This window comes from Schistocerca americana, chromosome 9 (genome assembly GCF_021461395.2).
Source record: "Schistocerca americana isolate TAMUIC-IGC-003095 chromosome 9, iqSchAmer2.1, whole genome shotgun sequence".
NCBI classification, from domain to species: Eukaryota; Metazoa; Arthropoda; class Insecta; order Orthoptera; family Acrididae; genus Schistocerca; species Schistocerca americana.
In genome coordinates, this window is record NC_060127.1 from 1637838 (window position 1) to 1709926 (window position 72089).

A 72089-nucleotide genomic window follows, 5' to 3' on the forward strand; every position below is an offset into this window, starting at 1 on the left:
TTTTTTTTTTGGTCCCTGTGCAATACTTTTTAGGTACGTAAAACATGACTTATGCTTTCTTTTCAACTACTCTTTTATGGAAAACAGTTACATCAGTTTGGCAATTATTGGTAACACCTCGCCGCTGTTGCTCCTGTAATCACATTATTTCGTCTGTGTTTTCCACGTATTAAGTCGTCGCTTACTGCAAGTTCTAACATAAACGATGTTGTTGGGGGCTTGATATTAAACGTGTATTTCACCTGAGGGAGTATCATGGATTGATAGAATCTAACGTCATTTCCGGTTGTGACCCACTAAATTTTAGAACGCGACAACTTTCGTACGTCATAGAGAATATCGTTACTGTAAGACATTCTGTGACATTTGTTTAGTATTTATAGCAATGGATGTAGGTCATACAATGTCACGTGTTACCCGTTGTGAGTATTTGGCCTCTCATTCTAGTGCAAGGCATATAAAATCGAATATTACTATCGATTTTGCTTATATTACGATAAACATGCAGTTTAGTGAGTTATACAGACAATTTACATGCAGCAATGTTTAATTTGTGCTTGCAGAGTATGAGACATCTCATAAAATATGTTTTGTCGCTTTATTTATTTCCCGAGCTATCGACTTTCACACGTCTTTGGTCATCTGTTTACATTACCAGCACTCCGTGTCCCTCGGTAGTTTAAATTTTGGTAATAAAAACGTGTTATTCCTTCGTCCTCTGATAAGAGAGTGTGTAGTTCTTACAGGTTTTATTTTCATGAGCCATGGTTTCTGGAAATGCAACTGCACAGATTAAATACATAATTCACGTATTTAGATGCTGCTTTTCAGAATATTGTGAGCAATATTATAGGAAAAATAAGGTCCAAAAGGCGTTTACTCAGTCTTATGACTGCAAACTGCTGTTATGCTGTATAGCCTTCAGTAGGCCTCTGTCATATGTAATAAAAGCAGTTCCATTAGCTAAGTCCTGCAGAGATGCTCACTCTTTCTCAGGCAAGCTGAGTAAAGAACGCCACGTCCGCACTCTAGGCAAGGTAGGAACAGAAGACTCCTACAGAGACTTGTCCCAGTCCACTCTTCGCCCCGGTTTCCCCTCCAGCAAAATCACTTACGCCAATAGCAGTGCAAGTCGCATTAATTATGTGTCGCTTCCCAGCGCCAACCAATGCCTGCTCTGGGAAGTGAACAAATTCCCACAAAATTTCCCTTCCTCTCAACTTCTGCTATTTAGCTCCTCCCAGGCCACCCCTCAAGGTTAGCGTCTGCACAAAACACCAATTTTTCCGGAATTCTGACTCCCAGGAGAGTACTTCAAATTCCTCGGTTGTACGTTCCCATCGGCGGCCGGCGTACTTCATTCTGTCGCTCTTCACCTGATTTACTTCAGACTCTGCGGACCGTGAAGTCAGTGTGAAGTTGCTATAGTCACGAACACGCATATTTTGGCCTCTGCTGACCGCTCCACCGTAGCTTTGTGCTGCTTTCTCGCACGTTTCACCGAAAACGGGACGACGGACATTTATCAACAGGTGTACAAGTTCTCCGTCTGCTTACCAGTACATGAGCATGGGATAAACCACCCACTCACTGTCACTCATATTAAGGCAGCTGGAAGTCGCGCCCCGTTACTGCTTTCCCAGAGCTTGAGCCGCCCTAAGCTGCCTATTGTCGCTTCCGTTCGCCGCTCCAGAGCCGCGCGGCGCGGTCAACTCTGTATAATTCCCTGGGATAAACTGGCCTCCAGTAAAACGACGCGTTTCCACAAAGTTTTCATGTCGTGTGAATTACTTTACATCACCCGACATTAATTATTCCAATACGTCCATACTATACCCTCTACAAGATGCGTTGTGCCTTGTCAGTCATTTTTTGTTCAGCCCTACTGCTCGCTCAACGGGAGTTGGGTGATCTTTAATGACTTCATGTAAGGGGCATAGTTCTTGCCATCTTACAATGTAAACCAGCTGGTCAATGATGTGGAAGGCTACAGCGAAGTGCAGGGGGGGAAGCCACCTGGCCCTTAGCGTAATTAAATGTGACGTAGTTCGCGTAAACAGCTGCTAGGTGACAAGTGAGTAGCCGGCAGTAGCCGTCCACAGCGAGGCGCAGTGGAGTGAGTAGTGAGGGGACAGTGGAAGCCGGGCCGACGCGAGGCGCGCCGGCTGCCTGTGTTACGGCGTGCGGCCCCCGTCCGTCGGACCCAGTCGGCCCGATACGTCCGCAGGCCGGCTCCGTACGTGTGTGGTGGGGGTGGGGCAGGTCGGTGACTCTCCGTGATTCATCCGCCGACCCACGACTGCCGTGCGTGCTCGATAGGCCAGCGGACTCGGGCGACATATTTCAGGAGTTTCGACTGCGTCTCACCGCAGGTACGCCGCACAGCGCGGCGTTTTATAGGCATTTTATTTACTGTAGTATATTTTCGCACTTTGAAAGTAGTTAACATCTTCGAGCGAAGGTGTAGACCATGCTAGGAAGAAAATTGTGGCAGTCGGTGGCTGTTTGAGGCTTTGTAACGTATAGTAATTCGTAATACCTCCTACATGTAATGAGCATAACACAGTTACGGCTGGCCGGCCGGAGTGGCCGTGCGGTTCTAGGCGCTACAGTCTGGAACCGTGCGACCGCTACGGACGCAGCTTCGAATCCTGTCTCGGGCATGGATGTGTGTGATGTCCTTAGGTTAGTTAGGTTTAATTAGTTCTAAGTTCTAGGTGACTGATGAATGGTTCAAATGGCTCTGAGCCCTATGGGACTTAACATCTATGGTCATCAGTCCCCTAGAGCTTAGAACTACTTAAACCTAACTGACCTAAGGACATCACACACATCCATGCCCGAGGCAGGACTCGAACCTGCGACCGTAGCGGTCGCGCGGTTCCAGACTGTAGCGCCTAGAACCGCTCGGCCACACCGGCCGGCCCTACACCTTCCTGAGATTATTTCAGAACTTGCTGAAGGTATCTTAAATCTGTCTTTGTAACTATAAGAAAATGCGTATTTTTGCCACCAAATGCATTTAGTTTCATTGAAATAAAGCATCATCAGTGCTTTGTAGTGAAACAGGCTTACAATCTGACTTGTTTCTGCAAATTTTAACAGTTCGTTACAAAAGCTGATGATGTTAGTTACGATATATATCAAACGCAAACATACCGACTCCTATTTTTCATTGCAAAGTTTTCGAATTTTACGCAGTGCGTTAGTTACATCTTTAACATCGGAGTAACCTATGACCATTAGCGAAATGACAGGTACTTCGTCACGAAGCTAACATATAAAACCGTAACCTTGGTAGAAACCGTTCTTTTCACTGAACTCTTTATTTTTAATCCGTGTGAGGAGGACTGAAGTGTAGCCGTCGCGAGCGTGGCTCTCTGCCGGAGCGCCACGTCTCACGTGCCAACTCGCGGGCTCGGCTGCACGAGGAGCGTCGCAGTAATCCGCCCGTGTGTGGGTGCCCGTGCGTGCTTGCGTGCGTGGGTGCGTGCGTGCGTGGGTGCGTGCGTGCGTGGGTGCAGTACCTGTTGACAGGCCGGAGCGCCGGTTCCGGCTCGAGGTTGTGCCTCCGCTAACGCACAGACTCCTAGAGTCCGCCTGAAATGTCCGTGGCCCGTCGCGGAAATCCGCTCATTTGTGGCCAGCTGAAAAACCAGTTCACCCACGAAGGAAGTGACTTACAAAACACTTAGACCTATTATTGGATACTGCTAATCAGTACAGTACACTTGTCAGGCACACCGTTGGGTGGCTTGCGGAGTATAAATGTAGATGTAGATGTAGATAAGCAGAAGAGGGATTTACCTTATGTCATAGATTTATAAACAAGCATCGGAGCACTGTGCAGATGCTACGAGAGGGGCGTTGTGCATCGCGGAGAGGTTTCCTACTGAAATTCATAGGGCGTACATTAGAAGCATAGCTAGGCAACGTATTATGTGTCGTGAAATGACCACGGCGACAAAAGTGTGGAAACCGGAGCTCATACGGCTGTGTGCTTGGCGTCTACGATCGCAGGCTGTGTTAATGGCTGGAACAGAGCTGGGGGGCTAAAGGACAGGACCTCACGTCGTAAGGTACCTTAGGGAGTATGGACGTGGATGTAGATGTAAACGGTAAGTGTTCACAATGTGTCAAAGTGGTGTAGAGGAAGTCTAGAAGAAAAACTCGATATAGGGTTCTTGTAGAAGTTTGGAAATTTGTGGTAAGATTTTATGGGACCAAACTGCTGAGGTCATCGGTCCCTAAGCTTACACACTACTTAAACTTAAACCAACGCTAAGGACAACATACACACACCAGTGCCCGAGTGAGGACTCGAACCTCCGGCTGGATGTAGGCTGCAGATTACTCGACTTGCGCTAAAGGCTGGCCGGGCTTCTGGTTCCGCTGAACAGGTCAGGTGTCCACGCAAGTGGCGGCTGCACGGGTAGCAGGGGCTGTGTGGCGTGGACCGGGCGGACAAGCCGCGCGAGCCGTGACAAGACGCCCCAGACCGTTCGGCTAGGGCTCTTGTGCTCCATCGAGTTGGAAAAGTATCTCAAGTTGACATCCAAAAACCACCTAAGCTAAAGAGCATATGCGGTTCGCAGTATTCTCAATACTTCTCTCGCCCACTGCGTGAATATTGGTCCTAGAGGCGAAATGATCTGCAATGTTTCTGTAGTTTTATTTTGTACAGAGACACGTTTTCGCTAGCGGCCTCGGTTTTAGCGTTATTCGAGAAAGAAGTACACAAGTGACTTTGAAACACACCCTAAATGCCACACTGGTCCCCACAAGTTAGGAAATTTTAGTATTTTGTTGACAGCCCTCCGTTCTACTACTGTACAAAAATTTGCGTCTACACGAATTACTTCCCATACTCTACGTTTTCTGGGCTATTGAAAATATCAAACGATGAGGATGCGCTGTATCTTAGGCCGTTTTCGTAGGGCAATTTACGGCAATTTCTTGACTCGATGGACCACAAGTGTCCTTTCATCTAACTGTTCCTCCCGACTACCCCTACACCACTCAGGTACGCTGTAAACAATTAGTGTTTACGCCCTGTGTGTTGAGTACAGTTATCGGATCGTCCGTATTATTTACGAATGTTTCAAATGGCTCTGAGCACTGTAGGCCTTAACATCTAAGGTCATCAGTCCCGTAGAACTTAGAACTAATTAAACCTAACCTAACGACATCACCCACACCCATGCCCGAGGCAGGATTTGAACCTGCGACCATAGGGATTTCGCGGTTCCAGACTGTAGCGCCTAGAACCGCTCGGCCAGCCCGGCCGGCGTCCGTATTATTATATACATGCTTAATGTTCTACATATTTGATAGCTGTTTGCACGAGAAAGTGCATTTAAAATTTCACGTTCACATGAATGTTAAGTTGCTTCCCTGGACACTTGACACAGAAAAGTGGCTCGTGCATTGTAGCTGAAGATACGCTTCGTTCGTTCCTCTTCAGGAGAGCGTTTCTCACACGCGTCTGTTCTTCGTCTGGTAGAAAGATTGGCGTCAAGTCTTTCGATCGTACACTTTACTGCGGTAGGTCTATTTCGTCGCCGTATGAGAACGTCAGTGGCCAGTGTCGTGACGACAGATGGAGTCTTCTGATGCTGCGTGTTTCTGGTGGCCCGTGAGGAGGTGGCCGCAGGGACGTAAGGTAAGGTAAGGGAAGGCAAGGGCAGGGAAGGTAAGAGAAGGGCTGCTGGGCCCCTACTGAGGTCGCAGTTCTGCCGTCCTTGCCGGCAGGGGGCCTAACTGAGAATCAAGGGCCACTCACAGCGAGAGAAAGAGAGAGAGAGAGAGAGAGAGAGAGAGATGACGGGACTGCATTAGCTGGAGCACCGGCTGAGTGAGTGCCGGACCCAGAAACGCTCTCTGCCTTCCAGCACACGGCAGGCAGCAGGCAGCGGTTCCCTGGAACATTCCACGGCAACTTCAGCGGGTGCCATATTCGTAGCAGTACTCGTCACACACCAGCTTATTAATAACTACCTCCGGCTATTCAGAAAGCGATTTGGTGGAAACTTAGAGGCCGTATAGAAAAATAGCGCGTATCTGTGGACAGCTCGCCTCTCAAAGTTTCTATTTGTACTGCGACGTAGCTGCACTGTGGAGCAGGCGTGTCAGGACGTGTAGACAAACCGTGTGCCCCATGTGACCGCATCCAAACAGATGGATGAGCGAAGAGATTTGGAAAATGGTCTGCTGTCGCGCCTTTCCGAGCGGTTCGTGTCGACGAGTTGCGTCGCAAACGGTGCCCATATTGAGCACCTCTAGTTCTGAGTTGAAATATTGTAGAGGTGCTCCCTTCAGTGATATGTCTGATTCCTCTTTAGTTCTCCAGTGGTAGGCCTATATATATTTACTGTTGCTGAGTTGGCCGTAGTGCCGCTTTGATCGTCAGTGCAGCGGCAACTGTTTGTACATAGGCTTTTGCCTACACTGTCACTGTTACGATAAGGATGATTTGAAAATCGAGATAACTGTTCGAAACTAGTTACCATCACGAAATAAAAAAATGATACTTCTTAATGCAACTTTCGCCGAGGTTAGAACCATTTATTCCAACAGCTGCTTACGAATGACCCTGGGCCTTTCTATCAACTTCTCGAGGAACAGGTCTAGCCAACTACACTTCAAACTACATAAGAGTGGAGACATAACGCCCATCTTTGTGTGTTAGTGGTTTTGCCTGTAGCTTCAGTTTGCAACGTACAGGAGTTTATTGTAAAATTATCGATATATTGAAAAATATCTATTGGTAGTCTTAGAAGACCTGACTTAAGTTGGCTCTGTTTAAACGCGCGGTTATGCCCCCAGCATCATTTGCCTCGAAATTATCATTGCACTCTAATTATTGAACAAAAGTATGGTGATTGCTAGCTACGAAGTCAGTAATGCGGTGATTAGCATATGATACCAAATTAAGATTTATTCAGAGCAGGATGAGCAATATTTCTAGCCTAACATGACAATCCAATACACTCGCTAACCTAACTAGCCCATCATTGCCACAATGCATCCTCTTTTCCCAACTACTTACGTCAACACTGAACCCGCAAGTGACTCTATTGCAGTTCTGCCTGAACGGACACAGACTCAGAGAGCACCAGTCAAGGAGCTAGCGGAATACGAACTCATTTAGAATTACAGAGCCCCACTTTGGCTGATGATTGTTAATATCACTGTAATTCTCCGTGATGATGACGACGGTCGCCCCAGCCGACGTCGTGATGCCGTCTTTCCCGTGAGCGAGCTTGGCTTTAATCTCCAACGTGGACGTGGTTTGCGTCCGTAAACTCCTGTACGCAAGTGTTCAACTGCGGAGTCCGTCACTAGTCAATACTACTTGCACATAAGCCAAGAGTAGTTGGTCGACTCAAGTGCGCGGCAGCAAAGTTACACCTCAGATTGCATATGAACACCACAAGTTAGTACAAATCTGTTTCTCTCTTCAGAGGAACAGATAATGCTACGTGTGTGGAGTCGTATGCTCTACACTATTCAGACTTGGGGAGTAACCACTGGACTCAATGCCGGTAACTTCTCCAACCTACTTCTCTCCACGCTCTCCAAGCAGGGTAGCCAGACACCGTGACTGCCCTCCTCCACAGCCGACCGCAGAGTCCTCCTCCAGAGTTTTTGCAAACCTGGCTGTTCTTCGCCGCATGGATCCGTGCGCGTTGGTAGCCAATCACGACACAGACTTCCATGTATCCATGCGCGTTTGTACCCAACCACGACACAGAATTCTCCCGTGGTTACTGTTGCCGCCAAACTTTTAACACGTACCTCTACGCACTGTATGCCAATCCCGTCACAGTCTTCCGCAAATTTTCCACTGTGGCGCGAAATCGTCTTTCTCTCTTTCGCATATAGCTCCTTCTCGCTTCTTGTTGTGATGGCCCAGCCTCTGCCAACGTCTCTGGTGGTCTGAAGTGCCAGCCGACAAAGGGGTCCGGCCGCGGCCATCCCGTTACTTTGACATGCTCTGGTGGTCTGAAGTGCCAGCCGACAAAGGGGTCCGGCCGCGGCCATCCCGTTACTTTGACATGACATAAACACCTTCCTTAGGGGGTCCGGCCGTGTTCCAGCCTCTGGGCCCATCTCGTTAGTCTGACATGACACACACAACTTCCTTTTCTGTGTCCATTCTCTCCTACCTGTGGGCCAATTATCAATGATTATTCGGTGTATTAGTACTGATTTCGCATCATGTAAGGTGCAAAATCTTCTACCTTACAAGTTGATTTCCATTACACTTTCCACATCTACGTGTACACCCCGCAAATCTTTGTACGGTGTGGCGGACGATGATTTGTAACAGTAATATCGATTTTCTGTATTATTTCACTCACGTGCTGAACGAGAGAAAAAAGACTACGTGTGCGTCCGCGGTTCCCTAGTACGTCTTACTCCCCTGATAGCTGCGCGGGTGCGCCGCGACCGCTGCCCTCTGCGGAAACCAAAGTATGTGAGTGCAGCAGACACGGACGGGGAATCACCCTAGCGAAGATACGGGCTGCGAGTGAGGAAATCCTTTGCCATAAGCGATTCTGACAACGGACAGGTTATTACACTACTGGCCATTGAAATTGCTACACCAAGAAGGAATACAGATGATGAACTGGTATTCATTAGACAAATATATTATACTAGAACTGACATGTGACTACATTTTCACGCAATTTGGGTGTATACAGCCTGAGAAATCAGTACCCAGAACAACCACCTCTGGCTGTAACAACGGCCTTGATACGCCTGGGCATTGAGTCAAACAGAGCTTGGATGGCGTGTACAGGTACAGCTGCACATGCAGCTTCAACACGATACCACAGTTCACCAAGAGTAGTGACTGGCGTATTGTCATGAGCCAGTTGCTCGGCCACCATTGACAAGACGTTTTCAGTTGGTGAGAGATCTGGAGAATGTGCTGGCCAGAGCAGCAGTCGAACATTTCCTGTATCCAGAAAGGCCCGTACAGGACCTGCAACATGCAGTCGTGCATGTAGGGTTTCACAGGGATCAAATGAAGGGTAGAGCGACGGGTCGTAACACATCTGAAATGTAACGTCCACTCTTCAAAGTGCCGTCAATGCAAACAAGAGGTGGGCGAGACGTGTAACAAGTGGCACCCCATACCATCACGCCGGGTGATACGCCAGTATGGCGATGACGAATACACGCTTCCAATGTGCGTTCACCGCGATGTCGCCAAACACGGATGCGACTATCATGATGCTGTAACCAGAATCTGGATTCATGCGACAATCTGACGCTTTGCCATTCGTGCACACAGGTTCGTCGTTGGGTACACCATCGCAGGCGCTCCTGTCTGTGATGCAGCGTCAAGGGTAACCGCAGCCATGGTCTCCGAGCTGGTAGTCCATGGTGCTCCAAACGTCGTCACTGGTCGTGCAGATGGTTGTTCTCTTGCAAACGTCCCCATCTGTTAACTCAGGGATCGAGACGTGGCTGCACGATCCGTTACAGCCATGCGGATAAGATGCCTGTCAGCTCGACTGCTAGTGATACGAGGCCGTTGGGATCCAGCACGGCGTTCCGTATTACCCTCCTGAACCCACCATATTCTGCTAACAGCCATTGGATCTCGAGCAACGCGAGCCGTAATGTCGCGACACGATAAACCGCAATCGCGATAGGCTACGATCCGACCTATATCAAAGTCGGAAACGTGATGGTACGCATTCCTGTTCCTTACACGAGGTATCACAACAACGTTTCACCAGGCAATGCCGGTGAACTGCTGTTTGTGTATGAGAAATCGGTTGGAAACTTTCCTCATGTCAGCACGTTGTAGTTGTCACCACCGGCTCCAACCTTGTGTGAATGGTCTAAAAAGCTAATCATTTCCAGATCAGAGCATCTTCTTCCTCTCGGTTAAATTTCGCGTCTGTAGCACGTCATGTTCTTGGTGTAGCAATTTTAATGGCCAGTAGTGTATTACGCAGTGCCTGTGAACTAGTGTATCGAAAACGGTGAAGCTGGTGAAAAGTTCGAGTGCTACTGTCGTGAGGATCTACGGAAAGATGTAGGACGACATTGAAACTACCACTAGGCGCTAAATAGTTGGACGTCCACGACGTGGCCTTCGGAGTCTTCTCTGCACTGTAAAGTAGAATAGATGTTATCTGTGGGTTCTCTACCCAGTGAGCGCAAGGCTGGTGCGCGCACAAGTGTTTTGGACCACACCGTTGATCCTACACTGCTGAACACGGAGCTCCAGAGCAGACCAACCCTACGTGGTCACTTGTTGACCCAACGGCATCGTCAGTTGAGATTCAAGTGGGTCATCGGCACTCGGCCGTCGATCAATGGAAACGTGTCGGCTCTTCGGGTGAGTCACATTTTTGCTATACCAGGTCGTAGGCCATCTCCACAAACGCCGTCATGGAGGTGAACGGCAGCTCGAAACGTGCAGCGCCCCACGGACGCAGGCTGGTGGGAGCGGTATTACGATATGGGAGAACTTCTCCCGCGCTCGCATGGGACCTGTGGTAGTAAGCGGAGACACGCAGACAGCTGCGAACCACCTGCGTCCCTTCGTGCTTGGTGCCTTCCCCGACAGCGACTTCTACATCTACATCTACATCATTACTCTGCAATTCACATTTAAGTGCTTGGCAGAGGGTTCATCGAACCACACTCTACCATTCCACTCCCGAACAGCGCGCGGGAAAAACGAACACCTAAAAGTTTCTGTTCGAGCTCTGATTTCTCTTATTTCATTTTGATAATCATTCCTACCTATGTAGGTCGGGCTCAACAAAATATTTTCGCATTCGGAAGAGAAAGTTGGTGACTGAAATTTCGTAAATAGATCTCGCCACGACGAAAAACGTCTTTGCTTTAATGACTTCCATCCCAACTCGCGTATCGTATCTGCTACACTCTCTCTCCTATTACGTGATAATACAAAACGAACTGCCCTTTTTTGCACCCTTTCGATGTCCTCCGTCAATCCCACCTGGTAAGGATCCCACACCGCGCAGCAATATTCTAACAGAGGACGAACGAGTGTAGTGTAAGCTGTCTCTTTAGTTGACTTGTTGCATCTTCTAAGTGTCCTGCCAATGAAACGCAACCTTTGGCTCGCGTTCCCCACAATATTTTCTATGTGGTCTTTCCAACTGAAGTAGTTCGTAATTTTAACACCCAGGTACTTAGTTGAATTGACAGCCTTGAGAATGGTACTATTTATCGAGTAATCGAATTCCAACGGATTTCTTTTGGAACTCATGTGGATCACCTCACACTTTTCGTTATTTAGCGTCAAGTGCCACCTGCCACACCGTACAGCAATCTTTTCTAAATCGCTTTGCAACTGATACTGGTCTTCGGATGACCTTAATAGACGGTAAATTACAGCATCATCTGCGAACAACCGAAGAGAACTGCTCAGATAGTCACTCAGGTCATTGATATAGATCAGGAACAGCAAAGGTCCCAGGACGCTTCCCTGGGGAACACCTGGTATCACTTCAGTTTTACTCGATGATTTGCCGTCTATTACTACGAACTGCGACCTTCCTGACAGGAAATCACGAATCCAGTCGCACAACTGAGACGATACCCCATTGGCCAGCAGCTTGATTAGAAGTCGCTTGTGAGGAACGGTGTCAAAAGCTTTCCGGAAATCTAGAAATACGGAATCAACTTGTCGTCCCCTGTCGATAGCGGCCATTACTTCGTGCGAATAAAGAGCTATCTGCGTTGCACAAGAACGATGTTTTCTGAAACCATGCTGATTACGTTTCAATAGATCGCTCCCTTCGAGGTGATTCATAATGTTTGAATACAGTATATGCTCCAAAACCCTACTGAAAACCGACGTCAATGATATAGGTCTGTAGTTCGATGGATTACTCCTACTACCCTGCTTAAACACTGGTGCGACCTGCGCAATTTTCCAATCTGTAGGTACAGATCTATCGGTGAGCGAGCGGTTGTATATGATTGCTAAGTAGGGAGCTATTGTATCAGCGTGATCTGAAAGCAGTGTAATTGAGTTTTCTTGGAGCCAGAACCTGGTTTGCGGAGCATTGTAGTGAACATCGTGCTGATGCTTCGGCGACCAAACTCGCCTGATGTAAATCCTGTGGAATCGCTCTGGGTTGATGTCGGGCGCCACCAGCACGTATGCAGATCAGCGGCCTGTTATTTACGCGAATTACGCGACCTGTCCACATACCTCCACAAACCACTACCGGATCCCTGACACGCAGAATCAGTTACGTATTTCGTTCCAAAGACGGACAAATGCGCTATCAAGCAGGTGATCATAGGGTTTTTGCACATCGCTGTAAGTTAGAATATTAGCAGCATTACGTACCAAAAGCCTCACTCCAACGCCAGTTTCGTAACTGTAACGGATGAGTTTTGCGAGGACACCTTCTCCCGTCTTTCAGAGATCCACGTTTAATATCCCCGAGAGCCTCTGTCACACAAAGCGACTCTTAAATAGACTTGCGGTGAATCTCTGTCTTCGTTCCACGTCTGCTGTGGTGCTTGCTTGATGACAACTCCAAACACTGGAAGAGTATTCCGTAACTGCTTGCAACAGCGCCAGTAATGCGATTTTCTGTGCAGACTGTGGCTGTTCTCTACCTCAATGAGGCTGCAAACACTGGGTTCAGCCAACAGCTGTCCCAACCTCTCGTTCTGACCGCTCGATTGATAATACAGTTGTGGCTCGGGTGAACCACAAAACCCACGATAGCACGCAAGGAGTATTTGTTAAGAAGTCTATCTGTGCCCTAAGCATTCGTCTTACTGTGTACAACACTTAATTCGTAGAAGATTTCTGTTCAAAAGTCAGAGACTGTAGCACAGAACAGATACCACTCCCAAAAAACGAATTCCTTGCTTTACATGAAAAACTGACTCGCAATAAATTCCGACAGAGTTCGCCCACAGACATACCCATTATTTCACGGGTAACAACAACAGTGAAGTGCTGTACTGCCATTGTGGGGCACGTTCAGAAAACAAAATTCCCACACTGTGCGCTTCACGACACATAACTGTCCTCTAAATAATTCATTCGCTAGCAATGTCACACGCCGCGACCGGTGTCACTACGTCAGCCAGATCCGGGTATGAGGCAGAGACTGGTGTGTTGCAGTGTATTCCGAGTCTCCACTCAGGTGTAGTGGGCTGCGGACATTCTCCGCCTGCCGGATCGTCGCCACCGTAACGACCGGGTTCCGCATTTCCCCGGCGAATCCAACTGCTGCGCTGTGGCCCGTAACTTGACAGAAGCCTTTTTCAAACAAATAAATATAAGAATTTTCCCCCACTTGCAGGCTGCAATTCCGTCTCTCGGAAAATGCTTTTCAAACAGCGCACTGGCCTAATTAGTTTTGCGGGACAAAATAAGGCAGGAGCAAGTAAGGCCGATATACAGGGTGTTACAAAAACGTAAGGCAAAACTTTCAGGAAACATTCCTCACACACAAAGAAAGAAAATACGTTATGTGGACATGTGTCCGGAAACGCTTACTTTCCATGTTAGAGCTCATTTTATTACTTCTGTTCAAATCACATTAATCATCGAATGGAAACACACAGCAACAGAACGTACCAGCGTGACTTCAAACACTTTGTTACAGGAAATGTTCAAAATGTCCTCCATTAGCGAGGATACATGCATCCACCCTCCGTCACATGGAATCCCTGATGCGCTGATGCAGCCCTGGAGAATGGCGTATTGTATCACAGCCGTCCACAGTACGAGCACGGAGAGTCTCTACATTTGGTACCGGGGTTGCGTAGACAAGAGCTTTCAAATGCCCCCATAAATGAAAGTCAGGAGGGTTGAGGTCAGGAGAGCGTGGAGGCCACGGAATTGGTCCGCCTCTACGAATCCACCGGTCACCGAATCTGTTGTTGAGATGCGTACGAACACTTCGACTAAAATGTGCAGGAGCTCCATCGTGCATGAACCACATGTTGTGTCGTACTTGTAAAGGCGCATGTTGTAGCAGCACAGGTAGAGTATCACGTATGAAATCATGATAACGTGCTCCATTGAGCGTAGGTGGAAGAACATGGGGCCCAATCGAGACATCACCAACAATGTCTGCCCAAACGTTCACAGAAAATCTGTGTTGATGACGTGATTGCACAATTGCGTGCGGATTCTCGTCAGACTACACATATTGATTGTGAAAATTTACAATTTGATCACGTTGGAATGAAGCATCATCCGTAAAGAGAACATTTGCACTGAAATGAGGATTGACACATTGTTGGATGAACAATTCGCAGAAGTGTACCGTGGAGGCCAATCAGCTGCTGATGGTGCCTGCATACGCTGTACATGGTACGGAAACAACTGGTTCTCCCGTAGCACACTCCATACAGTGACGTGGTCAACGTTACCTTGTACAGCAGCAACTTCTCTGACGCTGACATTAGGGTTAGGTTATCGTTAACTGCACGAAGAATTACCTCGTTCATTGCAGGTGTCCTCGTCGTTCTAGGTCTTCCCCAGTCGCGAGTCATAGGCTGGAATGTTCCGTGCTCCCTAAGACGCCGATCAATTGCTTCGAACGTCTTCCTGTCGGGGCACCTTCGTTCTGGAAATCTGTCTCGATACAAACGTACCGCGCCACGGCTATTGCCCCGTGCTAATCCATACGTCAAATGGGCATCTGCCAACTCCGCATTTGTAAACCTTGCACTGACTGCAAAACCACGTTCGTGATGAACACTAACCTCTTGATGCTACGTACTGATGTGCTCGATGCTAGTACTGTCGGGCAATGAGTTGCATGTCAACACTAGCACCGAAGTCAACATTACCTTCCTTCAATTGGGCCAACTGGCGGTGAATCGAGGAAATACAGTACGTACTGACGAAACTAAAATGAACTCTAACATGGAAATTAAGCGTTTCCGGACACATGTCCACATAACATCTTTTCTTTATTTGTGTGAGAGGAATGTTTCCTGAAAGTTTGGCAGTACCTTTTTGTAACACCCTGTATAAGTTAGTCGGACCTTCACAAGATGCACCCCACTTTCTAAGAATAATTCCAACAAGTTTTCCTTGTGGTTCGAGGAGCCATTTCACGGATTGCGCGGCCCCTCCTGGTGGAGGTTCGATTCCTACCTCTGGCAAGGGTGTGTGTATTGTTCTTAGCATTAGTTTAAGTAGTGAGAAAGTCTATGGACCGATGACTTCAGCAGTTTGGTCCCTTAGGAGTTTACACACATTTTAACATTTGAAATCCGGGTTTTCCATTCGCTTTCCGTAACGATATTTTTCCATCTATCCTCTCGTTTAAGTTCGGATCTTACATACTACTTCTTCTAAATACTGACACGATCAGAGGTGCTCACGATGTTCGTCGCTGATCTAGTAGTCAAACCCGCCCGAGTCCTTCTTTTCCTCAGCTGCAGGCGTCGGTGTATCGTTATGAACCCCTTCCGCTTTTTCCTGCCTGTAAGTGGAGGCTAACCTCAGCAGCTACTGATCTCGATGCGATTTTCACTGACAGACAGACTGATTCACAGGGAAGATTCGTGTTTGTAATTTTCTGTAGTCAAGTCAGACAACTCGTCCCTTAGATCTGGCCGTGGAACGCAGGGGCGAGTCGCTGGCTGCGTTGGATTTGTCGCTTTCTTCGTGCCTCCAATCTGAAATTTTCTCAAAGTATTCACGCATTAGCTCATTCAACGGTTTTACTTTACTGTACAAACCAGCATAGTAAGCGAACAAGCTCACGGTTCTGCTGACTCTGCTCGATTAGACGTTTATGTGTATTGTCGTATTACGGTTCCTTGGGGTGAAACACAACCATCTAAAGAGAAGGCCTCACGCACTCCCTGTGATGTCACGCAGAGGGGGCCACACTTGGTGAGGTGATGTACCGACAGAGGAGAGGCCCACGCCCCGTCACCTTTCTAAAGCGATTTTGCAGAATCTATTCGAGAATGTGTTAGGTGACGATCAGTTTGCCATTAGGGAAGGTAAAGGCACCAGAGAGGCAATTATGACTTTGCGGTTGATAATGGAAGCAAGACCGAAGAAAAATCGAGACATGTTCACAAGATTCGATAGCGTCAAATGGTACGAGATGTTCCAAATTCTGAAAAAAATGTGGAAAGATAAGGAATGACAGGTAATATAAAATATGTACAAGAACCAAGAGGAAATAATAATACTTTTAAGACCAAGAACGAAGTGCTCCGGTTGAAAAACGTGTAAGATGGAGATGTAGTCTTTCGCCCCCTGTATATCGAAGAGGAAATGACGGAATTAGAAGAAAGGTTCAAGAGCAAAATTAAAATTCAAAGTGAAAGGATATCAATCACAAGATTCGCTGATGACATTGCCATGCTCTGTGAAAGTGAAGAACTATTACTGGATGTATTGAACGGAATCAACAGTCTAATGAGTACAGAATATGGATTTAGAGTAAATCGAAGGAAGAAGAAAGTAACGAGAAGTAGCGCAAATGAGAACACGAGAAACTTAACATCAGGGTTGATGGTCACGAAGTAGATGAAATTAAGGAATTATCCTACCTAGGCAGCAAAGTAACCAATGACGGACGGTGAAAGGACGAAATCAAAAGCAGACTAGCAATGGAAAAAAGGCTATCCTTGACCAAGAGATGTCTACAGGTATCAAACATAGGCCTTAATTTGCGGAAGAAATTTCTGAGCATATACGTCTGGAGTACAGCATTGTATGGTAGTGAAACACGGACTGCGGGAAAACCGGAACAGAAGAGAATCGAAGCATTTGAGATGTGGTGCTACAGCAGAATGCTGAAAATTAGATGGACTGTTAAGGAATGAGGAGGTCCTGTGGAGAATCGGAAAGGAATATGTGGAAGACAGTGACAAGCAGAAGGGACGGGATGATAGGACATCTGTCGAGACTTAAGGGAATGACTTCCATGGGAGCAGAAGAGGGCAAAAACTATAGAGGAAGACAGGGTTTAGAATACACCCAGCAAATGATTGAAGACGTAGGGTACATGGGCTACTCTGAGATGAAGAGGTTGGCATAGGGCAGGAATTGGTGAAGAGTCGCATCAAACCACTCAGAAGAATGATGACTGAAAAAAAAGGGAAAAAAAGGAAAAAGTCGCAAAAAATTAATTTCTACGCTACGTAGCTTTTCAGGTCAGGTTTGTGGTGAAATGCCCATCATTTCGTTAATGGTCATAGTTATTGTGATATTTCACATATAAGTAACAGATTCGAAAACGTTGCAATGAAAAGCAAGAGTCACTATGAATAAGCGTTTGGTGCTTATTAGACAGTGTGGTGCTGTGTGTGATACCGTAACTAAAATTTCGAATTTTTCTTTAATTTTGTGAGGAAATAAATGTCTGCCTCCAGTTTCGAGAAAATGGGTTTTATGTAGCACGTTCACTTCCAGTCGCACATGGATAGGAATGAAATATTGATAACATCCCTCATATCTCGTAACCCGTTCGAAATATCAGGACGAGATTTTCGCAAATGATAGCAAGTGAAGCGGAGAGTATTTTCCCATATCGTTAACACACGGAACTTTATCTGTGGCGACATGGCAAAAAGCTAGATTTTTTATTTATTTTTATTTTTTGCAGACCAGTACTGTAATTCTTTAAGAGTCATCGACGGCTACTGAATAGAAAATTTGCTAGTACGAAAAGCACGAAATTTCTTTTCTTACGTTACTGCAGACCAGCACAATGAAACTTACCAGCGTAATTTGTACACCTTTAAAAACATTGTTCAAGTACTATTTGTCATTAACACATCAAAATATAATTAAAGTGAAGACGTTCACCACTGAATTCTGATGTGCATAAGAAGGAAAAGATGATACACTAAATGCTGCTAATTATTCTCAAATTTCTCAGAGGAACAACAAAGAAAATCTTTCGGTACGTTTCAGTCCCAGCCTTTCACTATCAAATGTACGAGGGTACAGGATTCTGCCAAAATTGCAACAGAACTGGTGCTTTATTTTTGTCTGCAATGTTAACCATTTCTCAGTTGCAGAAGCATAATGAATTATTAGTAACGGCCACATTTATTTTGTTGGCAGGTTCAGTTTTGCTTCTTTTGCCAAAAAAAAACCAGTATAGTTTTTCACAAACTTTCCTTACACTAGTTATTGCAACAGAATTCTGAAACAGTGTGTCCTATTAAAGATGTATTTGGTTGTCAGAGAGCTCAGTAGTTTATGGGAAATCTCTTGTGTCGGTTTATAGTAACACAAGAGAGAGAATTTCATGTTTTTCATATTAGAAAATTCTCTTTCACTAGCTGACGACGACTTAAAAAAATTATAGTACTGGTTTCAAAAAAAAAAAAAAAAATAAAAAATAAATAGACTAACAACTGTAGCTTTTGCTATATCCCCGTAGATAAAGTTCCGTATATTAACCGTATGGCGAAACAGTGCGGTCGTATGCCAAAATTCGTTTCGATATCTCGAACACTTTGCGTGATGCGATGTCGACTGAGAGAGGCTGCAGGCGAGCTCGCCCACTCTGCCGGCGCAGCGACTCGCCACAACTGACCCGCTCACTGTGACGTCACAGCAGGCGCGCCGCGGCGCTCTCTTCAGACGGTGATGGTGGTGGTGGTGGTGGTACAGCCGACGTCACTTTCGCCTACCACTCGAACGTACTGCGTTCTGTTTGTCAGAAATTCCTTGAGCCAGTCGCGTATTCGCGATTGTATTCGGTGTGATTTTAATCGGCTGACTCGAATGTTACGAACATGAGTTACTAGCAAAATTCCGTGACTTTGTTGCGTGTTACTATTTACACAAAACCGCTTCAAACATTTACGAATGCATCGCTACGTCTCACGTTGCTTGCCGTGTGCTGGCAGCTGTAGATCATAGATCTGAAGATGGTCCAGGGAGATTGAAAAAAGCCATGCTCTGAAAAAAGTCTGAAATTGTCTCCGGAAAAAAGCGATATAGACTATTAAAATTGATCATTGTTACCCTTTCGCACTGAATGTTAATAGTACTCTCGGACCTCTCTTTTATTTTCAACTCCATCTACACACATCTACATCTACATACATACTCCGCAAGCCACAGTACGGTGCGAGGCGGAGGGTACTCTGTACCACTACTAGCCATTTCCTCTCCCGTTCCAGAGCGAGGAAATGATGGTCTCCGTGCCTCTGAACGAGCCTTAATTTCTCTTATCTCCGTGATTCGTAAGCGAAATGTATGTTGGCGGGAGTAGAATCGTTCTTCAGTCAGCTTAAAATGCCGGTTCTCTAAATTTTGTGGCTAGAGTTCCGTGGAAGTAGCGTCGTCCTCCCTGCATCTGAGTTCGTGAAGCATCTCCGTAGTACAGGAATGTCGATCGAACCTACTGGCAGCAAATTCAGCGGCCTGCACCTGAACTGATTCGACACCGTTCTTCAGTCCGACCAGGTGGGGATCCCAAACACTGCAGCAGTACTCAACGACGGGTCGCGCCAGTGTCCTGTGCGTGGTCTCCTGCAGAGGTGAGCCACACTTCCCTGGAACTCCCCCCAGTAAACCGAGGACGACCAGTCGCCTTCCCCACTGAAGTCCTTACGAGCTCTTCCCATTTAATATCACTTTGCAGCGGTACACCTAGGTGTTTACCCAAAGTGACTGTGCGAAGCAGTACACTACTGACGTTGTATTCGAGCATTACGGATTCGTTTTTCCTACTCATCTGGCTGAACTCGCCGTCTTCCACATTTATAGCTACCTGCCATTCATCACACCAACTAGAAATTTAGTTCTTTGTTGATGCATTATGGACTGTGGGACAACGGCTGGCATGTATTTCTTGATGCAATAATTTACCAACAGCCGTAGAAATTTATTTTATGAACTTCTTATGTCCTACCAGTTTCGGCATTACATTGATGCCATCCTCGGGCCCCACACGTCATAGTCATAAAATCGCTATACACGGGAGGAGCCATATAAGTGGATCCGTGAGTCAAATCGCTATGCAACAGCTGCCCAGTCTGAGTCGTCTGGCCACCAAGAGCTGTTGTATAGCGATTTGACTCACGGATCCAGTTATATGGCTCCTCCCGTGTATAGCGATTTTATGACTATGACGTGTGGGGCCCGAAGATGGCATCAATGTAATGCCGAAACTGTTAGCACATTGTTGTTGTTGTTGTCTTCGGTCCTGAGACTGGTTTCATGCAGCTCTCCATGCTACTCTATCCTGTGCAAGCTTCTTCATCTACCAGTACCTGGTCCAGCCTACATCCTTCTGAATCTGCTTAGTGTATTCATCTCTTGGTCTCCCTCTACGATTTTTACCCTCCACGCTGCCCTCCAATGCTTAATTTGTGATCCCTTGACGCCTCAGAACATTTCCTACCAACCGGTCCCTTCTTCTTGGAACTTCTTATGTGCTAACAGTAATGCTTTACTGTTAGCACATAAGAAGTTCATAAAATAAATTTCTACAGTACATACAGCTGTTGGTAAATTATTGCATCACGAGAATTTTAGTTTTGGCACCTTGTGTTTTCCTACAGGTACTCAACGACCGCACCTTCCCGTACACCACAGCAGCACCAGCAAACAACAGTGTTTCGCTCCTCACCCTGTCCGTGAGACCATTTATGTAGCTACAGAACAAAAGCAGCCCTGTCACACTTCCGCGGGGCACTCCTGACGGTAGCCTTCTCTGTGACGAAGACTCGTCGACGAGGACGGCGTACTGGCTTCTAGGCCTGCTACTGAGGAAGTATTCGAGCCATTCTCAAATCTCAGAAGCTGACACCTGTGGTCGGACCTCTGTCAACAGTCTGCTGTGCGGGACCGTTTTTTGGTTGTTACACGAGTTGAAAACCACCCGTCTTTTCACATAACTTACGCCTGTTTCCTGAGAATTTCGAACACCTTGCACGACATTTTAAGTTGTCAAAAGCTTTACCTAGGTCGCAAATAGTACGAATGTCTCGATTTTTCCGAAGCCTCGCTTCCATTATCGTGCGCAACACGAGAACTGCTTCGCGGTGCCCTTACCTTTCCTAAAGCCAAACTGGCAGTCAGCTAAGATGTCAAATTTCTTAGCATCGTACGCGTACAACTAAGTAAACGTGCACTGAAGTACAGGAATCCGTGGGCGTGCCCCTGGCCGGTCCTGCGCTAATACCTCGCCACGTCTGCTGCTGACGCTGCCTGCCTCAGCCTGTGCTCCTGCTACACGTTACGGGCACCACGGCTGTGGACCTGTAACGAGGGGAACGGTACACCGCCACGGTGGGGCGGGCGGCCGCTCCTTCTCAGGTGCGCCAATTACGGGACCACAGGGAGGGCGTGTTCTGTGCTCAGCCGCCGCTGCTGCTGCTGGTCTGGGCCTTCATTAAGACGGCACCATAAGTGCGCGCACACGCGCGGACACACACACACACACACACGCACGGCCACGTATCCGATTCCGTAGTGCGTCACGCATCAGCGGCGCTGAGTAATAGCGCCGTCGACTCGGCGTGGACTTCACGTGCCGGTGTGTGTGTGTGTTTGTGTCCGCCACTTTGCGGCTCGACGAGATTTCGCAGCTGCACTCCGGCTCTTCAGTAATGAGGGACCGGAGCCCTGCGGCACGGCCGGGGGGCGCCTGCGGGAGGTGAGTCGGGGTCGCCGCGAGGGCGCACGCGTGGGGCTCACGCCTACACAGACGAGTGCGTCGCGCACGCCCGGCGCGGTGCTCAGACAAAGTGGCGAACTGTCCCACACGTCTATTCGAGAACGTTCACCGGCGGAGCACGATTAATCCTCTGCGCTGCCGCTGTACTATAAAACGTCAATCTAAACAAAGGCCACAGGAGTCGCTTTGAACCGCCAGACAGGGCTGCACTTGCCACTACGCCTAAGCCCCAAGTCCGTGCTCTGTATCAATCACACTTACTTACGGAAAGGATGTAGAGGCCTATCTCACTATGGGGTAAGATACTGCATACAGGAAAATTAAAGAGACCTTTGGAGAAAGGAGAACCACTTGCATGAATATCAAGAGCTTTGCTGGAAACACAGTTCTAAGCAAAGAAGGGAAAGCAGAAAGGTGGAAGGAGTATGTAGAGGGTCTATACAAGGGCGATGTACTTGAGGAGAATATTATGGAAATGGAAGAGGATGTAGATGAAGATGAAATTGGAGATATGATACTACGTGAAGAGTTTCACAGAGCACTGAAAGACCTGAGTCGAAACAAGGCCCCCGGAGTAGACAACATTCCATTAGAACTACTGACGGCCTTAGGAGAGCCAGTCCTGACAAAACTCTACAATCTGGTGAGCAAGATGTATGAGACAGGAGAAATACCCTCAGACTTCAAGAAGAATATAATAATTCCAATCCCAAAGAAAGCAGGTGTTGACAGATGTGAAAATTACTGAACTATCAGCTCAATAAGTCACAGCTGCAAAATACTAACGCGAATTCCTTACAGACGAATGGAAAAACTGGTAGAAGCCGAGCTCGGGGAAGATCAGTTTGGATTCCGTAGAAATGTTAGAACACGTGAGGCAATACTGACCTTACGACTTATCTTAGAAGAAAGATTAAGGAAAGGCAAACCTACGTTTCTGGCATTTGTAGACCTGGAGAAAGCTTTCGACAATGTTGACTGGAATACTCTCTTTCAAATTCTAAAGATGGCAGAGGTAAAATACAGGGAGCGAAATACTATTTACAATTTGTACAGATACCAGATGGCAGTTATAAGAGTCGAGGGTCATGAAAGGGAAGCAGCGGTTGCGATGGCAGTGAGACAGGGTTGTAGCCTATCCCCGATGTTATTCAACCTGTACATTGAGCAAGCAGTAAAGGAAACAAAAGAAAAATTCGGAGGAGGTATTAAAATCCATGGAGAAGAAATAAAAAGGTTGAGGTTCGCCGATGACATTGTAATTCTGTCAGAGACGGCAAAGGACTTGGAAGAGCAGTTGAACGGAATGGACAGTGTCTTGAAAGGAGGATATAAGACGAATATGAAAAAAAGCAAAACGAGGATAATAGAATGTAGTCGAATTAAGTCGGGTGATGCTGAAGGAATTAGATTTGGGAATGAGACACTTGAAGTAGTAAAGGAGTTTTGCTATTTGGGGAGCAAAATAACTGATGATGGTAGAGAGGATATAAAATGTAGACTGGCAGTGGCAAGGAAATCGTTTCTGAAGAAGAAAAATTTGTTAACATCGAGTATAGATTTAAATGTCAGGAAGTCGTTTCTGAAAGTATTTGTATGGAGTGTAGCCATGTATGGAAGTGAAACGTGGACGATAAATAGTTTAGACAAGAAGAGAATAGAAGGTTCTCAAATGTGGTGCTACAGAAGAATGCTGAAGATTAGATGGGTAGATCACGTAACTAATGAGGAGGTACTGAATAGGATTGGGGAGAAGAGGAGTTCGTGGCACATCTTGACTAGAAGAAGGGATCGGTTGGTAGGACATGTTCTGAGACATCGAGGGATCACTAATTTAGTATTGGAGGGCAGCATGGAGGGTAAAAGTCGTAGAGGGAGACCAAGAGATGAATACACTAAGCGGATTCAGAAGGATGTAGGCTGCAGTTGGTACTGGGAGATGAAGAAGCTTGCACAGGATAGAGTGGCATGGAGAGCTGCATCAAACCAGTCTGAGGACTGAAGACCACAACAACAACAAGATACGAAAAGTATGAATTCGGAAGTGGGAAGTCTACAGAAGACACTGGAAACGAAGCAATAAGACCTCTTGTTGTAAAACTGGCTTCTGTGGCTGCCCGCACAGCCGCCTGAACAGTGGAGGACAGGAAAGTGTGTTCCGACAGCTCGGAACTTTGTTAGCGGGAAGTCCTGACCTGGTAAGAAGCTGCAGGTGATAAGACTTGTGGAAACGTCTTGAGTCACAACAATGGTGGGAATCACTTGGGAGTTGGGGCACGTGCGGTCGCCAGCGCTTTGTCACCGCCTGAGCGACTTGGACTGCACACGAGCGGTATACAGCTGCTTTAAGAAATGTTGTGAAAACAGAGGTAACACTCTCCATCACAAGAGAGATCCTAACAAAAGGGATTTCAATATACTGTCTCCAGACTAAGCGCCTGCAATGCACGCTTCCCGCGAAGCAGACCGGTACAGCGGGCCCCGGACCGAGTAGGGGTCCGCCTGGACGGTCGTCCGGGAAACACAGACGCTTCCCAGAGACCACCAGGAGGTGTCCACGGCGCCACGGACCTCTCTCCTTCCGCTCGACACGTGACTGCAAATAGAGCCAGCCATATCCGTGCGCCAAGCAGTATTTAGGCTGGCGCAGGAGAGGCCTGGGGAGGCAGTTCACGCCTAGCGAACCCACTGGTGTCATCGTAGCCGCCGCGTCATCGTCCACCGCCGCCAGCGCACCGGAGCCATCCTCGCAGGGCCTCTACTCGCCCTCGGACTCAGGTGACGGCAACGTGGACTCTGCGCCGCCCTTCACGAGACTCCCGGGGCTCGGTTTGGTGAAGTTGTATGATTACTACAGACAGTTTATGTTTGGAAGAATCTCTGATTTAGTTATTGGTAGTCTTGGAGGATCAGTCCTACCTCATGAATATTGTTTTGTGAATGTTGAAGAAAGACTTTAGTTTAAATAAAAACGCTATAGCTCAGACTCTTTTTGCTATCCGCGGACGGCGGTTATATTAAATAGACTGCCCACAGGGATCTGTGTGCGTCCCGGTTTTCTGCTACTCGTCCCCGTATGCGGAAAGCTGCCAGGTAATCAACAGGTTGTAGTGCTATCTTACAGTTACGTGATTCGAGACGCAGCTATGGAAAATGGCCAATGCATCTATCACACACTGATTATCCACCCTACAATTAACTCAGTTCATTTTTATGGAGTAGACATCTGACAGGCTATGATAATACTGTTCTAGTAAGACCTTCGAAGATCTGGTAAAACGGCCTGGGGTAAGATTAAAATAGTCACATAAATGGAGTAACTGTAATCGCAAAGTTATACTGTGTTTCTCGTGACGTTACCAGAAACGACAGTACCACGGAAGAGGATGAGCTGACCTTTTGATCTGAGCTGAAAGGAAACTGGTCACTGAATTTGAATGCAAGTCTTCGAAGTGAAGGTTGATGTTGTGACACTCTATAAAATGGCTTTAATGTCCCTACGCATTGTCTCCTGGTTGCGGCTCGATCTGACCACAGTAAATTATAGGTGGACGCTGAAGCGACTACAGAATTAGTCTTCAGTGGAACAGCACTGACCCTCACCAGCGGCTAGGTGGAGATCAGCCCGAAATGTCTGCAAGTCCTTCGACACCGCGACTCTGCGGTGGTCCCTGGTGGTCGAGACTCCCGGAGGTGAAGCGACGGCAGCAGCTCGAAGTAATTTAGTACTGAGTGTTCACTAAAGTGAAAACTCGCATTTCCACGCGTTTACTCTTTACTTTATTCAGATTCGCTGGGCTACGGGCCTTCCAGGAGCCAACTAGTGAAAATGTTCTTCAGAAAACACTGCTCCCCATCCCTAGGCTATTTTGTAGAGCTGTAGAGGTTAACCAGTAGCGTCGTCATGCGTTCAAAACTGGAAATAGGCGTCCCGCCCTCTTTCCATCTCTCCCTGCGGCCAGTGAGGTGGGCCGTCTCGAGCACAGTTGAGTTTTTGTACCTGATAGGCGACAGAGGGATAGAGAAACAATTAAAATCGCTCAAAAGAGGAAAGGCCGGTGGACCTGATGGGATACCAGTTCGATTTTACACAGAGTACGCGAAGGAACTTGCCCCCTTCTTGCAGCGGTGTAACGTAGGTCTCTAGAAGAGCGTAGCGTTCCAAAGAATTGGAAAAGCGCACAGGTCATCCCCGTTTTCAAGAAGGGACGTCGAATAGATGTGCAGAACTATAGACCTATATCTCTAACGTCGATCAGTTGTAGAATTTTGGAACACGTATTATGTTCGAGTATAATGACTTTTCTGGAGACTAGAAATCTACTCTTTCGGAATCAACACGTTTCGAAAAAGACGGTCGTGTGAAACCCAGCTCGCGCTATTCGTCCATGAGACTCAGAGGGCCATAGACACGGGTTCCCAGGTAGATGCCGTGTTTCTTGAATTCCGCAAGGCGTTCGATACAGTTCCCCAAAGTCGTTTAGTGAACAACGTAAGAGCATATGGACTATCAGACCAATTGTGTGATTGGATTGAAGAGTTCCTAGATAACAGAACGCAGCATGTCATTCTCAATGGAGAGAAGTCTTCCGAAGCAAGAGTGATTTCAGGTGCGCCTCAGGGGAGTGTCGTAGGACCGTTGCTATTCACAATATACATAAATGACCTTGTGGATGACATCGGAAGTTCACTGAGGCTTTTTGCAGATGATGCTGTGGTATATCGGGAGGTTGTAACAATGGAAAATTGTACTGAAATGCAGGAGGATCTGCAGCGAATTGACGCATGGTGCAGCGAATGGCAATTGATTCTCAATGTATACAAGTGTAATGTGCTGCGAAAACATAGGAAGAAAGATCCATTATCATTTAGCTACAATATAGCAGGTGAGCAACTGGAAGCAGTTAATTCCATAAATTATCTGCGAGTACTCATAATGAGTGATTTAATATGGAATGATCATATAAAGTTGATCGTCGGTAAAGCAGATGTCAGACTGAGATTCATTGGAAGAATCCTAAGGAAATGCAATCCGAAAACAAACGAAGTAGGTTAGAGTAAGCTTGTTCGCCCACTGCTTGTATACTGCTCAGAAGTGTGGGATCCGTACCAGATAGTGTTGATAGAAGAGATAGAGAAGATCCAACGGAGAGCAGCGCGAAAGCGTTACGGAGATGATAGATAAACTCCAGTGGAAGACTCTGCAGTTGAGACGCTCAGTAGCTCGGTACGGGCTTTTGTTGAAGTTTCGAGAACATACCTTCACTGAGGAGTCAAGCAGTATATTGCTCCCTCCTACGTATAGCTCGCGAAGAGACCATGAGGATAAAATCAGAGAGATTAGAGCCCACACAGAGGCATAACGACAATCCTTCTTTCCACGAACAATACGAGACTGGAATGGAAGGGAGAACCGATAGAGGTACTCAAGGTAGCCTCCGCCACACACCGTCAGGTGGCTTGCGGAGTATGGATGTAGATGTAGATGTAGAACGTGTAATTTATTGAAATTAGCCAGTCCTGACTCTTCTCCGTCACGTCGGCAAAGCATCGCTGAACCGTCGGTCCCCACTCCCTTCTCGAGACAGCATCTGAGGTGTCCGGTGCTTTCCGGAAAAATAACCTTTCTATTTCTTGAAACCTGTTTTTTTTGCTGTTTTTACTGCTCCAAGGTACTGGTAGGAACAGCTACGCAAAAATCTGTTTCCTGATTTGCTATTCTCAAGAATGACTATGCAAGTAGAGCCTACGTTCGGTTGCCTCGGACAAGTGCCAAACACAAAATATCTGATTATTCGGCTGGATTTATTTGAATATTAATTAATGAAAGTGGTAAAAAGGCGCCAACTTACAGATCATTTTATGGTCTAATAAAATATTCATTGAATATACGATGATCATGGTAATTTTCATTGAAACATTATTATGGGGACGTGCAAACTGACTGGCTGTAAGGATCCTGTCTAGGAAGCGGGAGGGCACTGTGAGATGTCGTAGCAACGAATTTAGCGATAATTAACATTTAATTCTTCATGAAACGTGACACACACACGCACAGATATTACATTAAAACACAGTTACTGGGAATGCTGGCGCGTGAACCTCGACACACGGTACATTATGTAGCCAACGCAATAGCTGAGTGGACGCGTGTGGGGGCAAGTCTCCTAGACTACTGACTACAGTTTATCAGTATCATACACACCACGTTCACACTGATCACGCACACAGCTAAAGACGCAATTTAGAAGAAAGTTTCCTTGCTCCAAATGAACACCACTGGGTTAGAGCGAAACTGGCTTTAACTGTGAGTTTCAGAGAGCAAAGCCCATTTTAGAAATTCGGTACAACTCAGTAATTTTGTAAATAAGTTTACCAAACGTGCCTGGCCATGACGTGCAACAAAACGGGGCGTAGGATATCGCCGACGTACCGCTGTGTCGCGGATGACAACCAAAAGGCTCCTGCTGCCGTGAAATGGAGTTGCCAGCCATCTGGGGCTTACATTTCAGCAAGATAATGCCCGCCCGCCGTGCCTTGGCCAGCAGGTCGCCGTATCCCTTGCTATATGACTGCCCGTTGGCTGTATGCTGGTTCTTTAAATATTTTTAATTTATATTGAACCTGTGTGACCATCTCCTCGCGTTACCTTAGAGAATTATACTCGACTTTGCGTCCTGGCTGCTAATATACCAGGCCCATAAGAAATGGTATCTTTATTTTGACCCTTATTTGATTAACTTGGTAAACAAATTAATTATTTTAGAAATGTGCGCAACGGAAACTGGTGCGAGTTTCTCTAAGATAACACGTTCTGGGGTGGTTGAATTCAAATCCGTCACTACAGCATCTGGTAGCCTATCTAAATTCAAATTTCAGATTATTTCTATCTTTTATTAAATTTAGAAGATCGAACTGAAAAGGCTTGCCAGCTTTAATTGAACTGAATAAGATACATCCTACCCATTTCATGTATCAGGTGACTGGGGGAATATTTACTAACTGAAATACTGACTCTTATTTAAAAGATTTATTTTCTACTCTGATGCAAATATTTTAGAAGACGACACGTTAGAATTTTTCTTCGGTTACAGATGTCTGAATAAGCGTTAAACCTCTCATGGGTAGAACAATGACAAAACGAAAACGCCACACGAATGATTTCATTATGGTCTCACAACACAAAAAAATTACATAAGTGGTCCTCACCGTCTTTAGTTGGATAATCGTAATTCATTCCTTAAGACTCACGTATCATCGTGCATGAATTACACCACTAGAAATTTAAGGTAGGCCACTGCTGAAGGTAGGAAACCTCTATCAAAGAAAATATTCTGGGCAAAAATGATGTACTATTGGCACCAAAATGAAGAGCGAACTGCACCCACAAAGAAAGTACCAAAAATTATTAAATTTCACGACAGAAATTTCTCGATCTACCATCCGATACGCAATCTGCACTCATTGAGCTAAAAGTGAAGCTTATACCTCGGGAAATAGCTATAGGAACTGATGGTTCCTGTTGCATGTTCACTACCACAAAGCAAAATTTCACAAACACGTTTCACAGAAAACTACTGCAAATAAATTAAAACCTTAACCTGTATCGATGAAGGTATGTTGAATGCGTGCTATGAGCATACCCTGTCGTGAATTTTTAGCCATATTACCTCATTTCTATCTCACCAAACCTGCGTGCTGCTGTGCTCCCGCGTCTGTTCCGTCTCATGGCTGGCCCCACAGTGCCCTCCACGCGCCAAAATCCGACCAACGTTCCTATTCAGACGCGGTGGTGGGGAGACTCACCTCACCCCCGCACCAACTTTGTAACCTACCCTCGTGCCTGTTTTCATCTTTGCTTGCTGCTCTGGCCTACCTGCCGTTATTCTTGTAATGGTGGCAATGACTGCTACTCCCTTAAACTGTTGCCTTTGGTCCATGCTCCCGCTACATTTGACTTCCATTCATACCCATGAACACTCATACAGCATGGAACAAGGAGTATACATATAAACGGCGTGTGACCTCTTTGTGAAATGATGAAAAGAAATAAACAAATGCGTAAAATATTCCTTTCACCCAGCGAAGTATTGGAGCTGCTAGCAATCAAAGAAAAACTTATATCTTGATATAGAAAACATAATTACTTCCTACTGTAACCTGAGGCAAAACGAAAGTAACGCCTCACTCTCCCTGACGGAAAGCGTTGGGAGCATCATGAGCAGGGCCTTCAAACCAGCTGGCGACTTTGATGACCTGACACGGTAATGGGACATAACTTGGCACGATATCCGTCAGAAGGAGATCTAACAATTCTGTCAGTGAGTGCCCAGCCAAATAACTGCTTGCATAATGGCCAGAGGTGGACCAACGCGTTACTGACTTCTTCAATTTGTGAAGCTCTTCCTCTTAAACAAATTAGCCAGGTTTTCCGAAATTGTAATCATTTGTTTGTGTGTACATTTACTTCACATCTACGGACTTCCGTACCTCCGGATAATTGCTTCGTGTTGCGCTGTTTTCTCTTAGTGTGCCGGCCGCGGTGGTCTAGCGGTTCTAGGCGCGCAGTCCGGAACCGCGCGACTGCTATGGTCGCAAGTTCGAATCCTGCCTCGAGCATGGATGTGTGTGATGTCCTTAGGTTAGTTAGTTTTAAGTAGTTCTAAGTTCTAGTGGACTGATGACCACAGAAGTCCCATAGTGCTCAGAGCCATTTTTTTCTCTTAGTGTGTGACTAACTCGAAGATTTCTGAAGTAAGAGAACCGAGGAGGTTCATCGGAGACGAGGGCTCCATCAGGAGTGCCGCAGGAAGTGCGGCAGGAGAGCCCTTGTTCTCTAAAGACATAAATGATCTGGGGGACAGGGTGGGCGGCGGTCTGCCGATGTCGCTGTAGTGTACGAGCATTATTCTCGTCGAGTGATGGTAGCAGCTTACAACATTTCTATCTGATGAGATGAACGACAGCTAGCTCTAAATGTGAAAAAATGTAAGTTAATGCGGGTAAGTATGGAAAAAAACTGCACTGTTCGAATACAGTATGGCAAATCTGCTGCTTGGTGCAGCCTTGTCGATCATATATCTAGACGTAACGTTGGGAAGCTGTATTAAATGGCATTCAACAACGAAACGCGATATAACGCATTAGTTACTGGCCTCAGAGGAGCTTCTGGCGTTTGCATGTTATGTGCTCAGTTCTGATCTGCTACATCACCCGTTTTATAATCGGATGATTGTACAATGCATTGACAGGTACTGCGCTTGAAAGTAGTTTACAAGACCCAAGTTGGTCAAACGCGCAAGATGCAATAAACTGAATACTTGCCAAAAACAGCCGAGTTCTGAAACTTCTAAATGCTTGTTTTAACAAAAATACGGCTGTGATACCCGACAGGAAGAAAACTATCTACGTAGTCCATTATACTCACAAAGAATGTGTTCAGCTTTGGTAAGAGCTACTTACCTCCATATATCGTGCGTATGACTAGAGCTCGGCTTCTGAATCATTTTATACACATAGCTACACCCGTCATCCTATATCTCTGTGACGATTTTGAGTTACTTAATCAACGTTATTTAGAACCACCGCTGTTCTGTCTCACCTAATACGGAAACCCGATTCAAAACGGTGTACTGCGTCGGCTGTCTGCTGTTTCACAAAGTGGGCAGGGCATCAGGATGCTTAGAAAGAGTGTGGGAAATGAAAGAAACAAAGATGAGGCCGTGTTGCGATGGAAAGTGTTATTGAGGCGGTGAAGAATAATAAGAGGCCTATCTCTACAACACCAGAACGATTTCATGTTTCACGAAATACTTCAGCAAAAAATAGAATTGCAGGAGCTGTTGAAAGGATTACGGAAAGGTTGAGGAGTGTGTTTAGTGAAGAACAACAAGAAAAAGTTCTTAATTACATTTTTGACTTGGAAATGAGATTTTATGGATTTACAGTGAATCATCTAAGAAGATTAGCACTGTTTCCATACTAATAAGAATTATGGAAAACTGGCCAGCCCATGGTCACACAACCTCCTTAAGTAGGGGAAAGAGGCCACTATATTATTTTTGTTCTTTACTTAAATATGTTACATGTTAAACAGTATAACGTGTAGGTTAGAAATGTGAAAGCGGCAAGCTTCTATCGGCAACCACGGTTTGGTGGAGATCAAGTTTCCCTCAGAGAGGCCACTTCTCCACGGCCCCTCCTGCTCTGCTAGAGTTGGCGACCCTCCAGACCACTGCGGGAGAAGCGACCCCGCAGCATCGCTAATGCCCAGAGAGGTCTGCTGGAGGATGGAGAGAGCACGTCACGAGGTGATAGCGACTCACTGTGGCTACGCGGGGCGACAGAACATCTAACGGCGTACAGGCAGTCCCCAGGTTAAACAGCCCCCTTCGTTGTTTCGCGGAAACCTACACTTACGGAGCTGTCGCTACTTTAATGCTGCACTTCTGGGTGTCCCATTTCTCGATGCGCGTTTCGACGACCGACTGAGTGGACTTCTTCAGGCGCCGCGAGTCTCGCTGCCTGGACGCCGGGCCACACACACTCTCAGCTGTTCCCCGTCTCGCTGCGCAACTCGCCCTTGGCTGGCTGTGCCCTGCGACTACTCTCTTCCTTCCCAAGCAGGTCCACGTGCACAAAGCAGACTCATTCACAGGTACAAAATATGTCACATATATTTCACACACGTATAAATTTCACACGCATTTAACATAGTTCGGAGATTGACTATCTCATCCAAAAATGACGGCGTCGTGAGGTCTGCGACTGTTAGTAAGTAAGAGTTTTCTGCGTCGATCGCATGTTTGTTTTACCACTACGCGTTTCGATAGTTCACACCATCATCTTCAGATGGAGAACTATTTAGTTACATGGCTGGCGTTAGTGAAGAGCACGGATGCCTCAACACAGCAGGCGACCAAGCGCAAGGCGGGCGATGTTGCGCTGTTAGAAAAGGCACTGTTCAAGTCACAAAAAAAATTGTCAGAGTAAAGTGTACTTGCAAGGGAAGTATTTGAAAAAATGTTGCATACTAGTACTTCTTACATGTGATTACTTCTCAACATTACGTTTACACTGTCACTCGAAAGGTGTTAAAATGTCAAATTGATTCTTCCTCACATTAAATACAAGGTAACTCAAAGGTGCAATTGCTGGACATTGGCTTTTCATTATCTTGATCACAATTTAATTAGTATATTAAATGGTTATACGCAGGCTAAACCAATGTTTTGCAAAGCTTTGGCAGAGAACGTAAAAGATTTCTATATTTTAGAAACATTTTGTTTAACCTCTTCCATTCATGTCCCAATGAGTGCAACCTAGAATACATAAGTAAGATCTCTCTTAATCTGTTTCATACATAAGCACTTAAACATAATAACTGAATTGTGAACATGTTCATATTCTGTTGCAGCAAATCACATTTTTATAAATGCGAGAAAAACGTAATTATGTGCATATAACGAACTAATATAATAATTGAATTGTGCACGTATCCATATTCTGACGCAGTCTCTTCACACATTTAAGAATTAAAATACATATTTATATATCCATTTACTATAATAACTCGGTTGTAATGTACAACAACGAATAGCCAAGGTCCAGCAATTCCACCTTCCTGTTATGTTTGTACTTAGCGTAAGCAGGAATATCTGTGACATCCGTATCATTTCTACAGTGTAAGCTTAATTGCAGGGAAGCTTACATGCAGCAAGGAGCTGTAGGCAGCCTTTTGTCCACCCTGCTTCCACTGTAATTTCAATTTACTCTCACAAGTACATGTTTTTTTAATATAACAGCGCCTTTTCTAAAAACACAATGTCGTTATCCGCACCTGAATATGATGGTCCGAACCATCGAAACGCGTAGTGTGAAGATGATCGTCAGAACCATTGAAACGCTTAGTTGCAAAATAAAAATGTGACTGATGCAGAAAACACTTTTATTTATACCTTATACACAGTTCTCAACCTTTCATCCGTATCTCTAACTAATTTCGCTGTGCAGCTTCACCCGATTTCTGGGGAAACTTGTAATTCGGCCAGTAACTGATTGCCGTTTTGAGAAAAATGGCTGTCGCTAGCAGCTGTCTGATTCTCCGATGTTTGACGCCGTGCGACTGCAGAGGAGACGTTAAACGTTATCCGTGGCGCCGATCCGCGCGGGCATCATCTTTGGTCCCAGACGCGACTGCTGCGTCAGCGAGCCGCTGCAGCGGTCACCGGCGCCGCGTGATCGACGCGCTGAACGAAGCCGCTGGGGCAGACAGACGGCGCTTCTTACTTGTAAAGTTTCCCAGATCAACTAATCACCCGAAAACAACACCAACAGTTCACGTCTCCTCACCGTCACATCCACTCTAGCGGTAGTAGGGGTCTCTCACTCCCAAAATATTTTTATCTGAGATATGAGTCATGTAAATACCAAATTTGGTTGAGATTCCTGCAGCCTTTCTTGAGTTATGCTTTCCTTTAGACCCACCGGGGTCTAGCGGAGTCTAGCTGCCATAGTAATTCCCAGATAGCAAGTGATACGTGTACCATAGTTCATGAAAATTCCTTCAGGATTAGCAAGTTATACATGTGCCTTCAGCTGGCTGCAGAGATTTGCTGATACGTCACTGTCTCAAACGCCCCCCCCCTCCCCCCGCCCAACTCAACCCTACCCCTCACCCCGTAGCTACTGGGCTGAAACGTCATCCTCAGTGTCAGCAGTAAGTGCAGCAACACTCAAAACCCACAATGTAGTGTGTTGGTGTCGCTCGTCACCGAATGTACTGAGGGTCTGTACCAAAGAGAAGGCACTACTATAGAAATGGAAGAGGATGTAGATGAAAATAAGATGGGAGATGTGATACTGCGAGCATAATCAGATGGAGCTCTGAAAGACCTAAATGAAACAATGCCCCGGAAGTAGACGACATTTCGTCAGAACCACTGACAGCATTGGGAAAGCGGGCCATGAAATGAATTTAATAATTCCATTTGCAAATAAAGCAGCTGCTTACGGGTCTGAATATTACCGAACACTCTGTTTAATAGTGTAGTGTGCAAAATACTAACATTAATTCTCTACAGAAGAAAGGAAAAACTAGTGGAAGTCCACCTCGGTAAAGATCCGTTTGGATCCCGGAGAAATGTACGAACACGCGAGGCAATTCCGACCCTACAACTTTTCCTAGAAGATACGTTAAAGAAACGTAAGCCCAATTTATGGCATTTATTGACTTTCAGAAGGCTTTCGAAAATGTTGAGTGGAATACTCTCTTTGAAATTCTCAAGGTAGCAGGGATTAAAATAGCGAAAATTTATTTAAAACTTGGTACAGAAACCAGACGATAGCTATAACAGTACTGGCTCTGGTCACTATGGGACTTAACATCTGAGGTTATCAGTCCCCTAGAGCTTAGAACTACCTAAACCTAACTAACCTAAGGGCATCACACGTCCATGACCGAGGCAGGATTCTGCGACCGTAGCGGCCATTCGGTTCCGGACTGAAGTGCCTAGAACCGCACGACCACACCGACCAGCAGTTATAACAGTAGAGAAGAATGAAAGCGAGGCTGTGGTTGAAAATGAAGTGAGACACGGTTGTAGCCTATCCCCGATGTTATTCAGTATGTACATTGAACTACCAACAAAGGAAAATTTGGAGTAGGAATTAAAGTTCAGGGAGAAGAAATAAAAAGTATGAGATTTCTCGATGACATTTTAACTCTGTCAGAGACAGCAAAGGACTTGGAAAAGCAGTTGAACGGTATGGACAGCGTCTTGAAACATCAAGAAAAGAAAACGAGGACAATGGAATGTTGTCTAATTAATTCAGGTGATGCTGACGGAACTAGATAAGGAAAGGAAATACTAGTAGATCAGTTTTGGGCTTTGCGTAACAAAAGAACTGATGATGACCTAAATAGAGAGGATGTACTACGTAGACTGACAATGACAAGAAAAGCGTTTCTGAAGAAGAGGAATTTGTTAATGTCGAATGTAGAGTTAAGTGTTAGCCAGTCTTTTCAGAAAGTAGTTGTCAGAGTGTAGCCATGTATGGAAAACGAAATATGGTCGATAAACAGTTTGGACAAGAAGAGAAAAGAGGCTTTTGAAATGTGGTGATACAGAAGAATGCTGGATATTAGGTAGGTAGGTCCCATAACAAATGAGGAGGTTGTTGTTGTTGTGGTCTTCAGTCCTAAGACTGGTTTGATGCAGCTCTCCATGCTACTCTATCCTGTGCAAGCTTCTTCATCTCCCAGTACCTACTGCAACCTACATCTTTCTGAATCTGCTTAGTGTATTCATCTCTTGGTCTCCCTCTACGATTTTTACCCTCCATGCTGCCCTCCAATGCTAAATTTGTGATCCCTTGATGCCTCAAAACATGTCCTACCAACCGATCCCTTCTTCTGGTCAAGTTGTGCCACAAACTTCTCTTCTCCCCAATCCTATTCAATACCTCCTCATTAGTTACGTGATCTACCCCTCTAATCTTCAGCATACATCTGTAGCACCACATTTCGAAAGCTTCTATTCTCTTCTTGTCCAAACTAGATATCGTCCATGTTTCACTTCTATACATGGCTACACTCCATACAAATACTTTCAGAAACGTATTCCTGATACTTAAACCTATACTCGATGTTAACAAATTTCTCTTCTTCAGAAACGCTTTCCTTGCCATTGCCAGTCTACATTTTATATCCTCTCTACTTCGATCATCATCAGTTATTTTACTCCCCAAATAGCAAAACTCCTTTACTACTTTAAGTGTCTCATTTCCTAATCTAATTCCCTCAGCATCAGCCGATTTAATTTGACTACATTCCATTATCCTCGTTTTCCTTTTGTTGATGTTCATCTTACATCCTCCTTTCAAGACACTGTCCATTCCGTTCAACTGCTCTTCCAAGTCCTTTGCTGTCTCTGACAGAATTACAATGTCATCGGCGAACCTAAAAGTTTTTACTTCTTCTCCATGAATTTTAATACCTACTCCGAATTTTTCTTTTGATTACTTTACTGCTTGCTCAATATACAGATTGAATAACATCGGGGAGAGGCTACAACCCTGTCTCACTCCTTTCCCAACCACTGCTTCCCTTTCATGCCCCTCGACTCTTATAACTGCCATCTGATTTCTGTACAAATTGTAAATAGCCTTTCGCTCCCTGTATTTTATACCTGCCACCTTCAGAATTTGAAAGAGAGTATTCCAATTAACATTGTCAAAAGCTTTCTCTAAGTCTACAAATGCTAGAAACGAAGGTTTGCCTTTTCTTAATCTTTCTTCTAAGGTTAGTATTGCCTCACGTGTTCCAACATTTTTACGGAATCCAAACTGATCTTCCCCGAGGTCCGCTTCTGCCAGTTTTTCCATTCGTCTGTAAAGAATTCGCGTTAGTATTTTGCAGCTGTGACTTATTAAACTGATAGTTCGGTAATTTTCACATCTGTCAACATCTGCTTTCTTTGGGATTGGAATTACTATATTCTTCTTGAAGTCTGAGGGTATTTCGCCTGTCTCATACATCTTGCTCACCAGATGGTAGAGTATTGTCATGACTGGCTCTCCCAAGGCCATCAGTAGTTCTAATGGAATGTTGTCTACTCCGGGGGCCTTGTTTCGACTCAGGTCTTTCAGTGCTCTGTCAAACTCTTCACGCAGTATCTTATCTCCCAAGTACATCGCCCTTGTATAAACCCTCTATATACTCCTTCCATCTTTCTGCCTTCCCTTCTTTGCTTAGAACTGGGTTGCCATTTGAGCTCTTGATGTTCATACAAGTGGCTCTCTTCTCTCCAAAGGTCTCTTTAATTTTCCTGTAGGCAGTATCTATCTTACCCCTAGTGAGACAAGCCTCTACATCCTTACATTTGTCCTCTAGCCATCCCTGCTTAGCCATTTTGCACTTCCTGTCGATCTCATTTTTGAGACGTTTGTATTCCTTTTTGCATGCTTCATTTACTGCATTTTTATATTTTCTCCTTTCATCAATTAAATTCAATATTTCCTCTGTTACCCAAGGATTTCTATTAGCCCTCGCCTTTTTACCTACTTGATCGTCTGCTGCCTTCACTACTTCATCTCTCAGAGCTACCCATTCTTCTTCTACTGTATTTCTTTCCCCCATTCCTGTCAATTGTTCCCTTATGCTCTCCCTAAAACTCGCTACAACCTCTGGTTCTTTCAGTTTATCCAGGTCCCATCTCCTTAGATTCCCACTTTGTTGCAGTTTCTTCAGTTTCAATCTGCAGTTCATAACCAATAGATTGTGGTCAGAATCCACATCTGCCCCTGGAAATGTCTTACAATTTAAAACCTGGTTCCTAAATCTCTGTCTTACCATTATATAATCTATCTGATACCTTTTAGTATCTCCAGGATTCTTCCAGGTATACAACCTTCTTTTATGATTCTTGAACCAAGTGTTAGCTATGATTAAGTTATGCTCTGTGCAAAATTCTACAAGGCGGCTTCCTCTTTCATTTCTTCCCCCCAATCCATATTCACCTACTATGTTTCCTTCTCTCCCTTTTCCTACTGACGAATTCCAGTCACCCATGACTATTAAATTTTCGTCTCCCTTCACTACCTGAATAATTTCTTTTATCTCGTCATACATTTCATCAATTTCTTCATCATCTGCAGAGCTAGTTGGCATATAAACTTGTACTACTGTAGTAGGCATGGGCTTTGTGTCTATCTTGACCACAATAATGCGTTCACTATGCTGTTTGTAGTAGCTAACCCGCACTCCTACTTTTTTATTCATTATTAAAGCTACTGCTGCATTACTCCTATTTGATTTTGTATTTATAACCCTGTACTCACCTGACCAAAAGTCTTGTTCCTCCTGCCACCGAACTTCACTAATTCCCACTATATCTAACTTTAACCTATCCATTTCCTTTTTTAAATTTTCTAACCTACCTGCCCGATTAAGGGATCCGACATTCCACGCTCCGATGCGTAGAACGCCAGTTTTCTTTCTCCTGATAACGACGTCCTCTTGAGTAGTCCCTGCCCGGAGATCCGAATGGGGGACTATTTTACCTCCGGAATATTTTACCCAAGAGGACGCCATCATCATTTAATCATACAGTAAAGCTGCATGTCCTCGGGAAAAATTACGGCTGTAGTTTCCCCTTGCTTTCAGGTAGGAGGTAATAAACGGAAATGGGGAGAAAAGAAATGTGTGGCACAATCTGACTAGAAAAGGGATCAGTTTATACGACAAATTCTGAGACATCAAGCGATCACCAATTTACTATTGGAGGGAAGTGAAGCGTGTGAGAATCGTAGAGGGAGAATAAGAGATGAATACAGTAAGCAGATTCAGAGGGTTCTGGATTGCAGGAGTTACTCTGAGATGACGAAGCTTGCACAGGATAGAGTAGCGTGGAGAGCTGTATCAAACCAGTCCTCGAACTGAAGACCACAACAACAACATCGAATATTTTACTGTTCACATCTTTTCAGCCTCACCCACATCGCTAGGTATGGCTTGGGTGTACTACACCCACGATATTGTTGTACAAATAATAAAAGATGTATTTAGAAAGTTTGAGTGAAATTGGTCAAGACATTGCTGAGTTAAGGTTTCATGTCACCCCCTTTTCACCGCCAAACCCTATGGGAAGTAGTTGGTTCTTACACCCATGGAAACCTTCACAGGTGCGAAGACAACAACTCACCAAAGTTTCATAGTCATCTGATGAATGGTATAGCAAGGCATAGAGAACGAACCAACAAACATTCATTTCCATATATTAGGTGTGGAGTTCGATTCACGACGTCTGCTACGCTCTTTGTGGCATTTTCGTTTCTCAGAGCCCGCCCAGATATTGCTTAAAACGTCAATTCTGTCAGCGTTTCGCAGATCTGGCCAGTGTTCGGTGGTTATGTCTTAATACATTGAGTGCCGGACCGGAAACGCTGCTAGAATAGGCGCCTCCGTCCCTGTTTATTAGGTTCCACCCGACAGGTTCTGCAACACTTCCTCAGTTTCTCTGATGGCATCAGCGAGTCGAAGGCACGAAAGCCTACATCGTTCACGGTTTTCAGGTTTTATACTGATGATGTCGCTGTTCACTGGAAAGGATCGTCGACCTGCTATTCTAGAGGATGCAGAATGGGCAATCTAAAAAAAAAAAGACAGCGTGTCACATATTACGACTGTTACCTTACTTTTAAGAAAAATGCGGCACTGGAGCCAGGTGAACGGAGAGGCCACGTGACTGGACCACCTCGGCCAATCAGCGGCCGGTTAAATGTCTGCGTCAGCCACTGTCTGACGAGGTGGCGCTCTGTTCGGCATAAACCTCTTCTGTTGTCTTCCGGCAAGTGTACCGTTCTGAAATAGAGCGAGTAATTGGTGACACAAAAACGAGTGATAAACAACACTCGTTGATTTGCCCGGCGAAGCGTATGACTATATGATTCTATCAGGCACAGTTCCTTTGAACATGTCCGTAAGTGAATGAAACCTGATGGCTTGCTATCACGATGATGTCCGCCCCGATAGATGAATGGTCATCGTGACGCATGCCGTCCTAAGGAGCCTGGTCTCGATTCCCGGCTGGGTCGGGGATTTTCTCCGCTCAGGGACTGCGTGTTGTGTTTTCTTTATCATCTCATCTCCATCCGGCGCGCACGTCGCCCCATGTGGCGTCGAAAGTAATAAGAGCTGCGCCGAGGCGGCCGGACCTGCCCCGTAAGGATCCTCCCGGCCAACGACGCCAAACGCTCATTTCCATTTCCATCACGGTGATGACCAGAGAATTTGCATCAAGAACACAGATAGAACCAGTAAGAAATGGGGAATGGGTATTAACAGGAAGACAGCCCGAGCAAGAGAGAATTGGCAATTATCGGCGCAAGTAAACTGGCCCATTTGTGAACAACTATTTCTCTACAAACGTAAGTTTCCAGAACTTTTTCACAAGTTTTGGCAAACATAATTACTTGTGCATAAAGTGGGTTTGCGCGATGCATCTACTGTATGTACGCTATTTCATTTATTAGTTGTATCCCACAGCTTGGATGTCTGAAGACGCAGCTATATATTTCTGAAATTGATAAAATTGTTTACATATTAGGGCGCAGGTGACAATGGGAGTTGATGGTGGATGGCAGTTTCGTTGGCATAAATTGTAAACAATATTAAAATAAATTTGTTAATTAGTATTGAGAACTTCGAGTGAATATGGAAGAAAAAACGACATGAAAATTGGTGCCCAGTTCTCAAAACTGTGTTAATCCGTAATACAGCAAACACAGTATTGTATAATCTGTCCCAACACGACCAGTTAAGTTTACAATAAGGGGGCACGAATAAACATACCCGAATGATAACGGAAAATAAAAAGGGAATAAGTAAAGCACAGTAATCAGTCTTACCCCGAGGTACCCTATACGAAATGTATCGGACCGAAGCCGACACCAAATTAATGCCAAACAGGCAATGCAAAGAAATGCAAACCAGCAGAACACACCAGCCCCAGTCAGAATTGCTCGATACAGTAAAGAAGAGAATGCAACAGAACGTGCGACTGACAGAGAACAACGTCACTGAACACTATAGCCAAGTCAGCATCTCCATCTCGAACACAGCAAGCACGACAGTGACGTCGTTATGTTTAAGAAACATAATCACTTGGTTATTCAACTTGGACAGCGCAGACTAAATCGTCGGCAGTACAAGAGAGCACTTTCCTCTGACAGTTGCAACGAAAGACACATCGGAAGTGGCAACACCCGACTGCTGTCTGCGCTGCGCTCCCTGGATCCACGAAGCCGACGGCATCCACCGCTGCAGACCAGAATGCCACCGGAAGCCCAGCCTGCAAGCCCGCCAGCCTGCTCCGCTCCAGACTTCCTGCTTCGCACGTCCAGATGAGGGCTGCCTCTTTGCAAATTGCCAGCAGGGTGGTGCGTTTGCTGCCGTCCACATAGCTCCTCGCTCGACCGAGGCTCACGGCGGCCACGGCTGCTCCGTCCTCCATCCAGCAGCCCGGCCGGCGTGTCGTGTTGTGCCGGGCCCGGTGCCAGACGCAGCTACTCGTCCGCCGCTGACGGCGCGCCCCGGCCGCCGTGCCGCGGACGTAGTCGCCGCTGCAGACACTTCCCGCCACGAGGCTCGCCTCTGCTTGTCCTACTCGACATCACAGTGTGGTGCTGGGTCCGTAACTTGGCAGCTACGCACGTTGCCAGCAATGGCAGGGACACGAGAGAGCCACCGTGGCGCCGGCCACAACCTGCTAAACAACAAAAATACACTACTGGCCATTAAAATTGCTACACTAAGAAGAAATGCAGATGATAAACGGGTATTCATTGGACAAATACACTAGAACTGACATGTGATTACATTTTCATGCAATTTCTGTGTATAGATCCTGAGAAATCAGTACCCAGAACAACCACCTCTGGCCGTAATAACGGCCTCGATACGCATGGGCATTCAGTCAAACAGAGCTTGGATGGCGTGTACAGGTACAGCTGCCCATGCAGCTTCAAGGCGATTCCACAGTTCATCAAGAGTAGTCACTGGCATATTATGACGAGCCAGTTACTCGGCCACCATTGACCAACCGTTTTCAATTGGTGACAGATCTGGAGAATGTGCTGGCCAGGGCAGCAGTCGAACATTTTCTGTATCCAGAAAGGCCCGTACAGGACTCGCAACATGCGGACGTGCATTATCGTGCTGAAACGTAGAGCTTCGCTGGGATCGAATGAAGGGTAGAGCCACGGGTCGTAACACATCTGGAATGTAACGTCCACTGTTCAAAGTGCCGTCAATGCCAACAAGAGGTGACCGAGACGTGTAAACAATGGCACCCCATACCATCATGCCGGGTGATACGCCAGTATGGCGATGACGAATACACGCTTCCAATGTGCGTTCACCGCGATGTCGCCAAACACTGATGCGAGCATCATGATGCTGTAAACAGCATCATCAGAAAAAATGACGTTTTGCCATTCGTGCACCCAAGTTCGTCGTTGAGTACACCATCGCAAGCGCTCCTGTCTGTGATGCAGCGTCACGGGTAAGCGCAGCCATTGTCTCCGAGCTGATAGTCCATGCTGTTGCAAACGTCGTCGAAGTGTTCGTGCAGATGGTTGTTGTCTTGCAAACATCCCCATCTATTGACTCAGGGATCGAGACGTGGTTGCACGATCCGTTACAGCCATGCGGATAAGGTGCCTGTCATCTCGACTGCTAGTGATACGAGGCCGTTGGGGTCCAGCACGGTGTTCCGTATTACCCTCCTGAACCCTCCGATTCCATATTCTGCTAACAGTCATTGGATCTCGACCAACGCGAGCAGCAATGTCGCGATACGTTAAACTGTAATCGCGATAGGCTACAATCCGACCTTTATCAAAGTCGGAAACGTGATGGTACGCATTTCTCCTCCTTACACGAGGCGTCACAACAACGTTTCACCAGGCAACGCCGAGCAACTGCTGTTTGTGTATGAGAAATCGGTTGGAAACTTTCCTCATGGCAGCACGTTGCAGGTGTCGCCACCGGCGCCAACCTTGTGTGAATGCTCTGAAAAGATAATCATTTGAATGTCACAGCATCTTCTTCCTGTCAGTTAAATTTCGCGTCTGTAGCTCGTCATCTTCGTGGTGTAGCAATTTTAGTGGCCAGTAGTGTACATACAGCTTACTGGAATACATCAGAGATATGTTAATAATATGAAACAAAGTTTAAAACATACTACATATCATTTCTACCTCCTGTGTGGAATGGAAGCTCTCTCTCTCTCTCTCTCTCTCTCTCTCTCTCTCTCTGTCTCTCTCTTAACGATAATGTAGTAGTAGAGGAGGCGCATGGAATTCTTGGCTTTGTTGAATGCGTTCTGGAATCGTAAAGTGCATCTGCAAGAAACCGCTCATATTGGGTGCTAGCGCGACGAACTCTACTGTTCCAGTATTTGGAATCGTAGACATGGCAGCACACATCGAACAATTACAGAGATGCGTTTCTAGGCTCGCAACGTGACGGATTGGCCTATACAAAAGTGGAACACTGATCCTTGTGGAACTTAAGTGTTAGGCCTTAGAAGAAATGCCGTGTGGTTTTTGCGAAACCTTGTTGGATAAATTCAGAGAACCCGAGTTTGAGACAGTGGTGGTACAATCGTTATGGTTCCACCATCGTAGGAGTAGTGAGAACGATCCTTACTACTAGTGAAACGGAATTCGATAGTTGACACCTCTTCGTGTGGTGTCAACAACGACGATATGTGTGGGGTTGGAGCCCCAGGCGGCTCAGCTTTATTCGTTGCGTTACTCTAGTCGAAAATGTGCTGCTGGTGAAGAAAATAAATACTTTGTGTCTATTAGTAATTATAAGATAATAGCGAAAGGTGCCGGTTTTCAGAAAACATTTGTCTCGTTGTTTCAGGTTAGAATATCAACCTACTGATGAACATATTTAATATCTGACATCTGACAGCGCTTAATCACATGGGTATTGTGATCCACTCTCCATCCACAACTTTACTTTGTGGCGTTTCACACTTGCGTGTTGCACTTACTTCATACCTTTCGTGGTTAATTCTCAAAAATGGTTCAAATGGCTCTGAGCACTATGGGACTCAACTGCTGAGGTCATTAGTCCCCTAGAACTTAGAACTAGTTAAACCTAACTAACCTAAGGACATCACAAACATCCACGCCCGAGGCAGGATTCGAACCTGCGACCGTAGCGGTCTTGCGGTTCCAGACTGCAGCGCCTTTAACCGCACGGCCACTTCGGCCGGCGGTTAAAATGGTTCAAATGGCTCTGAGCACTATGGGACTCAACTGCTGAGGTTATTAGTCCCCTAGAACTTAGAACTAGTTAAACCTAACTAACCTAAGGACATCACAAACATCCATGCCCGAGGCAGGATTCGAACCTGCGACCGTAGCGGTCTTGCGGATCCAGACTGCAGCGCCTTTAACCGCACGGCCACTTCGGCCGGCGGTTAATTCTCAGTGGCAATATAAGCTTCATTGGGTTCCCGGTGTAGAGCTAAACGTATCGTCCTTTATTTCCAGGTTCCGACATTCGGCCTTGTAAACTGATACTTTGGTAATTTACGCCTCTTTATGCTTAGCCGACTTTCGATCAGACATGCAAGCTTTGTTTACTTACCAGTAAGTTCAAATTCTGATCACGAACAAAAACTGGTCAATCATTCAATGAGTGTGTTAAGACTTCTGTAGTCTCGCTTATTGTTAAGAAATTTAATTTACAAGTGTTAAGAACTGTCTCATCTTTAATAACGTGTTTGTTGTATGACTGTATTGGTTTACATCTGGACTGTCTGCCATAATAAATAGGAGGGTTCTCTAGTGGTCTCTTGTAGTAACCATTGTGTATAGTCACACGGCAGTACACACAGGGTTTCGGCGTTTAGAAGACCTGCGACACAGCTACGATGTGGTGGTTGCACTGAGCAGTGGCCCACTTTTTTTGCTAATAAGTGTATATGGGATGGTCCTGGCTTCAGTACGAGAATGATAGCAAAATATGCGCCGACCACCAAAGTGTTTTCTGTGCAACCCGAAATTTTCTCTGAGGCAGCAGCATGCTGCGAAATGCTGCTGACAGAACTGCCATTCTGTAAGCCACAAGTCCTCATTTTGTAGCCGGCGAATGGGTATTGCTCTCTATAAGACCTCAGGGTAACAACAGTGACGCAAAACACATCGGATAAAGTGAAGATATACAGTGTACAACTGTATTCGTAAATAGATGCTGGTGAATCTTCCATGGGCCACGAACTTCATCCATCCTGACGTTTGGTCTTATCTGTTTAGGACATTTTCAGTGGTGTTTCTGGTTGCGCTAAGTGTTCCCGACTGATGGGTAGGAGTGACATAAATACCAGGAAATGATGGCGTGCTGGAGGCAAACACGTGATCGCTAGAGATGAACATTGTCAAAAGTTTAATTTAATGATCGAAAAATCGCCTCACTGTCAACTTTACACTAAGGTCAAAAAAGTCACGGATGCCTCCTAATATGGTGTCGGACATTCTTCAGTCTGGCGCCGTGCCACAACTCGACGTGGCACGGAGTCAACAAGTCGCCGGAAGTCCTCTGCAGAAATATCGAGCCACGCTGCCTCCACGACCGTCCTCAGTTGCGGAGCTGCTGCCGGTGCGGGATTTCGTGCGGAAACTGACCTCTCGATTATGTCTCATAAATGTTCGATGGGATTCGTGTCGGGTGATGTGGGCGGCCCAGTCATTCTTTGAAATTGTCCAGAATGTTCTTCAAACGACTCGCTAAAAATTTCGTAATGGTGACATAGTGCATTGTGATCAACAAAACTTCCATCGCTGTTTGTGAACATGAGATCCTCGGATGGCTGGAAGTGATCTCCAAGTAGCCAAACATAACCATTTCTCGGCACTGATCGGTTTAGTTGGACCAGACGACCCAGTCCGTTCCATGTAAAAACAGTCCAGATAATTATGGAGCCACCACCACGGTGGACAGTGCCTTGTTGGCAATTTGGGCCCGTGGCTTCGTGGGGTCTGTGCGACACACGAGCCTTGGTGTCACCCTTATCAATAGGAACTGGGGGACTCGGCTGACCGAGGCACCTTCCCAGCCCAGGACAGGCGCTGCAGGCGATGCTCTGCTGTTGGACCTGCAGATTGGAAAATTGCGCAGTGTTTAAGAAGGGTAGTAGGAGTAATCCATCGAACTACAGACCTACATCATTGACGTCGGTGTGCAGTAGGGTTTTGGAGCATATACTGTATTCAAACATTATGAATCACCTCGAAGGGAACGATCTATTGATACGTAATCAGCATGGTTTCAGAAAACATCGTTCTTGTGCAACGCAGATAGCTCTTTATTCGCAGGAAGTAATGGCTGCTATCGACAGGGGACCACAAGTTGATTCCGTATTTCTAGATTTCCGGAAAGCTTTTGACACCGTTCCTCACAAGCGACTTCTAATCAAGCTGCGGGCCTATGGGGTATCGTTTCAGTTGTGCGACTGGATTCGTGATTTCCGGTAAGGAAGGTCACAGTTCGTAGTAATAGACGGCAAATCATCGAGTAAAACTGAAGTGATATCAGGTGTTCCCCAGGGAAGCGTCCTGGGACCTCTGCTGTTCCTGATCTATATAAATGACCTGGGTGACTATCTGAGCAGTTCTCTTCGGTTGTTCGCAGATAATGCTGTAATTTACCGTCTATTAAGGTCATCCGAAGACCAGTATCAGTTGCAAAGCGATTTAGAAAAGATTGGTGTATGGTGTGGCAGGTGGCAGTTGACGCTAAATAACGAAAAGTGTGAGGTGATCCACATGAGTTCCAAAAGAAATCCGTTGGAATTCGATTACTCGATAAATAGTGCAATTCTCAAGGCTGTCAATTCAACTGAGTACCTGGGTGTTAAAACGACGAACAACTTCAGTTGGAAAGACCACATAGACAATATTGTGCGGGAGGCGAGCCAAAGGTTGCGTTTCATTGGCAGGACACTTAGAAGATGCAACAAGTCCACTAAAGAGACAGCTTACACTACACTAGTTCGTCCTCTGTTAGAATATTGCTGCGCGGTGTGGGATCCTTACCAGGTGGGATTGACGGAGGACATCGAAAGGGTGCAAAAAAGGGCAGATCGTTTTGTATTATCACGTAATAGGGGAGAGAGTGTAGCAGATATGATACGCGAGTTGGGATGGAAGTCATTAAAGCAAAGACGTTTTTCGTCGCGGCGAGATCTATTTACGAAATTTCAGTCACCAACTTTCTCTTCCGAATTCGAAAATATTTTGTTGAGCCCAACCTATATAGGTAGGAATGATCATCAAAATAAAATAAGAGAAATCAGAGCTCGAACAGAAAAGTTTAGGTGTTCGTTTTTCCCGCGCGCTGTTCGGGAGTGGGATGGTAGGGAGATAGTATGATTGTGGTTCGATGAACCCTCTGCCAAGCACTTAAACGTGAATTGCAGAGTAATCATGTAGATGTAGATGTAGATGTAGCGAAGGCACTCGCGTCGGTACCTGCTGGTTTCACACCCCACATTCAGTGCTGCTGTTACTTTACTCAGTGTTTGTTGTTTATTAGCACCAACAACTCTACCCAAACGCCGCTGCAATCTGTCGTTAAGTGAAGACCGTGTGCCTCTGCGTTGTCCGTGGTGAGAGGTGACAAACGAAATTTCGTATTCTCAACACTCTCTCGACGGCGCGGATCTCGGAATACTGAATGCCCTAACGATTTGCGAAATGTAAAGTCCCGTGCGCCTGGCTCCAACTACGACTCCGCATTGAAAGTCCGTTAACTGCCCTCGTGCGGCCGCAGTCGCGTCGGAAGGATCGCCTGAATACAAATGACGGCTCCGCCAATGCGCTGTCCTCTTATACCTTCTGTACGAGCTCCTGCCGCCATCTGTATACTATGTATGTGCACGTCGCTATCCCGTGACTGTTTGTCACCTCAGTGTAGTAATTATTATTGCATGTTTGTTTGTGATACTAACAAAAAATCTGAATCGAGTAGTTTTGACGAAAAGGTCCAGTATAAGTGTGTCCTTATCAATCCACGTTTCAACAAAAATCAAAAGGAGCGACTGAGTCAGTTACCTGCTAAAAATAACTGATTAGGTGACTTCCTGAATCTAAACTGAAACAGGAACTAATTTAGCTATTAAATGTAGCATTTTAATCAATTTTGACAGTCTTCTTCCGTGTTTGGTTACGTTTCTGTGTCCGTATGCCGACGCCCTGTGTCTTTGCCGCTCTCCAGCGCTGAGAGGCAGTCATTCCACGTAATGCTAAGACCCCGTGCTTTGTAAAGTTTGCTCTCATACAATCACTCCTTCCAGCCTCTCACTTTCTCTTTCTCTTCATCTTCCTGTCCCTCTGGCTGCCAGCCTTTCATATCTATCTCTGAATCTCAACCAAACTTGTTATTTGTGTATAATTTTACCACTGCAGCCAACATAATTATTGTACTTAAAGTTTGTAACTTTTTCATCTGGTTGTATAAACGAGTATGCAATTTAAGCTATATTAACTTGTCTAAATCGGGTTTAGACACCAACTGAAATATTTATACTAATGCATGTATTAGACACCTTAAAATAAACATCTCCAAACCATTTAAAATTTATTCTGTGATAATGTTGTTACGAGGTATATTCTTTCCACTTTATGATAATGTTTTCTCTTCTGCTATACGATCTTTGCACCTAATAGTTTCCAGACGCCATATTTGTTTACAAAGAGTTACAGTATGCATGTGATGTGTTACGACCGTGAAAGGAACCCGTGACCATTGGAGGTACTCAACTTTACTTTTTTTTACCGTTAGATATACGTTTAGTTTTTTGTAAAAAGAAACCCAAAACCATGTTCTGAAATAGTGTTTTGTTTCTCCAATAGACAGTGTCCCAAAATCGTAACACAACACACACACAAATGTCATACTAACAAATATGAATACACCTGATGACGGAGGTTTAAACCTATGAAACGCGTTGTGGAGATAAATAAATAGGGACTGGTTACAGTAAACTCGTTGTTTCATTTAATGTTAATGACAGTCACGGTAAAGCCTAATATAAAATGTTCGTATTTCAAGGTATTTCGACTTACCTCCAATAAAATGGAAGTGTCTTGTGGCCGATAGGTAGGACATTTCACGAGTGTTGCAGACACTCCGACGCGTGCTGGGAGTGTGTGATGCACGTTTCGCGGCAGGCGATGATTACTTTTAACAATGACTATGAGACGTGCGTTGTTACTGAGTCGCACGAACTTGTTGTGTAGCTGCACATTTCCATCCGTGTGTAGCCACACGTGTGTCCACAACCGTCTACGCTGTGTGTGGCAGAGGGTGCCCTGTGTACCGCATTCCTCAGAAGGACTGTCGCTGCGTCCGCAAAATGTCTGTTAGAAGGAACGCGGCCGATACTCCCCTGTGCAGATAGCCGCAGGCCGGAGTACCTGCTGTCGCGGTCACCGCAGAAGTTACCACTTTGTCAGGCACCGACGCTGTTGCCGTTCCGTTCACATTACACTGGGGTCAAGAAGGTCACGGGACGACGATATGCACATGTACAGGAGGCGGTATTATCGCACACACAGGGTACAAAAGGACAGTGCACTGTGGTGGAGCTGTCGTTGGGTGATTCCCGTGAAAAGGCTTCCGGCGTGATTGTCGTCGCACAGCAGGAAACGACAGACTTTGAACGCGTAATGGCAGTTGAGGCTAGACACATGGGACATTCCATCTCGGAAACTGGTGGGGAGTTTCATATTCCGAGATCGCCAATGTCAAGAGTTTACCGAGAACACCACATTTCACGAATTACACCTCGTCGCGGACAACGCGGTGGCCGACGGCCTTCCTCAACGACCGAGAGCAGCAGCGTTTCCATAGAGTTGTCAGTGCTGCCAAACATCTACATCTACGTGATTACTCTTCGACTCACAGTAAAGTGCCTGGCGAAGGGTCCAATGAACCACCTTCAAACTGTGTCTCTACCGTTCCACTCTCGAACGGCACGCGGGAAAAACGAGCACTTAAATTTTTCTGTGCGAGCCCTGATTTCTCTTATTTTATTGTGATTGTCATTTCTCCCTATGGAGGTGGGTGCCAACAGAATGTTTTCGCAATCGGAGGACAAAACTGGTGATTGAAATTTCATGAGAAGATCCCGTCGCAACGAAAAACGCCTTTGCTTTAATGATTGCCACTCCAATTCACGTGTCATGTATGTGACACTATCTCCCCTATTTCGCGATAATACAACACGAGCTGCCCTTATTTGTACTTTTTCGATGTCAGTCCCACCTGATGCGGATCCCACACCGCACAGCAATACTCCAGAATGGGGCGGACAAGCGTGGTGTAAGCAGTCTCTTTGGTAGACCTGTTGCACCTTCTAAGTGTTCTGCCAATGAATCGCAGTCTTTGGTTTGCTCTACCCACAATATTACCTGTGTGATAGTTCCAATTTAGGTTATTTGTAATTGTAATCCCTAAGTACTTACTTGAATTTACAGCCTTCAGATTTCTGTGACTTATCGCATAATCGAAATTTAGCTGATTTCTTTTTGTACTCATGTGAATAACTTCACACTTTTCCTTATTCAGGGTCAATTACCACTTTTCGCACCACACAGATATCTTATCTAAATCATTTTGCTAGTCGTTTTGATCATCTGATGAATTTACAAGACGGTAAATGACAGCATCATCTGCAAACAATCTAAGACGGTTACTCAGATTGTCTCCTATGTCGCTAATATAGACCAGGAACAATAGAGGGCCTACAATACTGTTTTGGGGAACGCTGGATATTACTTCTGTTTTACTCAACGACTTTCCGTCTATTACTATGAACTGTGGCATTTCTGACAGGAATTCACGAATCCAGTCGCACAACTGAGGCGATACTCCGTAGGCACGCAGTTTGACTAGAAGATGCTTGTGAGGAACGGTGTCGAAAGCCTTCTGGAAATCTAAAAATGTGGAATCAATTTGACATCCTCTGTCGATAGCACTCATTACTTCATGACTGTAAAGAGCTAGTTGTGTTTCACAAGAACGATATTTTCTGAAACCGTGCTATGTGTCAATAAATCGTTTTCTTCGAGGTAATTTATAATGTGCGAACACAGTATATGTTCCAAAACCCTACTGCAAATCGACGTTAGCGATATAAGCCTGTAATTCAATGGATTACTCCTACTTCCCCTTTTCGGTATTGGTGTGACTTCAGCAACTTTCCAGTCTTTAGGTACGGATCTTTCTGTGAGCAAATGGTTGCATATAACTGCTACATATCGAGCTATTTTATCAGCATACCCTGAGAGGAACCTGACTGGTATACAAACCGTGTTTAATGACTCTGCTTTAGTGGCACTGTCATCAATGACTTCACCGTTGTTTTCACGCAGTGAATGTATTGATTGCTTCTTGCCACTGGTGTGCTTTATGTATGACCAGAATCTCTTTGAATTTTCTGCCAGATTTCGAGACAGAATTTCGTTGTGGAAATTATTAAAAGCATCTCGCATTGATGTACGCGCCATATTTCTAACTTCTGTAAATCTTTGCCAAGCTTGGGGATTTCGCGTTCTTTTAAATTTGGCATGCATTTTTGTTGCTTCAGCAACAACGATCTGACCCGTTTTGTGTAACAAAAACAAGTGGAACAACAGCAGAAATGAGTGTGGGAGCTGCAACGAGCGTATCCGTTACGACAGTGCGGCGAAATTTAGCGCTGATGTGTCATGGCAACAGACGACCGACGCGAGAGCTTTTGGTAAGAGCACGACCTCACCTGCAGCGCACGTCCTGCTCTCGTGACCGTATCGCTTGGACCCAGGCCGACTGGAAAACCGTGTTCTGGTTAGATGAGTCCCGATGACAGTTGGTGAGAGCTGGTGGCAGGGTTCCAATATAGCGTAGACTCCACGAAGTCATGGACACAAGTTGTCAACAAGCGACTGCGCAAGCTGGTGATGGCTCCATAATGGTGTGGGCTGTGTTTACATACAGTGGACTCGGAGCTCTCGTCCAAATGAACGGATCACTGACTGTAAGTGGTTACAGTCTGCTACTTGGTGACCACTTGCAGCCGTTGGTGGTCTTGATGTTCCCAAACAACGACGGCATCTTTATGGACGACAGTGTGCAGAGTTAACCGGCAACAGTTGTTCGCGATATGTTTGAAGAAGATTCTGGGCAGTTCAAGCGAGTGGTTTGACGACTCATATCTCTCGACATGAATCCCATCAAAAATTTATGGGACATAATTGACAGGTCTGTAAATGCACAGAATCCTGCACCAGCAACACTTTGGCAGCTATCGAGAGCTCTAGAGTCAGTATGGCTCGATACGTCTCAGGGGACTTCCAACGACTTGTTGAGTTCATGGCAGGAGGTCCGACACGACACGATATTAGAAGGTATGCAATGAGTTTTGTCACCTCCATGTAGGTGTTTTGCAAAGTGTAGGCAGGATCTCTTTCAGGCTATTTTTCTAATGTTCTACTATAGAACAGCGCTTGGGAAGGAGATTTCCGTGCGAGTTCTGATTTATTTTAGCACGATGGACATTTCTCCCTGCGTACCTAGGTGCCAACAAAGGTTTTGACTATTGGAGGACAAAATTGGTGATTGAAATTACGTAAAACGATCCCGTAGCAAAGTAAAATGCGTTTGTTTCAATGATGGCTACCCCAACTCGCTTGCGAGATCAGTCACAACTTCTCACGTATTCCACAATAACACAAAGCGATCTGCCCTTCTTTGAACTTTTTCCATGTCCTCCGGCAATCCTGACTGGCGCGATCCCACACCGTGCAGGAATACTCAAATACTCGAGAAATACGACAAATGTAGTAGCGTCAATCTCTTCGGTAGATTTTGCAGCTTTCAGGTGTCCTGCCTGTGAGCCTTTTACTGACATAGCCAAAATAAAGTTATTCGCTCGCTGTTGTGTATAACACTAGTCCTTCCAACATCGGTAACTGTAAATAAATGGGTCGCCAGCCGCACTATAAAACTAGGTCCTCCTGAGACAAGGCTAATTCGGGAACTGTGACGCGCCAGGTCTTTCCCAAAGACCCAGCATCTGATGGAAGGACTGTCGAACTGTAGGGATGTCACGCTGATGAATTCACAACAATAAATCGAATCCGTTCAATCATACCACCGACACACAAATACACTCCTGGAAATGGAAAAAAGAACACATTGACACCGGTGTGTCAGTCCCACCATACTTGCTCCGGACACTGCGAGAGGGCTGTACAAGTAATGATCACACGCACGGCACAGCGGACACACCAGGAACCGCGGTGTTGGCCGTCGAATGGCGCTAGTTGCGCAGCATTTGTGCACCGCCGCCGTCAGTGTCAGCCAGTTTGCCGTGGCATACGGAGCTCCATCGCAGTCTTTAACACTGGTAGCATGCCGCGACAGCGTGGACGTGAACCGTATGTGCAGTTGACGGACTTTGAGCGAGGGCGTATAGTGGGCATGCGGGAGGCCGGGTGGACGTACCGCCGAATTGCTCAACACGTGGGGCGTGAGGTCTCCACAGTACATCGATGTTGTCGCCAGTGGTCGGCGGAAGGTGCACGTGCCCGTCGACCTGGGACCGGACCGCAGCGACGCACGGATGCACGCCAAGACCGTAGGATCCTACGCAGTGCCGTAGGGGACCGCACCGCCACTTCCCAGCAAATTAGGGACACTGTTGCTCCTGGGGTATCGGCGAGGACCATTCGTAACCGTCTCCATGAAGCTGGGCTACGGTCCCGCACACCGTTAGGCCGTCTTCCGCTCACGCCCCAACATCGTGCAGCCCGCCTCCAGTGGTGTCGCGACAGGCGTGAATGGAGGGACGAATGGAGACGTGTCGTCTTCAGCGATGAGAGTCGCTTCTGCCTTGGTGCCAATGATGGTCGTATGCGTGTTTGGCGCCGTGCAGGTGAGCGCCACAATCAGGACTGCATACGACCGAGGCACACAGGGCCAACACCCGGCATCATGGTGTGGGGAGCGATCTCCTACACTGGCCGTACACCACTGGTGATCGTCGAGGGGACACTGAATAGTGCACGGTACATCCAAACCGTCATCGAACCCATCGTTCTACCATTCCTAGACCGGCAAGGGAACTTGCTGTTCCAACAGGACAATGCACGTCCGCATGTATCCCGTGCCACCCAACGTGCTCTAGAAGGTGTAGGTCAACTACCCTGGCCAGCAAGATCTCCGGATCTGTCCCCCATTGAGCATGTTTGGGACTGGATGAAGCGTCGTCTCACGCGGTCTGCACGTCCAGCACGAACGCTGGTCCAACTGAGGCGCCAGGTGGAAATGGCATGGCAAGCCGTTCCACAGGACTACATCCACCATCTCTACGATCGTCTCCATGGGAGAATAGCAGCCTGCATTGCTGCGAAAGGTGGATATACACTGTACTAGTGCCGACTTTGTGCATGCTCTGTTGCCTGTGTCTATGTGCCTGTGGTTCTGTCAGTGTGATCATGTGATGTATCTGACCCCAGGAATATGTCAATAAAGTTTCCCCTTCCTGGGACAATGAATTCACGGTGTTCTTATTTCAATTTCCAGGAGTGTATAAAAGGACACACTGGAATGCAGTGACAACTCAAAATAGCTGAAAACAGTTCAAAGAAGGGAAAGACTAACTACTGATAAGACAGTGAAGCTCTATAATGAAATGTAATTTCAAATTCAGACTGTCAGACTAATCCCCACAACTTTCGGACTTGGTGTCATGACTGATGCAGTTACTAAAACTCTGCTAAGTCTGAGTCACGCCATCGCACACTCGCATTTTCTCCCTGGAAACTGGTCGGTTTCAGAGGAAACTACGGGTCCGTTACCGAACAGACCTCAGGGTGTGTGGCGGAACTTGGTTTGTGTACCAGTGTCTCTGACCCCTTTCTGTTCCAGTCAGAGTGGATCGCACGGAGGGGGATTCGTAGAAAGCCTCCACGAGGGCTCGAATCTCGCTGATTTTATCTAGACGATCTCTTCGCGTGTGTACTTAGGACGAAGCAAGGGGTGGGTTGACTTTATGAGGAAGTAAGGGGTTGGTTGTCTCTTCCAGGAACGGAGGCTCTCGCAACACAGTGAATCACGCCGTGATGCAGAACGCCTCCCTTACAGGGTCTGCCACAGGAATCGGCTGAGGGTTTCCGTGACGCTTTCGTGCTCACTAAATGAACTTCCGACGGAACGCGCTGCTCTGCTTTGCATCTTCTCTACTTCCTGTGTCATTCCTGTGTGGAGCGGATCCCAGACTGACCAGCAGTGTTCGAGTATCAGTCGTACGAGGGTTTTGTGCGCCGCCCCCTCGATGGGTCTGCTACACTTGCTGACGATTCTTCCAATGAATCTCAGTCGGGCATCTGCCTTACTCGCGATGTGTTTTATGTCCCTGCGTACATACTCCCTGACATTTTATGAATTTGGTGCTCCCAGTGACCGTTCTGCAATCGAGTAATCGTAGAGTACTAGGTCTTTCTGACTGTTCATTGGCATTACTTTAGATTAGTGTATTGAAGGTCTGCTGCCAGTCTCTGCACCAAACGTCGGTTCTCCGCAGGTCTTCCGCGTTTTGCAACAATTTACTAGCATTCCCATTTCTAGGTATTCAACCGCAACATCCGCGAAAAGTCTCACGGAACTTCCGATGTTGTATAGTAGCTCATCTACGTATATCGCGAAAAGTAATGGCCCCATAACACTCCCTTGGCGTACACAGACTGAGAACGTCGGTCACTTGGTTCCCCACTACCCCACCGCCGTTCGGGGTCTGTGACCAGCGTACAAGCTCCTGGAGCATCCGCTGTTCCGCAACGACAACAGGTATCGAATAGGGTCTGTGGCAGACACGGCCGAGAACAGAGTATCTTCGATGTCTCTGGCGTTCCCAAGTCACTTGTCCACTAGCGTCAAGTAATCAGGTCATCCAGCTCCCCAGGGACACGGCACAATATGCTGCGTTTCCGCTCTTTCACTGGAGACTGTCACCCAGGAAAATATTCTCCTTGCGGTAAAAAGAAAATTGAAACACCAAAAAATAATCATCGTAGACTATTGAAATTTCAGCAATGTATTTGTATAGGTAATAGATTTAACAGATTAACAATGCAAGATCATTGGTCAATGTAAGTGCGAGGTAACACATTGTAAATTTGAGTGCAAGAATGCAAACGTGCATGTACGGTGCTGTACAGGTGCCGGAAGTCAGTTCGTGGGGTAGGGTTGCGCACCTGTCGCACTCGGTCGGTCAATACAGGGATGGTTAACGCTCTTGGTGGATGACGCTGCACTTGTTTCCAGAATGAGATTTCCACTCTGCAGCGGAGTGTGCGCTGATATCAAACTTCCTGGCAGATTAAAACTATGCCGGACCGAGACTCGAACTCGGGACCTTTGCCTTCCGCGGGCAAGTGCTCTAGCAACTGAGCTACCCAAGCACGACTCACGTCCCGTCCCCACAGCTTTACTTCTGCCAGTGCCTCGTCTCCTACCTTCCAAACTTTACAGAAGCTCTCCTGTTCTCGTAATTGATCAAACTTATCGACACCACCCATTATTTTGTTGTATTCTGCCACAACTTCAGGACAAGAAATCTCTGCGCTAGTACCATCCTTGTTTTTCCTTTTCACTGTGGCTATTTCTCATGGGTCATGAATTGAGGACAGGAAAGTGACTGGACGGTTATCAATCCATTTTACTGCAGAAATGGCTCCTTTTTTTTTCAAACTGGAACTCTCCTCGTTCTAAGTTTACGTTTTCCTTCATAAAGTTTGGTAAATCAAAAGTATTTACCTTATACTATAGCTTTGAGGGAAAAAATCACAAAATGTCACGCAAATAGCACTGAAAGGCTCCTCTACAGAGCAACACTCGGCTATACAATGCCTCTGCGCGAAGGTACAGCAAAAACGTCGGGAACTTCCGATTGGTAGCACCGTACAGAGGTGGGAACTGTGAATCCCACGGAGCGAGTTAATTGCAGTGGGAAGCATGTTTCCCACGGCTCACGAAAGGGTTAAACGCGAGCAGAGCAGGTGCGGCGTTGAGGGGAGTGAGGGAAATGCGTGCACACGGTGTGGTCGCGGTAGCTCGGGAGGAGCGACAGCTGCGTGAAACAGGGACGGGGGATTTTGAGAGCGGTGACACGTAGTAGCTGCAGTGGCGAGTCGGCACTGTGTTGACACCCCAGTCTGCAGTACGACGAATCTCAGCATTTCACACACAAAGGGTGTAAGATGACTATTTTTTGATGATGATACTGGATGTGTTAATATTTGTAAAGGAAAATCATGCATTTGAATAACTGTGGTCAGAGAGAGAGGAGTTGGGCAACGCAGTCTGTGTCTGCGATGGCAGCACTGTGCAGTCGTACGAGTGGGCGGCTGCGGCGTGCAGAAGACGGGGTTTCGTTAACCGTAGCGTGTAATGCATGCACTGAGTTTCGAAACTACGTGAGTTGCACATTTATTAAGAGGAGGAATGATGACTCGGAACAAGCTTTGGATAGCATACGGACATAAAAAGGTTTAGAAATACGTTGTTGGTCCACTTCACCATCGTCCGGCTCGAGTTTTTGATAATTAATCTATTGATTGATCATCTCAGTTAATTTACTGTGTGATGGAAATTATTAGATTAAATGAATTTTTATATTATAATCTGTATATTTTTTATAAGTTCCTTCCTACCTGAAATTTCAGAACTTAAAGATTGAGTCACGTGTTTCGTTGGCATTCTCTGTCAAGATTATGAACCCAGTTTTCCTGGACCAACTGAACCTAGTTTTTTTCAATTTTTTTTAGCTCTTTCGCAGTCTTAATTTATTGCTGTTTCTGCCAGTACTTCACTTTCATAATACGTGATTGTTTCGTTTCGTTTGTGCAATGCAGGTTCTGTCAGTTTCTTTATTTTGCCAGGGCCATACGTCAGTGCAGAAATTTTCATGTACTTCAGGTTACATTCTTATACAGGTCGACAGTAAAGTTTCGTTTGTTTTGTTATACAGTTAGGTTTTATCAAACTGTCCGCTCTGACCTAGTCTACTGAGCATGAAATTATTGGTTTGCTGATTTATTTGCTGATGAATGGGATCGGTTTTCACACACACGGAATTCTTTTCAGTCTCATGTAAGTGATACGTCTTTGAGCTGAGTAGCAAATTTAGGTTGTCAGTTCACATTGGCAAGTTTATAGTTACGATAACAAACACAAAAGTAAAGGCTACTCACTTGCAAGGGCTTCGCAAAACGTTTACTTTATCGTAAAACGATGAATACTTTCAGGAAGTTCAATTTTCAAGGCATTACATGTTCTACCGCATCAAAGGATACGGGAACAGAAAATGTGAAGCACGTGAGTGTGTATAAGAGGTATGAAAACTTAAAAGGAAGCCCTCTGATGATGATGATAAATCAAGTGAATGTGCCTTTTGGATGACCTACAAAACTGCACTACTTTAAGCAAAGTCCTCGCGCCGTTTAATAGGTGATGAATTAATAAGAGAATACATTGAAGCTGCAGTTGAATATTCATGTCCACAGAAAATTTTCGTGTGGTGCTGTTATAAAACATGATAAGCATGTGTACCACACAGACGATGTTCAGAGCCAGATTGCAAAGTTTTTGTGAAGATTGTGCCGAATATTCCATTTAAGATTAGAAAATACAGATACATACCTGCAGTATTGAAGAAAGTGTAGAAAATGCACAGCTTTGTCGTTGAATTTATTAGTTTTTGAGTGTATAGATGGAGCGCCAATCATACTGGGGAAAAGAAAATCATGATTCGTAGCACAACAGAATGAGAAAATGGAAAAGCTTTCAGTACTCAATTTTTGGTGATCTTTAGTTTGAAGTAATTGATGTGTAAATCGACAACGAACGTAAAGATGGTCTAGATTTCCTCTTTTCGCACGTCCTCCCCACCTTATTCTCTCTGACGGTGGTGGGGGTAGCTAACACTAGTCGATGCTCGCGGAGCACGTGTGCTGTCAGGGCCTGACTTAATCTCGGATGGCTTCCTGCCACCTACTGTGGACTCTGACCGTTCCGACACGAAATCACGTGCCCAGCCGCGCAGCTCCGCAGTCGACGCAGTCCTGTGGGTCTCAGATGACCTGTACTGGATGGCCACGGCGATAAACAGATCGCTCCGCCGTAGGGTCACGTGAATTTAATGACGGGCACCACGCAAGAGATAACTTAGTGAATGAAGGTCATGGCGATGGCCTCACCCAGAGCCGAAGTCGGGGCTGACGCTCAACAGCAGTGGCGGGCGGCTGCTGCCCGAGCTGGGCAGACAGGCAGAGGACACTCGCTGGCGACCCACTGGCGGCAGAGTTACGCCGACGGCACGGTTTGACACACACTGTCCGACTGGCCGAACGATGACGAGGTGGCTTCGCCACGGCTAAATCCTGCTTCTCTCCGGCGGTTTCTACTGTTCACGCCAGTTGCCTTAAGCCGTCGGCACACGGACCGTGCATCCGAACGTTGAGCGTTGAGCGTGACGTCATAGCGTGGAATAGCAAGTTCGGGAGTCTTTCCGAACGTGCAGAGCAGTATGTGGCATGTGAGATATTCTGAGCGTGCGTCTGAGCGTTGCCAATGAGATGGCACAACACCACCTACGTCACACGCACGCCGTCTGCCTTCAATACAGAGCTGTGAGGCGCCATATTGGCATTCATTTCAAGCCTATATGTATATATGCCATTTCTGAGCACCAGCAAATTGAGAATCACTGGAAAACTCGTTGTTAACTGTGTTCCAATAAAATAATGAGAAACATCATATTTGTTGCAAAAGAATTGTTGTAGCTTGCGTATTATGAAAGTAGGCTATTTGAAGGCAGCGACACACTGAAGATCCACCCAAAACGCATTGTTCTTGGTACAATTTGTTATAGTTAAATTTCAGTTAGTAACATAATTATCTACGATTAATGTTTTAGTAACGAGTAAGAAAATATGGCTAAGCCTAAGAACTTTGTTGTTGGTGTAGCGTGAAGAGTAGCGTCTCTAACCACTAATGAAGTTTTTGTTGGGGCGGTGTTCCGCGTCGTAACACTTCCAAATTTTTTTTCCTAACATTTACGTTTTTATTAGGTTCTGATACTTTCTTATTAGTTTCATATAAGTATATGTTATAATATTTGATGTTATATAAAGTAAGCTCACCTTTTTTTGAGGGGTGACTTTTTTCAGTTGGCTTAATCTGCTACACAGCTTGCGCCACTTGTATAAAGATATTTTGCTCCTTTTTCTTTTACGCTTCGTAATTCTCATGTTTGAAAGATTCTGCTACTGGGTAGGAACAGTGATCAAGTAAGACTGACCTTGGGGTTTTACTAAAATGTGGGAATGATGAAATAATGTATATCTTATGCGGAGAAGTATTCCAAATTTGTACCGCACTGTTTGTAATGGAACTTTCATAAGCCTGTGTCCTTATTGATTGGCCATGGTACTTTCCTTTTCGTGGACGATGAAAGTAATGTACATTTTAATAGAGGTAACGTGGGAATTTTACTCGCGACTGTTGAGTAAACAGTGTGATTTACGAACTAGAAACATCCCTCAACTGCCTCTGCAGTGCGTTGCGATCGCGTATACCACGTTGGGGCCCACGTACCGTATGCACGAGTCGCATCGTTCCTGAGCGTTCAGCAGCACGTCGAACTTGGGACGCTGAACGTTAACATTCGACAGCACGGTCCGTGTGCCGACGGCGTTAGTCGACCAGACCCTGGCGGCGCCGCCAGCTGTCGCAGCCGGGCTGCGGTGCTCCAGCAGGCTGCATCACGCGGCCCGCCGTCTCGCAGGCGCTGCGAAGCCAGCGGCCGCCTGCTTCCGTCACGGCGCACCTCTGCTGCTTCCGAGTCGCGTTTACCTTTTCTCCTTTACTGTATTAAACGCTATTTATTGCAAGTTTTTGCAGGCTTCAAGTGAAATACGAGTGCATTCAGACAGGAAACCGTTACGTTAAGTAAATACTAACACAGCTTACCGCGCAATTAAATTATCAACACCTTCCTAAAGATCGGATAATGAGTCTGAGGTGAAGACTTTAGAGTCAAAAGAACGTTTGGGGAAACAGCTAGTTCGCGGAAGTCGCACAGAGATTGTGGAACTTTGATCTAGAAAGAATAGGAGTAGTACAGAAAGAATCGTGCTTGTACCTATTACATTTAGCGAGAACATTCTCAGCTCGTGATTGCTAAAAACGTAATTGAATTTAAAATGTAAAAGTCCTAACAAAATGGTTCAAATGGCTCTGAGCACTATGGGACTTAACATCTGTGGTCATCAGTCCCCTAGAACTTAGAACTACTTAAACCTGACTAACCTAAGGACATCACACACATCCATGCCCGAGGCAGGATTCGAACCTGCGACCGTAGCGGTCCGCGGTTCCAGACTGTAGCGCCTAGAACCGCACGGCCACACAGGCCAGCAGAAGTCCTAACATCTCAAATACTTGTGTACGTCCTGACTCGATTTTCGAATACTGTCGTTGCTCACTACACCTGAAGTTACCACCAGTCGCAGTGAAGGGTTGCGATTTTCCTTGCGTTGTGCGATTCTCAGTTATTTCGTCTTCATCGCAGGCTGTTCTCTCTGAGCCTGGATTGAAGTCCATTTCTTACGTCCTGACATCTAAGGTGTTCTGTCCAGAGCGCTTCTGAAAGATCTGTGACCAAGTTTTGTTTTGCCTCTGTGGGAGAGTGACTTGTGCATGACTTGACAGCAATTCTTCCAGAAGCCTCACTTCCCTAGCCACTATTAATGTAGGGTCTTGTAGAGTGAGGAAGCAAGGGAGCGGATGTTTTTATGGGTGCCCGCTGTCCTCCTCCTTCAACACAAATGAACACGTAGATTAATAGAGTTCTTTATTTACATGCACTAGAAGCTACTTATCTCGAACAGAGTCCATGTTTGTGGTACAAGTCCATCAGTAAAAGTCGTCTTGCACACAATATCGGTAGTCGTGCTATTCCAGTCTCTCTGCTGGTCCCAACTGAGGCCACTCCGCAATTGAACTGACAGTCACCAAACGTGCAGTGTGAGTCAGCGGCGGCGGCCTAAATACTTGCCGTCGAGAGGGCTTTGGCGGCCCGCTGCTTGTCGGTGTGTCTCTGGCCTCTTTCCTGAGAGGCGCACATGATCCAGCGCCTGCTATCGAATTTCGGGCTACATTTTTTGCCGAGTGGTGTTCTGGCGACGGATTACGCCAGCACAAATAATTTAATTAATACTGGGGGGCAGATGGGTGAAACTGCTGGATCTCAGAAACGGATAGCCTTTGACTCCCAATACGTGTCCTACTGGGCGTAAGGGCTTCTGCACGTATGCACAAGTGAGTTCTGTTCTCCCATTCCACAATTTATTTATGTTAGCCAGTGCTCTCTGCCCTTACTGTCACTGTTTCTTGGCGGAGTCAAGAATTATTCAGCTAGCTTCACGCCAGCCTGACGGCTGCGGGTATCGCAGTCCCGAGTGTGACAGAGCTGGATGGCCTCTCCTCACTCTGATTACAGAGCTTCTCTGTACAGTGGTCACCAGAGTACTGCATTAAAATACCGTAACCACCCGTCCCGCCTCCCCGAGATGTTAGTTTTCGACATTCTTCCCTGGCGCTGGTGCACACGCCACCTTGGAAACGCTCTTTCATTATTCAGCGGCTTTCTGTCGTCTCAGCCCCCCCACCCCCACCCCCACGGTGTACCGGGCCCAGTGGCCAGTTGCCAGCGGCTGCTGCCTGGCCCCCCTCCACCCCTCGTGCCCCCCCCCCCCCCACCCCCTTCTGATGACCTGACACTGGCTCTCTCTGCCTCGCTGTGCTAGCCTCCGCTCAAAGTGCACTCAATATGATTCCCAAGTACTCCTTTAAACAATCCTGCAGATAAGAAATTAGCGACGATTTTCAGTAGTTAGATATGGCAACAACTAACGTCATCGTCAGTCATACATATATTGTCGCTTCTAGCTGGGAACTAATTTACGCTAGACTGGTCTGCCAGTTAAATGGAATCTGATTTATGAGGCGTGCCAGTTTTCACAGAAACGGTCGCATGGTGGTAGGCGCTCATGTTTCGTCCGAACCGGGAATTCGTCCTGCCGCTCTTCAAGGACGCGGAAGCCGGGACCCGGTTGACGCAGGCTTCTTCCTGCTTGCTGTACGGTGGCTGACTCGAGGACTGGAATCTTCCTCGCTCCTTGAAAGATACGTACTTAAAAACTGGAATGTTGCATAAGTCACACCAATGCCCAAGGAAGGAAACAGGAGTAATCCGCTGAATTAAAGATTCCTGTCACTAACGTCCGCTGCCAGCAGGATTTTGAAACATACTGTATTGGAACATTACGAGTTACCTCGCAGAAAACGATTTATTGACAGGCAGCCAACATGAATCCAGTAAATTTCGTTCTTGTGAAATACATGTAGCTCTGTAGAATTACAAGGTAGTGTGTGCTACTGACAGAGGGTGTCAAATCGATTCCATATTTATAGATTTCCAGAAGGGTTTCGACACAGTTCCTCACAAGTGAATGCTAATCAAATTGCATTCTTATGGAGCATCGTCTTAGTTGTGTAACTAGATTTTTGATTTCCTTTCAGAAAGGTCATAGTTCGTAGTAACTGATGGAAAATCATCGAGTAAAACAGAAGTAATATCTGCGTTCCCCAACGAAGTACTACAGCCCCTCTTTGTTCCTGATACACCTCAACGACTTAGGAGACAATCTGAGCACCCCCCTTAGTGTATGCAGATGATGCTGTCATTTACCTTCTAGTACAGTGATCAGATGATCTAAACAAGCTGCAAAATGATTTAGAAAAGATATCTGTGTGGTGCAGAAAGTGGCGACTGGCTGTAAAGCAGGTCTGGGCTGGCGGGGCATGCCCAGAGCGCGACGTGGGGCAGCAGGGGAGAACTGCCGACAGCGGCCCACGTAAATGCCGCAGCAGCCGCACTGCACTCGGCTTGCTTATATATTTCACATTTCTCATGAATATAGTTCATAAACAAAACAAATTTTTAGTATCAGTTAGTTATATTCGATGTACTGAATAATTTTTATCTGGTTCAAACTACCGGCATACGGACAGACGCAAAAAAAAAAAAAAAAAAAAAAAAAAAACAGATAGGAAAAATTACAAGAATTGAATTCACAGACTTCCACACTCAAGTTGCCACGTAACTATTAGTTTCATAATCCAAAAACGTGTTTCACACAGATATGTCGATTGAAACATTCTAGAACTTTTGCAACCTCATTATGGGGAATTTGAAACTCTATCTGGGGGAAGCAAGGTATACCTCCCGCACAGTTTTAATTGAAAAAGATTTTTGTCACTGAAACTGGAATTACCTTGCAGGTCAATGAGTTAAATCTGCACGAACACAGGGGCGCTTTCCACTGAAACGACAAACGGTCTCCAAAACAGATGTGAGATTGACAGTATTCACAAAACCTATCTAACCATCTCCTTGTAATTTATTCAAGTCCAGCTTGCATTCTCTTTAACGCCACCGAGGTTAGGTAGCTGGACTATCTCTCTCAGAACGTGTCCCTACTAGAACGACATTTTCTTTTCACATACACACCTGTCAAATCGGAACGAAGTTACCTTGGAGTATCTTACTGTGGGCGAAATATGCAATGCAGTTTCGTTCTTGCACTGCTTTTTTCCATCATAAATTCAACAACAGCGAGTTTGAAAAACCGTTCCAGGCATGCCTCTTCCCTCAACCAACATACTTTGCAGTTGCAACTGACAATGGAATAATGTGTGCGACTTCAGAAACTTCACTATTCATACCTCCAATCTCTTCATGTGCTCCATGCCTGCAAATTTCGCACAGAGCGCTTCTCAATATACAGAACAATGAATTCCCTCTTTCAATCGTCGTAATGTTTTGCTCTTTCATTGTCAACTAAATCTTAAAATTACACTACTGGCCATTAAAATTGCTACACCATGAAGATGATGATGTGCTACAGACGGGAAATTTAACCGACAGGAAGAAGATGCTGTGATATGCAAATGATTAGCTTTTCAGAGCATTCACACAAGGTTGGCGCCGTTGACGACACCAACAACGTGCTGACATGAGGAAAGTTTCCAACCGATTTCTCATACACGAACAGCAGTTGACCAGTGTTGCCTGATGAAACATTGTTGTGACACCTCGTGTAAGCAGGAGAAATGCGTACCATCACGTTTCCGACTTTGATAAAGGTCGGATTGTAGCCTATCGCGATTGCGATTTATGGTATCGCGACATTGATGCTCGCGTTGGTCGAGATCCAATGACTGTTAGCAGAATATGGAATTGGTGGGTTCAGGAGGCTAATACGGAACACCGTGCTGGATTCCAAGGGTCTTGCATTACTAGCAGTCGAGATGACAGGCATCTTATCCGCATGGCTGTAACGGATCGTGCAGCCACGTCTCGATCCCTGAGTCAACAGATGGGGACGTTTGCAAGACAACAACCATCTGCACGAACGTTCGCCGACGTTTGCAGCAGCATGGACTATCAGTTCGGAGACCATAGCTGCGGTTACCCTTGACGCTGCGTCACAGACAGGAGCGCCTGCGATGGTGTACCCAACGACGAACCTGGGTGGACGAATAGCAAAACGTAATTTTTTTCGGATGAATCCAGGTTCTGTTTACAGCATCATGGTGGTCGCATTAGTGTTTGGCGACATCGCGGTGAACGCACATTGGAAGCGTGTATTCGTCATCGCCATACTCGCGTATCACCCGGCGTGATGGTATGGGGTGCCACTGGTTACACGTCTCGATCACCTCTTGTTCACATTGACGGCACTTTGAACAGTGGACGTTACATTTCAGATGTGTTACGACCCGTGGCTCTGCCCTTCATTCGATCCCTGCGAATCCCTAAATTTCAGCAGGATAATCTACGACCGCATGTTGCAGGTCGTGTACGGGCCTTTCTGGATACAGAAAATGTTCGACTCTTGCCATGGCCAGCACATTCTCCAGATGTCTCACCAATTGAAAACGTCTGGTCAATGGCGGCCGAGCAACTGGCTCATCACAATACGCCAGTCACTACTGTTGATGAACTGTGGTATCGTGTTGAAGCTGATTGGGCAGCTGTACCTGCACACGCCATCCAAGCTCTCTTTGACTCCATGCTCAAACGTACCGAGGCCCTTATTGCGGCCAGAGGTGGTTGTTCTGGGGACTGATTTCTCAGGATCTATGCACCCAAACTTTGTGAAAATGTAATCACATGTCAGTTCTAGTATAATATATTTGTCCACTAAATACCCCTGTATCATCTGCATTTATTCTTGGTGTAGCAATTTTAATGGCCAGTAGTGTATTTCTGTATGATATTGTAATGTCAGATGGCTCTGAGCACTATGGGACATAACTTATGAGGTCATCAGTCCTCTACAACTTAGAACTACTTAAACCTAACTAACCTAAGGACATCATTCACATCCATGCCCGAGGCACGATTCGAACCTGCGACCGTAACGGTCGCGAGGTTCCAGACTGTAGCGCCTAGAACCACTCGGCCACCACGGCCGGCTATTGTAATGTCGTTTCATAGCAAATATTCAGTACTCGTCTATGATTTCCATTTGTTTTAAAGGCTGTGAAGATAGATCGGTAGACTGTTTTTGTACCAACAGCCACAGGAACTGTGAACGTTCTTCATACTACGAACAAATAGCGAATAGCAAACAGCGCTGACACCACGATTCTCCCAAACCCAGAGGGCTGCGCCGACCGAAAAATGCCGCACACACCAGCGCCGAGTGAGACGCCGCGCCGTTCCGGCTACTTCCGAGGAGGAGCGAGCAGAGCAGAGTGGGGGGCGGGGTCTCGGCCGACACGCACGCGGCCCACACACACACGTCGCACGCCCTGCTCCCTGCTCTGCACAATGAAAAGTCTGAGGTCGTACACACGACTACCGAAACGGATCCCCTACATTCCGACTGCAGGGTAAAACAGACAGATAATAAAGGCTGTAAATTCAACTAAATGTTTAGTAATTACAATTGGCAATAACCTAAATTGGAACGATCACGTAGATAGTGTTGTGGGTAAAGCAAACCAAGGACTGCGATTTATTGGCAGAAGACTCAGAAAGTGTAACAGGTGTGCTAAAGAAACTGCTTACAGTACGCTAGTCCGCCCTATTCGCCAGTGCTGCTGTGCATTGCCCGATCCAAATCAGACGGGACTGACGGAGGACATCGACAAAGTTCAAAGGGCAGCTCGTTTTGTACTATCTTGAAATAGGGAGGGGGGGGGGATAGAGAGAGTGTGCGACGGACGTGATTCGTGCTCTGGGTTGGCAATAGTTAAACAAAGGCAGATCCTTCTCGTGGTATTTCATAGTATGAAAATGTTTTGTTAGCTCTCGCTTACATGGGGAGAATTTATCATCCCAATAAGATAAGAAAAATCGGAGCTCGCACTGAAAGATTTAAATGTTCTTTTTTCCCGCGCGTTCTTAGAGATTATAACGGTAGAGAAATAGCTTGAACGTGGTTCTATCGCAGGCACTTCATTGTGAATTTTTAGAGTAATCGTGTAGACGTAAATGTAGCTAGGCTGGAGGCTGACATCTCCCAGCTGCTCCATCCAAACTTGTAAAACGAATGCGGCATTTTTTTTTTCTCACTCAGGTTGTTATTCATTTAAACTTTTGCTTCGTTTCAAAATGGTTCAGATGGCTCTGAGCACTATGGCAATTAACATCTGAGGTCATCAGTCCCCTAGAACTTAGAACTACTTAAACCTAACTAACCTAAGGACATCACACACACCCATGCCCGAGGCAGGATTCGAACCTGTGACCGTAGTGGTCGCCCGGTTCCAGACTGTAGCGCGTAGAACCGCTCGGCCACCCCGGCCGGCGCTTCGTTTCATAACAGGTTTCGACCGTCTTAGGCCATTATCCATTAATTGCCTACAGGAAAACCCATTATATTAACGCTTCAAAATGGTAACACACTGGTATGACAGTAAATTAACAGTACGACACTTACCTAGGAAAGTTGCCATGTGGATAAAAGTGGCAGCGTATATCACGTTTTGTATTTCCCTTCGTTTTGGCTTACATAAACGTAACACTTGTGATGTTTCGACAGTTGGTTGGTCCATATAAGGTGGTAAATGTGCAAAATTATAAGGTGGACCAATGAATCAAACTGGGGGCGGTCTAACACTTTCATATACAGCGTGGTCGGAAACAGCCTGGAGCGCTTGGAAGGCTGTTACAGAGTAGGTCGTGCTGAGAAGTAACTGTTAACAAAACATTCGGTACATTGCACCGTTTCTGAGTTTAGCTTTGCAGTTAGACAGTGAGGCCGTTTTGCCTAGAAATTCGAGCAGCCCGCCAGAGACGGTGCCCGATGTGTCCTTCGTTTGGTTTCCCAAAACCGATACAGCAGCTGGACACGGCACAGCAGTAAGGATCGAATTTCAGCCGAGGTCTGGGACGCCTCGTGTGCTGTGAGAACAGCCGGCACCTACTGTGCCTGGCGGCCACTTGAATTTGCACGCGCAGCGGCCCGATTGGTCAACTTAATTGCTAATTAACTCGGAAACAGTGCAACGAAACGAATTTGGCCCTTAACAGTCAGTTCTCATACATGCTACCCTGAAACACTCTTAGAAGCTCTTCAGACTATTTCTGACCACCCTATATGATATGTGTGTTTATGCACACAAAAAGGAGCTAATAAAAGTAAAGTAAAAATAAAATTGTTTAAAAATGTGCCAACATGGAAAGTACGAAATTTTAAATTTTCCCTTAGTAAACACGAAAACATCAATAATCTTATCTGTTTAGAGTTGAAACTACGAATGAACAATCCTGTTTGTTAATGTGGGAACTAGCAAAGCGATTGTTATTTTGGTTTTTGGTTATCTGTGAGCAGAATACCATTAAAACAGCCGATATTTTTCTTATTTTTTTATAATTTTTAACATTTTTATGCAGCGACAGCAACTGATATTGTTTATATAAGAATATACAGCCTACAGTTGCAGGTTAACTTTATCGTTTACCTAGGTTTCCACGTTAGTAATAAAGTCTTCTTCAGAACCTGCAAAAAATTAATATTATAACGTGCTCGTAAATTATATTAGATATGGCCATACTACAGGATGCAACGTGTAGTACTTACATAAAATATTATTTAAATGTTTGCCTAAAACAAGCCATGTCCTAAGTCAACTTTATAAAACGTGATGCATAACCCTAAGGTTTTGTCACTTCTATGTCACGTAAAGGTTTGGTTGTATGCGCCATTTGCACCAGATGTTCCTCAAAGGCTGACCCCGTGTTCCTACGCCCAAACCTTTACGTGACATAGAGCTACTACATCATGAAGTTAAGGGATATAGACTCTACACGCTTGAGGAACTACAAATTTACGCATACCTAATTACAGACAGAGGCAATTTACTGAACGAACAGCTGTATCTAAAAAATAGGACGTACTTCGAATGCTTCCAGCCTATATTAGATTTACAATAATTCATAATGCATGTGGCCATCACAGTTTCTGTAATAATAGAACCTTTCCTGCAGATGTTCATAAGAGATTTGTTGGTCAGTTTATAAGGCTCTGTAGTAGAATGTAGAACGTGGTCATGCTAGATACTGTAAGTAACTTACAGTAGTAAAGTATAAAATTAATTCATAGCAAAAATGTTATCGGACGCGTGCGTAATAAGAGTTTGATTCTATACGCCTCGCGCATGCGCGCCGCCCTCTGTGAGGCAGGCCGCGAAGCCCTCGCGGTCCGCAGTCTCTAGCCACACGACGAGGCCCATACAACGGGCTTAAAGTGAATCTGCTACAGCTTGTTTAATAGAAGTGACAAAACCTTATGGTTATGCATCAAGTTTTATAAAGTTGACTTAGGACATGGCTTGCTTTAGGCAAACATTTAAATAACATTTTATGTAAGTACTACACGTTGCATCCTGCAGGATGACCATATCTAATACAATTTACTAGCACATTACAATATTAACTTTTTGCAGGTTCTGAAGAAGACGTTAATACTAACGTTGAAACCTAGGTAAACGATTAAGTTAACCTGCAACTGTAGGCTGTATATTCTTATATTGCCGATATATTTCTCTTTTTTATTTCATTTTTTCTTTATTTTTACGGACGCACGCACGCACACACACACACACACACACACACATACACACACACACACACTCACGTCCTAGGTAACCATCCATCCGTTAATTTACTTTTACACCGTTATGTTCCCATTTCTTAGCAGTCACATAGTGTGGTTTTCTACACAGCTTACCATTACATAATGGGTTAAAAAGCCGAAACTGGTTGCGAGACGAATGAAAAACTAGTGAAATAAACAACAGTCTAGGCAATGCTCGTTGGTCATTTTTCGCCATCTTCTGAAGTCTGATCGGTCCCGAGTACTTCGAAAGTTTCAGATCCCGTTTTACCTGCCTGACAAATTGTCTTGGTCTTCCTCGTGCATTCTTCCCAGTTAGTTTTCCTTGATATCACAAAGAATGTCCGTATAAGTGTCCAACTCATCTGTTCCTTGAAACTCTTGCACAGTGAAGTTCCCTCCCCTACGTTGTTGAAGACTTATTCATTGCTCATTTTCTCCGTCCAAGAAATCTTCGGCTCTGAGCACTATGGGACTTAACATCTATGGTCATCAGTCCCCTAGAACTTAGAACGACTTAAACCTAACTAACCTAAGGACAGCACACAACACCCAGCCATCACGAGGCAGAGAAAATCCCTGACCCCGCCGGGAATCGAACCCAGGAACCCGTGCGTGGGAAGCGAGAACGCTACCGCACGACCACGAGATGTGGGCTCAAGAAATCTTTGACTTTTCTCCAACACCATGCCTCAAAAGCATGTAGCATTTTTCACTGTTGGTTCCTTACTATCCCTGTCTCCTCGGAGCTGTACAGGACAACGCTTCGAACAAAAATTTTTACATATTGCTTCCTGGTGCTTAAGCTAACATATGTCGATGATACCAGATTCTTCTTCTTCTTCTTGTTCAATGGTATCTTCTGGAGTTTTACACGTGATATCCTTCGCTGGTTAACAATCTTGAGTTATTCTACTGTCTCGGCATTTAAAAGTTGGTGATTTGCTTCAGATTCTTTCTGTCAAAACCTAGAATTAATGTTATTGGAAGTTTACCACGTGCAAGAATTTTAGTATCCATCTTATTAACTTCCCGAAAATACCTCGTTCATGCCTTCTACGGCTTTCTGGAGACTGTTTTCAGATTCGGCTCACAGTACTATATCATCTTTAAATCTAAGTATTTTTGTGTTCTGTCTATTATACAGGGTGAGGCAAATAAAAGTGGCCTGGACAAGCGGATAAGATTGGACGTGAATGTATGCATATAAGCACACCTCGCGACCCACACACGACTGGTACGTCCACCACGTGGTTCACGCCGGTTCAGAATACAGTTCGGGCTATGTCCGCGCGCGTGGAGCGGTCCAATGGGGAGAAAGCTACTCACAGTGTGCGTTGTTAAAAGTTACGTGACGATAAAGTCGTGGAATCGGTTCAGTCAGTTGTTTGCTGAGCAGTTCTGTGGTGACAAGGTGCTAATGACGAGTTCCACGTCACGTTTAGCCCGAAAACGGTGTCAGACAGGTTCTGTTTTGAACAACTCAAAAAGCATTCCGAAACATGATCGCACACCAGAAAATGTGGCTGCACTCCAGCAGAAAATGCTTCAGAGTCCTACCAATCGACTCGACGCGTGTCGCAAGACATCGGCATATCACACCGATCGTGCAGA